The 71,895-nt window shown below is 46.0% G+C and overlaps 4 protein-coding genes across 4 annotated transcripts; 2 read left to right on the forward strand and 2 right to left on the reverse strand.

The window, feature by feature from the left end:
- The first annotated feature begins 29,004 nt into the window (after window positions 1-29,004).
- Window positions 29,005-31,005, forward strand: LOC101717413 (olfactory receptor 6Z7-like). The gene has a single exon (XM_087201085.1). The coding sequence runs from the start codon at window positions 29,005-29,007 to the stop codon at window positions 29,941-29,943; it is 939 nt and encodes a 312-aa protein (XP_087057211.1). The 3' UTR covers window positions 29,944-31,005.
- An 8,663-nt stretch (window positions 31,006-39,668) lies between these two features.
- On the forward strand, window positions 39,669-41,397 carry LOC101717067 (olfactory receptor 6Z7-like). Its single transcript, XM_004867160.4, has one exon. The coding sequence runs from the start codon at window positions 39,718-39,720 to the stop codon at window positions 40,672-40,674; it is 957 nt and encodes a 318-aa protein (XP_004867217.2). The 5' UTR covers window positions 39,669-39,717; the 3' UTR covers window positions 40,675-41,397.
- A 4,112-nt stretch (window positions 41,398-45,509) lies between these two features.
- Window positions 45,510-46,447, reverse strand: LOC101714149 (olfactory receptor 6Z7). Its single transcript, XM_004866583.2, is given in 2 exon segments — window positions 45,510-45,757; window positions 45,760-46,447. Coding segments are annotated over 2 exon segments (936 nt in total).
- Window positions 46,448-53,884: 7,437 nt separating this feature from the next.
- LOC101716717 (olfactory receptor 6Z7-like) lies at window positions 53,885-54,838 on the reverse strand. The gene has a single exon (XM_004867159.3). It carries the CDS (start codon window positions 54,821-54,823, stop codon window positions 53,885-53,887), a length of 939 nt encoding a protein of 312 aa, XP_004867216.2. The 5' UTR covers window positions 54,824-54,838.
- Between the last annotated feature and the right edge of the window lie 17,057 nt (window positions 54,839-71,895).

A 71,895-nucleotide genomic window follows, 5' to 3' on the forward strand; every position in this document is an offset into this window, starting at 1 on the left:
ATGGAAACAGCCTGAGCTCTATTTAACTGGTGAATAGATAAAGAAAATGTGATACATATGTATAATAGGGTGTTTTTCAAGTTCAGAGAAGTACAAGAATATGTAACTTGTGGGAAAATGGATGGAATTGGAGACCTTTCTGTTAGGTGAAATAAGCCAGACTCCAAAAGACAAATAATAAATGTATTTCTTACTATGTGAAATTTAGATAAAAAGGGAGACAACATGGATTTTTTTTTTTGGTACTGGGGATCGAACTCGGGACCCTGCGTTTGTGAGCCAGGCAGCAGAAGACAACATGAATTTTAAATGGAAACTATTAGAGAAGAGAGAAAGGGAGTCATGGGAGAGAAGGACAAGGGAGTGGAAATTATCACAGTATGTCATATGCATGTTTGAAAATGTCAAACAAAACCCACAGTTCCCCACCTAATATGCACCAATAAAAATAAGAGACTAAAGCATTACATAAATATATTACTATTCTATTAACCTTCTGAAAAATATTTAAACTTTCCTAAATACAAAAGTATTTAAAAATATATTGAAAGATAGTACAAAGTAAAATATTTTATGCAACTTATAGGTGAGAAAACAAATGTATACATATGGATATATTCTTGGTTATATTTTTAAAAAATTCAATGTAAGGAAGAAACAAGGAGGTTGTTTGCTGATTGGCCAAGAGAACAGGCCTGAAAGTGAGACTTCAGAAAATATATCTTATTTCTTAGTTTTGACTTTGGAAATATATAATTTTACATATATATACTTAAGCAAAAATGAGTAATGGATGTAACTCTATATATCAGTTCAGGGAGAAACCACACAGACAAATGAACTATGTCAAGTAACTTTAAAAGACAGTATTTTATTTGTGGATTTCTACCAGTGTATATTCCAAGGGCAGAAAGAATCCTATCCCCCAGGGACATCTCCATGTCATAGGCCATTCTGCTGCATATATATGTGGTGTAATAAAGATTTATCAAGGGCTGGGGATTTAGCTCAGTGGTTCCATCACCTGCCTCGCAAGCACAAAGTCCCGAGTTCGATCTCCAGTACCAAAAAAAAAAAGATTTATTGAATAAACCTTTAATAAATCTGATCAACAAAGATTTATTGAAATAAAAAGGCAAATTTAGCAGATTGGCTTTTGACAAATTACAATTGTAAGTTGAGCATTTCCAGGAGGGAAGGTTGAATGTAGGCTCCTGAGGTGACAACACCCAGCCCGGGGTTCACCGCTGTGTGACCACAGGCAGCTGCACAAGCGTCCCTTCTGGGCCTCACTTCCTTCATCTGGGCGTCAGGCTGGGACAGGTGAGAACTTGACGCGATGTCCAATACATTGTGAGTGCTCAGTTAATAATGGCTGGAACTCTGAATTTTTCTTTTCTTTTTTTTGGTACTGAGATTCAAACTCGGGACCTTGTGCTTGCATGAATTTTTAATGAATATGGTAATACAGTCATTTAATTTAGTGACCATGAACAAATGAAAGTGAGAACCAACAGAGAGTCACGTTCTTGTGAGAAACTCTCCCAGCCGCTGTACTTACAATTGAGGAAGCAATTCTTTCCTCAACGCGGGTGGACTAGGTGTGCAAATTTTCTTGCTGGGATGAGGGATTCTTCACTTGTTTCTCTGCCAGGCTATGAACTGATAGCCTTGGTTGCGAATCTCAATGCTGTATCAGTAGCACTGTGCATCCAAAAGCAGGGAAAGATTTCTCTGTTCCCTTTTTGATTGAAGAATCAGAACTTGCCAGAGACCCCCCCGGGTCGTGTGGATGCCCGCAGCCTGCACCCCGCCGGAGACCACCTGGTGTGTTGGCCGCAACATCAGAATCCGCACAGCAGAGGTGCCAGGGGGAAGATAAAGGCCATGGTTAGGAGCCCCAGAAGATAGAGAAGAAGTGAACAACACAGAGGGCCTCTCTGATGCTCCTCAGTGAAAGTTTAAGCCCACTCGGAAAGTGAAGAAAATCTCTTCAATAAAAGCACACTGGACCATCGTGGTTGGTAACTTGGTGGGATCAGCACCTCCCATAGAAACCCGGCTCACACCGCAGGGAGGACAGCTGGAACCTGCAGTAGAACCTTGCACAGTTTAATCCTGCAGGAGGTCAGGGACCGCAACTTGGACCTTGCAGCCCGAAATCAGCCTGAATCTCAGTAGACCACAGCTGGGTTGCTGAGAGTAATCGACTTAGGCCTGCACACTGCTGCCCACATTATCTACCAGGACAGCAGAGACATATCCTGAGGGAGACCTTTTTTGTTTATTTGTTTTGTTTTATATATATATATATATATATATATATATATATATATATCTTTTCTTTTTCTCTCTCTCTATCTCTACCTTCTGGCTCTATATTTCTCTCCCTCTTTGTTTCTGTTCCTGTCCCATTCTGAATTTTTTTCTCTCTCTGTCCTCTCGATTGTCACTTTTATAGGAAGGTGAATACAATTTCTAGCTTCCCTAATGTTGTCAGTTTGTTCTGTACTTGTCTCTGTTCTTTCGCTCTGTCTTTTCCTCCTCTCTTCAACAGATCCCCACGATTTGAGTGATCTTCCCATGTCCTCTATGCTCACCTCTAACCTTTCCCTCTCCCTCTATCTCTCTACCTGCCCCCCCACAACCCCTGCTAAATCCTTATCCCGAAGGGTAAATTTGCCATATTGAAGGGTTTACTTACTACAAACATGTTTTGGGCTGCCTCTAGATTTTGATCTAGCTTGCTCAGTTAAAGGTGACAGATTAACTGCTACCACAAATTTTCATTTTCTAAGCTGTGTTTGATGCTGATTGTGTCAATTGGGCTAAGGTGTTGTGATTGATCTAATCAGTTGTCCTCCCTGGTATACTAAAAACGAGATGGCCTAAGTGTCATTAGAGACTCAAAGCCTAAAAAGTCCAGCTATACCTGGAAGATATCTCTGAGATATCCATAGGGGCTCTAAACACAAGTAATAAAGGTACTCACAATAAGAAATATTGGAGTATCAGCCCAGGAATTAAAGCAAAGAACAGCTCCAAGAACAGAATTAAAAATGAGACGACACCTTGGCAGGACACAAACTCACACTTCCAGCTCACCAAAGGCAAATTCTGGGGAAATGAGGTGGACCAATATGATAATCAACCACCTGGACACCCTGAAGTGATAGCACAGGAAGTAACAAAACAGATGAATGAGGCTCTAGAAAAATTGAAAACAAATAATTTCTCAGATAACTACAGAGATGGTGAGCAGAGTGAAAGACATGGTTAGAGGCTCTAGAACAGAAAGAGATAAAAAAATAGATAAGCTCAGAACCATGCTGGAAGCCGTGAACGCCCAGCATAAGAAAGAAATAGAAACCATGAAACAGATTCAAACAGATATCCAGGAGATTAAAAACTCCATTGAAAGTATTCACAGCAGACTGAGTGAATCTGAAGATAGAATATCAGATAGAGAAGACAGGATTGCGGTTAGTGACCATGAAAACAGAGAATTCTTCAAAATAGTAAGGGACCATGAGAAGTCAATCCAGCATCTGCTAGATGATGCAAAGAAGAATAACACAAGACTGATAGGAGTCCACAAAAAAGCAGGAGAAAGTACAAATGACAAAAAAAAATGTTCACAGAAATAACAGTAGAAAACTTCCCAGTCAGAGATAGAGAATTTGACATACAGATAAGTGAGGCATATAGAACTCCAACTAGACAGGATTAAAAAAAATCTACACCTAGACATATAATAGTCAAGATCCCAGAAACCCAACAGAAGAACAAAATCCTACAAGCAGTTAGAGAAAAGAAACAAATCACATACTAAGGCAAGCTCATCAGAACCACAGCAGACTTCTCAACACAAACCCTCAAGTCAAGGAGAGCCTGGAGTGAAGTATTTCAAGCTCTAAAAGAAAATAACTTCCAACCTAGACTGTTGTATCCGGCAAAATTATCTTTCAAAATCGATGGGGGAATTAGATACCATGACAAAGCACACCTGAGAAATTTCATGAACACCAAACCAGCACTCCAAACAATTCTCAACAATATCCTAGAAAAAGACAATGAAGGTCACAACTCCATGAGGCCCAACAGAGACAAGGCACCATGCAAGGTAAGACACTAAACTGAAAGGGGGGAAAATAAGAAAAGAGCCAACAATAGTAAAACATCATGACAAGGATGAGCCAATATCTGTCAATTATAACTATCAATGTTAATGGCCTCAGTTCACCAATCAAAAGAAATAGACTGGCAGAATGGATTAAGAAGCAAAACCCAGAAATACGCTGTATACAAGAAACACACCTAACTCAAAAGGAAATCCATAGACTGAAAGTAAAAGGATGGAAAACAGTTCTCCACATGACAGGAACCCAGAAAAAAGCAGGCATAGCAATCTTATTTGCACACAAAATAGATTTCAAACTAAAACTAATTAAGAGAGACAAAGATGGTCACTACATCCTTGTGAAAGGAACAATCCAAGAGGAAGAGATAACAATCCTAAATATATATGCACCAAATACAAATGCCCCCAACTATACAAAACAAATATTAATGAGCAAGAAAAACCAAATAAGCACTAATACAATTGTACTGGGGGACCTCAATACCCCACTATCACAAAGAGACAGATCATGTAGACAAAAAATCAACAACAAAATTCTAGAACTGAACCAAGCTTTTGAGCAAATGGACTTAATAGATGTCTACAGAGTGTTCCATCCCAACAAAATCAGAATATACATTCTTTTCAGCTACACACAGGTCATTCTCCAAAATAGGCCACATGCTAGCTCATAGGGCATGTCTAAGTAAATGCAAAAGAATTGAAGTTACCCCTTTATATTATCAGACCATAGTGCAATAAAACTGGAGATTAATAGCATAAGAAACCGCAAAACTCCCACAAACACATGGAAATTGAACAACACCCTCCTGAACAACCAATGGGTCACAGAGGAAATTAAAGAAGAAATTAGACAGTTTCTACAAGTAAATGCTAATGCCAGTACAACAGACAGGAATCTATGGAACACAATGAAAGCAGTTCTATGAGGCAGATTCATAGCAGTGAATGCCCATATTAGAAAAACAGAGAGGGCTCAAATAAACAACCTAATGCAGAACCTCAAGCTCCTAGAAAAAGAAGAGCATGACAAACCCAAACTCGTACAAGAGAGGAAATTGTAAAGATCAGAGCAGAAATCAAGGCAATGGAGACTAAGAGAATGATACAAATAAATCAATGAATTGAAGAGTTGGTTTTTGAAAGAATAAATAAAATCGATAAACCTTTAGCTAACCTTATCAGAAAAAGGAAAGAAAAGACTCAAATCCATGCAATTAAGAATGAAAAAGATGAAGTCGCAACAGACCCAGCAGAAATCCAGAGGATCTTCAATACCTACTTTGAGAACCTGTACTCTAATAAAATGGAAAACACAGAAGAAATGGACAGATTCCTAGATACATACAAATTGCCAAAGTTAAATGAAGAAGATATAAAAATTCTAAACACTCCAATTACAATCAGTGAAATTGAAAACATAATTAAAAATTTGCCAACAAAGAAAAGCCCAGGTCCTGATGGCTTCACTGCTGAATTGTATAAGACATTTAGAGAACTATTCCCATTAATCTTTAAACTCTTCAGTGAAAATGAAAGAAAAGCAATACTTCCAAATTCATTACTGGAAGCAAGTGTTACTTTGATTCCAAAACCAGGAAAAGACCCAACCAAAAAAGAGAACTACAGGCCAATCCCCATAATGAACATAGATGCAAATATCCTCAACAAGATACTGGCAGACAGAATACAGAGAGTCATCAAGAAGATCATACACTCTCACCAAGTTGGATTTATGCCAGGTATGCAAGGATGGTTCAGCATTCATAAATCAATAAGTGTAATACACTATATTAACAGAGCCAAGGACAAAACCATGTGATCATCTCAATAGATGCAGAAAAGGCATTTGACAAAATCCAACACCCATTCACGATAAAAACCCTACAGAAAATTGGAATAGAAGGTGTGGGGGGCCTTGCCCCCCGCTGCTAGAACTCTTGAGTGCCTTTTACAGGCATGTCTGGGCCTGCTGCAAGTCTACCTGGCAACAAGGAAAAAGCCCCAGTACCCTCCCCTTGCTCCTCCCCTCTAGCCCTACGGTATATATGCTGTAGCAGCTTCCGCAATAAACGAGACTTGATCAGAAACCTGTCTTGTCTCCATCTCTCGTGTCTCTTGTCCCTTGTCATTCTCACTCCCCCTCTAGGGTCTCCGTTGACTTACCCGCAGGCCGGGACAAGAAGGTCTTTATCTCAACCTGATTAAGGTTATCTATGAAAAACCAATAGCCAACATCATATTAAATGGTCAAAACCTGAAAATCTTCATGCTAAAATCAGGAACAAAAAAAGAATGTCCACTATCACCACTCCTGGTAAATACAGTTCTGGAAACATTAGCAATTAGACAAGAGAAAGAAATAAAAGGAGTAAAGATAGGAAAAGAAGAAGTTAAAATGTCATTATTTGCTGACAATATGATACTCTACATAGAAGACCCAAAAAACCCTTCCAAAAGACTTCTAGACTTAATTGACAGATTCAGTAGAGTAGCTGGATACAAGGTCAACACTCAGAAAACAATAGCCTTCTTGTACACAAATAACAGATTCACTTAGAGATAAATTGGGGAAACAATTCCTTTCACAATAGCATCCAAAAAAAAGAAATATCTAGGAATCAATCTAACAAGGGAGCGAAAGATCTCTACACTGAAAACTGTAGCACTCTGAAAAAAGAGATCAAAGAGGATATAAGAAAATGGAAAGACATCCCTTGTTCCTGGGTAGGAAGAACAAATGTAGTGAAAATGGCCATACTTCCAAAACTCCTATATAGATTTAATCCAATGCCAATTGAAATTCCAACAATATATTTCACAGAACTAGAGAAAACAACCCAAACATTCATTTGGAACCAGAAGACACCTAGAAGAGCAAAAGCAATTCTAACCAACAGAGACATGGCAGGGGGTATCACAATGTGGCGAAGCCCACCCGACCTCCAATGCTGCTTGACAAAGTTCCAGCTGGGGAAGGAAAGGGTGGAACACATCGCACCCTCATGTTTTATTTTTTCTTGCCATAATGTTTATAATTGTTACTCTGGTCACAGGAGTCATTGTGTTTGTGACTAACAACAAACTCTCCATGAGGCAAATTGGCAATGATATATTGAAATCTGATCTGGCTCACAAGTCCCAAATTCCAGTTTCTCTTAGTTCTATTGCCACATCCACTTCTAAAGAAACCTCTCCTGAAACCCCCTCTGTTTTCCCACTACTATGACTCCCCCTCTCATTGCTGACCTTCTTATTACTAAAGGGGTCTTATGAAGAGGTTGAAAGGACAGACTTTAGATGTAAGAAATAGTGGAAAATGGGAAAAAGAAGGAAAGTTAAGACAGGTAAATGCATTAAGGAGGCAAATTACTCAATATTTCTCAAAGTGCTGTAAATATCTCCTGCTCATGGACTATGAACCCAAATGACATTTAGTTAAGATGAATAGAGGTATAGAAAAATAGAGAGCTAATAGCAAACTATATTAACCATTGTGCAGTTTCTCAAGGGCCAGCTGGTGACCACAAGTTTGACACTTAGTTGATTAAATCTTGCTTATACCCCCGCTGATATAAAGATTTTGATTAAGTTACTTTCTGTTCTGTTTAGGTGTGGGTAAATAAGGGGACAATTGTAATTTTTAAATATGTATTCATGATGAAACAGCTTAGAGGAATTGTACTTTGTTTAGCAAAAAATAACCTTTACTTCAATAGAAAATTGCTAAGGGAACTTAAAATGTAAACATGTTCCACCCAATGCCTCCCAGCTATTGCTTAAAGATATAAAAATAAATCAGACCCTGAGATTTCTCAGAGGGAACTTGAACATTGATTGTGAAGGTTCTTTTCTCATCGCCAGCCCAGGACATCTCCCCTTCCTACCCTACATCGACTACAGCTGATCTGTGGCAACAATGCCCAACTTGAAACTATACTACAAAGCTACTGCGACAAAAACAGCATGGTACTGGCAAAGAAACAGACCTGAGAACCAGTGGAATAGATTAGAAGATGCAGAAACAACTCCAGACATTCTCAGCCACCTCATCTTTGACAAAGGAGCCAACCATCCTCACTGGAGGAAAGATAGCCTCTTTAACAAATGGTGTTGGAAAAACTGAATTTCAACCTGCCAAAGATTAAAACTAGACTCATATCTATTACCATGCCCTAAACTAAGATCGAAGTGGATTAAAGATCTAAATATTAAAACAGAAGCACTAAACTTGCTGGAAGATAAGTTAGGTAGCAGTCTTGAAGACATTGGCATAGGAAAAGACTTTATGAACAAAACCTCAGTAGCATGGGAACTAGCACAAAGAATCAACAACTGGGATCTCATCTTATTACAAAGCTTTTGCACTGCAAGAGAAACCACCAACAGAGCTAAGAGACAACCTACAGTGTCGGAAAAAATTTTAGCATCTGTACCTCAGACAAAGGACTACTATCTGGAATATACAAAGAACTTTAAAAAATCAGACCAAATCAGACCCAAGTTTAAAGACCCAATTCAAAAATTGGCATCTGAAATGAACAGACATGTCTCAGATAAAGAAGTAAAAGCAGCAAATAGATATATGAAAAAAATGTTCAACATCACTGGTCATTCGAGAGATGCAGATGAAAACTGTTAGAACCAGTGAGAGAGAACCAGAGACCGATATTAAATCCACACAGGAGTTGAACTTGAGCCCAGACTGGGGGGAGACAAACATGTTTTATGCACCTTTGAGGCCAACAGTTTCTAGGCCCCTCTATGGGATAGAACTAGCAAAGCAAGCAAAAGGTACAGAAGTGGAACGTCCTGCTGTTAGAACATTTGTAAAACAATAGTTGATTAATTGTTCTTTCTTTCTTTCTTTTTTTTTTTTTTTGTACTTGTGAGGCAGGCACTAGAACCACTGAGCTAAATCCCTGGCCCAATTAATTGTTATTTCTAAAGGGACCTTTCTAAGGGGAGGAGGTTTTTAAGCTTCCTCCTTCTGAGTTCATGTAAAGGGCAGGCAGGTGGGTCAAGCAGCAATATGGAGTCTGTTTTGCTAACTAGGGTCCTTCAAAAACAACACTGAGATTCCACCTCACCCCAGAAAAAATGGCTGCTATCAAGAAATCAACCAATAACAAATGTTGGTGGGGTTGTGGGGAGAAAGGAACCCTTCTCCATTGTTGGTGGGAGTGTAGACGGGTGCAACCACTGTGGAAATCAGTATGGAGATACCTCAAAGAACTAGGGCTAGAGGTCCCATTTGACCCAGCTATTCCCCTGCTGGGGATCTTCCCCAAAGAATTAAAAGAATCATACCACAGTGATATATGTGTCCCCATGTTTATAGTTTGTAATAGTGAAAGCTTGGAAACAGTCCAAGTGCCCATCAACTGGAAACTGGATAAAGATGTGTTTTTTAATAAAATGGAGTACTATTTACCCATAAAGAATGAGAAACTAAAGTCATTTATAGCTAAATGGATGCATATTGAGGCCATACTTTTAAGTGAAATAAATAGGACGCACATGTGTAAATACCGAATAGTTTCTCTACTGTGAGAAACTGAGAGTGTAAATAAGGATTAAAATGAATAATTGGGCCAGGGACTTACCTCAGTGGCTCCAGCACCTGCCTCGCAAGCGGAAGGACCTAAGTTCGATCCCTGGTACAAAAAAAAAGAAGAATTGTAATGGGAAATAGGAAGAAAAAGTCCAAAGGGGTAGGGGAAGTGAGAGGAGCAGGGGAAAGAAAAGAAGGGAAAGGGACAATCATGAGAAAAGGAAAAAATGGAAACAAAGTCTTTGTAAAATGGGGAAGGGTGGAGGGGGTGAATGGGAGACAGGAAATGGGGAAAAAATAAGAGCCAAGATGCATCATGTACAGGTACAAGCACCCAGTGATAAATGTAAATGAATTGTATACCTAGAATGTACCAATAAAAGAATCTGGGGCGGGGGGAGAATCAAAACCATCACGCTGCCAACGAGTGCTGTCCCTGGTGCTGAAAGACGTGTTGAGACCAGGGACTTCTCGACAGTGGACGGGCAGGTGCTGGCCGCTGATGTGTCCAAGGTGACCTTGCAGCATATTTACAGAACAAAGCAGGCCAAGCTTCAGGGCTGGATAAACAAGAATCCCCCCTACAGGCTGCTTATGTATTTACTTCATCCCTCCACAGTCACGCAGCCGAGGCCACGTCAGGTGCTCTGCCGGGGGCAGAGGAAACCAAGCAGTAGTAATGCAGATCCCTGTCCAGAAGCATGGTATGGCCTATGGGTTTTCTGAAGGGACTTAGGCAAATATGCCAAGGCTTATGTTTTTATTTCTCCAGGTGTCTAGAGCAAGGCTTGCACATAAAACACGTTGATTGTTAAGTATGGGATTTCTGGAGATCCTGGAATCATATTCTGTTGAAGGAAGGGTAGAAGAAATGAAGAAAAATGAAACTATGAGAGGAGAGAGAGAGGAGGAGGAGGAAGAGACCATCAGAGAGGGCGGAGAGAATATCCAGAGACAGGGGAGTCTAGAGGAGAGACAGGCAAACAGAGAAAGTCAGACAGGGAAAGGAGCAAGAGAAGCCTGCAGAGGTGCAGGCTGATCAAGTGACCCGGGGTGGAGAGGGAGGAAGCTGACAGAGGGAGGACGGAATATGGTGGCAGGGAGATGAGCAGGGATGCCCACAAAGGCTACAGCAGGGAAAGACTAGGTAAGAAGGGCAGAGACCCAAAGGGAAGAGAATAAATGGACAGGAAGAGAGGGGAGAGCTCCTGAGAGATGGATGATGGGTGTTTAGAAAGAGCCAAGAAAAAAAGGGGAAGGAAGGAAAGGAGAGGGTGGTAAAGACAGACATTCCCATGCTTTCCTCCCACTCTGGCTTTGCTCTTCACACCTAGAGAGGGACGGCTGGGACCAAGGGGGCACAGACAGCCAAGGCCACATTAGCCGGGGCGAACTATGGTTCCTTGTGGGAGCCAACGTGGCACCAAGCCCGGTCCTGGGTGTGGCCAGAGCACTGTAGCTGGGCCACTGCTCTCCCAGGCCTGCTGGGATGGGGCCTCCAGGGGCCAGCGAAGGCTGCAGCCCATCCCGTGTCAAGGCTGGTTGGGGTCTTGCTGTCCCCTTAGCTCCTGAGCCCAGGCAGGAGGCGTCTGCCCACCATGACGGGGAGGTGAAGCTCAGTTTTGCCGCACTGCAAAGGACAGGAGGTGAGGCCTTTCTGTGGAGAGGAAGCCTGTGGCGGTCGCAGGTTCTCGGGACCCGCAGCAGGGAACAAGATGTTCTGGGCCTCAGAGGTCCCACTGCAGCGGTCTGAGTGTGTGCAGGGGGCAATTTCTGGGGGTTGCGTTCATTTTCTCAAACACTTCTGACCCAATAAGCCTCCCACCAGCACCTCCTGCTCAGCGCCCACACCCGGGGTTCGTGGCCGTGGAGAGCGTTGCTCCTCTCACAGCTCAGGTCGTCATGGTCCCTCTTCTGAGCCCGACCCGTGTATCCCGCTGCCGGATAGCTACTCTGTGGAGTCCACAAGATCTTGAATAGCAGAAGAACTCCAAGAAACTACGTTCCCTTCCAAAAAGTGAGTGTGTTTGTGGACAAGTGGTCTCAGCTTCAGGCTCATGAGATTGCATGAACGGTTCTCACAGCTGCTTGGACAGCGTGTGCCCAGGTCCGGAATCCACCGCTTTCTCCAGAGTGCGGAAAGGTCTGTGAACCAGAACACATTGCTGCAACTGCCGCCTCCTGTGGCCTCAAGTGGCCCGTGGCCTGGCCCTTGCTCGCTCTCTCCTCATCCCCATCTTCCTCCCCCCAGCTCCAGCCGCTGCCCATGCCTCGGAGTCACGCAGTCCGTGCACACAGCATGGTGGACGGCTCCGTGGAAGCCCAAGTGTGAGCGGGGGCCTGGGATGGCAGCAGGACGCCTGGGAGGGAACACCGTGCACTGCTGAGGGATTTCCATGGGATTGGAGTTCGTGGGGACCCGTGGAGGACCCAGCAGAGGGTGGCGTGTCTCTTGTGAGAGCCACTGGGGTTGTGGCAGGAGCTGGGCTCCACAGGTAGCCACTCCTGCAGGACAGTGCAGAGGTGACAGCCCAGGGTGGAGGTGCACAGGGGACAGGAGAGGGCCAGGACCCACAGGCTTCTGACCGAGCCTCAGCTATGCTGTTCTTAATCGAATTCTGCCCAGTGACTGAGTCACATTCCTGGGATCTCAGGAAGACCCTCTGCCACTCTGGTAAGAAATCCTGCTGATTTAGCATCTTGCATACCCGTGTAAACACATTCAGTCCTCTCAGCTCCTGTCCTGTATGGTGGGTTCAAAACCAAACTGAACATTGTTTCCCCCTGAGGCCCCTGGGACGGGTCTGAGGATCAACGCCCCCGAGTCTGTACCCTCAGCTGAATGTGCGGGACATTTGCTGGCTACAGTTTTGCTGTTGGCAGACTCTAAAGATGGAGCCCCTACGTCCTAGCAATGAGAATGAGCGGCCTGGGGCGGCTGCTCGGTGTGCAGGGCCGCAGGACGGCGTGGACCAGGCCTCAGGGACCCCGTCAGTCAGTCGTGGTAGCTCCAAGCAGCGCGCTGTCCGGGACAGGCATGCTCCCGGGTCCCAGGTGTGAGCCGCGGCCTGCGAATTAGCCTGCAAGTTCGGCACAGGGCCAGGCTCTTCCCGCTGAGCCGCAGCCGCTGGGCTCTGCTCTTGACAAACGTCCCCTGGGCGCCTCCTCAAGGCCAGGCTCTGGGTCGGCCGGCCCTGGTCGCAGCCGTGAAGGGGCTGCAGGGCGGGCCTCTGCCCCCCGCCCCCCGCAGGTGCAGGTGCGTCTGTCCCTGGCAGACCCGTCGGTCGCCCAGGCCGGGGAGCTGGCCCAGGTCGGAGCCCAGCTGGCGCCCAAGGTGGCCTGAGCCCAGCCGCTGGCACTGAGGACGGACGGAGAGGAGGGAAGCGGGCGGGCGGGCGAGGAGGGAGGGAGGGAGGGGTGGGAGGAATGGCGGGACCGGAAAGGGGGTCCAGGGGACGGACGGGAGGGAGGGCAGAAACGGCGGGGAGGGGAAAGGGAGGCCCGGAAAGCGACGCGGGGAGGAAGCGGAAAAGGAGAGGACTGTGAGGCGGGCGGCGGGCGGAGCAAGCGTGGCCCGCGCTGAGGGGTGAAACGCGGGACGGAAGCAGGGGCGGGCAGAGGAGGCGGGGCCCGGGCCAGAGGAGGCCGGGCCCGGGCCTTCCGCGTCTGCTCCGCGGCTCTGCAGGGCTCCTCCTCCCGCGCACGGACGGACGGGCCAGGGCGCCGAAGAAGTCTCCACGCACAGCCTCGCGTCCGGGGTGGGGATGCTCAGCCCAGCGTGGGCCAGGAGAGGCCCAGGGACCGCAGGGAGAAGGGCGCGGCCACACCCGGGCCCGTGGCTCCTCCCGGGCCTCGGAGGACTTAGGCCAGGCGGAGTCCACGGGAGCGGGAGCGGGACGGTGCGAGGCAGGCGCGAGGGAGCCAGGGACCCGGGGCGGCGGGATATCGAGGGAGGGGCGCGGGGAAATGCCGGGGAGAGGAAGGGAAATAAAGTGGGAGAGAGCGCGGGAGATCGGCCGAGGAGGAGGCGGGGAAGACGGGAAAGAACAGGGCGCGGAGAACCTGACCCAGGTTGCGAAGCCAGACGGAAAGAGAGGGCAGGGAGCGCTGGGCGGCTCTGACACGAAGTGATACAGAAAGCGTTGGGAGTGAAGGAAATTCAGGCTGCAGGGCTGGGGCTCAGAGCCGGGCGGGGTGAGGGTGGGAGCGGGGAGCGGAGAGGGAGGGAGCGGGCCGAGGACGCGGCTCCGTGCGCTCACCCTGGCCGTCGTGCGCTCCTCAGGGCAGGCGAGCGCCACGCACCGCGCCCGTCCTGGACCCGCTCACGCACAGCCTGCAAACCGCGGGGTCCACGCCGCAGTCCGGCTCGCGCGACTCGAACTGACCCTGAGGGACCCCAACACAAGACCCAGCGCCAAGCCCAAGCCTCACCTTAGCGCTAACCCCAAGTCCCTCCTTGAGCCACCCGAGCCTCCCGGGACCCTCTGCGTTCCCCAGGTCAGGCTCCGCCCGCCTTTCCTAAAGGACCAGGCCCTGCACCAAAGCTGCCCGGCTCCCCACTCCCCAGGGCGACACGGAAGGCAGCCCGCGCCGGGCTCCAGGAAACCCTTCACTTGTGGGCACCGACATTCGAGTTTTATGTAATGGTTGTGTGTGACAAAGATTCATTCTGCTTTTGATCTTTTTCAACCACTTGAAACTGTAAAAGTCATTTGCAGATAGCAGGCCCTGCTTTGCCAGCCACCATCTCGGGCAAAGGCTGAGCCACGCAGACGTGTGCTTCGGTGAAGTAAGTAAGGTGTGTCTGTCTGCCTGGAACACGCAGATGAGGTGCGCCTGCCTGGGCAAGGGTGGCTCGTAGACCCTGTCACCCGGTCGTCACAGGTAACACACGGTTGGCTGTGTATCTTCAGAGGTGGATATTGCTGCAGTAGGTGTTTTACCCACAGCAAAAGTAAGCAACAGATACGGCTGCTAGGTGAGGAGTGATGGTCGCATTCAGGCGGCTGCCTTCCAGAGCGTGTTATTAAACACTGCTATCTCCCCTCTCGTTTAATCTCTCCCCTTCCTCCTCCTCCTCTCTAGGCCCTCCACCTTCCTCCTGCACCCCCTCCTCCCACGCATCTCTCTCTCCCTTTCTATACATCCTGAATGTGAGATGTAGATGTTAATGTGGACGCGGACATTGGTTTTGCGTGGCCATGGACACAGTGGTACGTGAAGGGGTCATGCGTGGACACGTCTGAAGCCCCCTCCCTCCCTCGTACCCCCAGCAGGGGTGTTCTCTTCGTAGCCCACTTTGGCACAAACCGTGACCCACTGAAGCGACCCACAGGTGGCAAACTCTGAAAGAGCTTTTCGGTATACAGCAGGCATTCAGAAAACGGCACGAGAAGCCTCCCCACTCAGCTACCGTCCTGCAGATACACACTGACCGCTCACACCGGGGTGTGCGTGACCACAGCCCAGGTTCCGCTCTGCGGGGCAGTGGTGATGGGCAGCGTGGAGCAGGCCTGGCTCCCCACTCCTCAGCGGGCTTGACCGATCATCACACACACAAGACCCTGAGGTAGGGAATATTTTTAAGCCCAGTTTACAGAAGACAAATCTGTGACGAGCAGTGGGGAAGCCCTGCTGCAGAAGCCACTCGCCTTCCTGCTGTGGCGATGGCCAGTGTCTCCATAGCTACGACAAGGCCTGTTCAGTGGTTTTTCTCGCCATTAGAAACACAGGAAAGACTGTAGACCACAGGCCCAGAACTCAGCCAGTTGGCACAGAGTGAATACAGGCACCAGACGGCAGCTCCCACCACCGCCCTCCCACGCTGGCACTGCCCTTACCAGCCCCAGGGCCAGTGCTGAGCATTGTGAGCAAAGGAGCCACGTTAAAATGAATAACTGCTCTTCGTCAAACGACACTGTCAGGAACAGAGAGCAAGCTAAAGGGTGCGAGAGGGCACTAGCAAAACAGAGAGCAAGAGATTATCCTCAGGATGTGAAAAATCATACCATGAAATAAATATACAGAAAATGAGGAGCAGGAGGCTCAGGGAGTTTCCAGGAGCTGGGGTGGGGCAGCAAACAAGTCCTACTCAGAGTCACTCCATCAGAAGTTAAGGGCTAGGACAGGGAGCTCTGATCATGGACGAGGGCTTTGAGAATGAGAGAATCCGCTGAGGGAAGAAGGGTGGATTGTTCTAGAGGATCACACAGGGCCTAGCTTGAAGTTAATTTTTAGAGTTAATAAATACTAAAAATAAGTTTAATTTTCCACTCTGCATGTTAGTCATAGAGGTACCATGTGACCCATAAATTTCACTCCCTGTTAAACACTCAAGAAAAATGGAAACATATACCTGTAAAATACCTTAACAGCCACAAAGAGGGATAAGTGATAAATAGATAAACAAAGTGTGACATATTTGACCAGTGGAATGCTGGACTCAATGTTGGAATAAAAAAGGAATGAAGCAGCCATGGATTTAGCTCAGTGGTTCCACCACCTGCCTCATAAGTGCAAAGTCCCGAGTTCAATCCCTGGTACCAAGAAAAAAAAAAGAAAGAAAGAAAGAAAGGAATGAAGCACTGGTGTATGCTACAACACAGATGAACCTTGAAGATATTATTTTCCTGTGGGGCTCGGGATAAGCCCAGGGCCTTTGCACTAAGCTATAGACTCTAGTGGCTATTTTTTTATTTTGCATTTTAAGACCTGATCTTGCTTAATTGCCCAATCTGGGCTCAAAAACTTGAGATCCTCTTGCCTTAGCCTCCTAGAGTGCTGGGTGTACAGGAATGTGTAATCATGTCTGGCTGAAAATATTATTTTAAAGGAAAGAAGCCAGGCACAGAAAGACATGTGATATATGATTTGACATGTATAAAATATCTAGGATAGTCAAATCCATAGAGGCAAAGGCAGAGTGATTGCCAGAGGATTTCCTATATGGGGACAGGGCAGATGCAGTCAGCGCTGGGTCCAGCAGGACCTGGGTGGGGCCTGGCAGAGGGAAGTCTGTTGAGAGCCGCAGTCTTCAGGGATGTGCAGCCTCTGAAGCCCTTGCCTCCCTCCACCTTCACCCGGGGCATGGAGTTGGTAACGCACAAAATCCCTTGAGGGGGAGTCTTCAGGGCTCTTGTCCTGTGTCCAGAGGCAAAGATTAAACTCTCTGGCTCCTGGGAGGCTAGACAGCCCCAAGATCTCCTGGATCAAGGTGGTGGGGGTGCTGGAGCTTTGTCTTCAGCTCCGGACAGACCAAGAAGCAGAAGGAAGGGGGTTCTCTCCATGAAAGAAGGGATCCAGGCTTCAAAGGGGAGAAGCAGCCTGGGGCTCCCTCTGACCGGGTGATGCTGGGAAAGCCACAGCCCCTCTCCGGGCATCCGTGATAATTTACAGCAGTGCAGCATGCTGCCACCATTCTTGGTGGTGTGTGTGGTGGTGATGGTGAGAGTGATGGTAGTGAGGGTGAGGACAATGATGATGATGATGTGGTGATGATGGTGGCAGTGGGATGGTGGGGATAATCATGTTTGTAACAATGACAGTGGTAGTGATGAAGATGATACTGGTAATGCTGCTGCTGCTGCTGAATTTGACAGTAATTGCTAACAGCTATTGGAGCTTGCTCTATTCCAAGGCTTGTGCATGATCTCAGTGAATTTTCCCAGGCATCTCAGTTCTATTGCTCTCATCAGTCTGCAGGTGAGGAAACATAAGTCCAGAGAAGTTAAGTGACTCTCACATCTGGTAAATGACAGAGCTTGGATTCAAGCTTCTTTGTGACTCCCTGAAACACTGGGGCTCCTACTTTGTACCAGGCTTTGCCCCTCCCACTGGACCTGAGCCACAGATCCTCCATGACCCCCCTTTTGCAGAAGGGGAGGAGGCCCCAAGAGTACAACCCCTTCTCGCTCACTCTGAGTTGTGCACATCCGGGTAATGGGCTGTGTGGCCTGGCTCTAACCCATCCTCCACAGCTAGCGTCTCACCAGGAAGGCTGTTTGCATCAAACCTCTGCTTAGGAGAAGAGTGTCCGGGCACGGAGCTCCTCCCCTGTGCAGTGATGGGAGCCCAGGAGCATCCAAGCTGCGTGGCAGGATGTGCTGGGTCATTAGCAGAGGAAGTTGCATGCCTGCTCAGCCCTGACATGGGTGAGACTTCTGAGGGGCATTAACGTTTCATGAAACAATTCTCACCCTTCACCTGTCGTGATCCTATTTTAAAAACCACTTCATTGAAAGATGCTGCTCAGTCCTGCTATTCTAATCTCCTGGCCCACTGGTGGACCACAGCCCTTGTCTTGGAAAATGCTACTTTGGGGTGCGGGAAGGACCACGGCTCCTCCTTGGGACATCATAGCTCTGGTGTGGACCTGTGCCTAGTTCGGGACTCCAGCTGGCAAAGAAAATTATTTTTGCAATGCTCTCAACACAGGACCAGCAAAAGCAGTGAGAGGGATGGGTGTAGCGACCGTGGTGCCTGGTTGCCCTTGGGACTCCTACTCAGTCCTGCAGGCCGACTCCATAAAGAGTGGATGGAATCAGCCTTGGTAGTTTTAATTTTGCAGTAACTGACAAGTGTATTCTCTTAGTACAACTTACATGGCATAAATGTTAATTCCCCTCCCTCCAATTATTATCCTCACCATGAGGGAGCTTACATCCTGCTTGAAGGAGCATCCTTCCCTGCATTTTCTCACACATCTACATTTATATTAGGGCCTGAAGAAAGCAGTATAATTCTGGGTGCTGTTTTGTGTAAGTTACGTCATGTTATCCTTCTTATTCCACAACTTGTTTCCTGAATATCTATTTCAATGCATCTAGACTGCATTCCTTTGAAGCTGCTGTACAGTATTTTTTTCAGCCCAAATTGCTTCCACTCTCAAACAACTTCTCCCTGCACTGAGCATAAAGAAAACACAAATCACCCACTGTGGCTGCCATTCCTGAGAGCAGCACAGTCATCTCTGGAAGACCGTGCAGGGTCTCTTCAGCTGTGAGACACCCTGCTGGGTGCGATGCTATAATTATTCCATGAAGTCCTTGTGGGGAGAGGAACTCGGGGTCACCTCTTTATGGGGAAGGGAGCAGGCTTCGAGGGGTGGAGCTTCCCTGCGTCAGACCTTGCAGGGCTGGGTCCACTCGTGTCCGACCTTTCAGGCTCTGACTCCCTGTCACCGTGTCACACCTCCCCACTTACAGGCCTCATCCCTCCCTCTACCTGGTGTTCGGCTTTCCAAACTGTAGGTCATGGCTCACGAGTGGATTCTAAATCACTAGCGGATCCTAAAACCAGCTTAGATCAAGGCTTCTCCACCTCGGTTCTGCCGACCCTGGGGTGGGGCTGCTGATGTGGGCATTCTGTGTTACGGGTTTCCAACAGCAGTCCATTCTTCATTCCCTGGGTGCCAGTGACTTCCCAGTTGTAGCAAACACAAAGGTCACCACATACTCCAAAGTATCTCATGGGGCTAAAATCATCTCTCGTTGAGAACCACTGATTTAGAGTTTCAACCCAACTTTAAAAAATGAAATAGAGAGGAGTAGAACTAAAACTAATAGAAAATGTCCAGATGTGTGTTATGGCCGTCTAGCTGTCCTTCCACAGCCTCACGTGGTCATAGGGCTTTTTCAGAGGTGGCTGGATCTAGAGTTTGTCATGCTGGGGTTAAGGGTGAGGGATGGCTAAATCAGTCCATTGACTGGCTTGGCACTGCCCTAATCCCAGTGGTATAGATAAGACAAAAGGGGCAGAAAGACACTGCTAAGGTCCCTTGTTGCTTTGGTACCTTCTGTCCTCCATGAACTGTTTCTCCTCTGCCAGGCCACCCTGCCTTTGAGCCAGCCAGTTATGGACTGAAACCTCTACAAACTGTGAGCTAGGAGGATTGCAAGTTTGAGCCCAACCTGGGCAATGCAGCTACACCACGTATAACATTTAGAAAAAGGGCTGGGGGTGTAGCTCAGTGGTAAGGCCCTAGGTTCAATCCCCAGTACTGAAAAAACAAACAGACAAACAAAACTCACACAAAGGCCTGGCTAGTGATAAAGGCAGAAACCATCACAACAGGGAAAGGAGACTCTGGTACAGAACCAGGGTCAGTTCCAAAGGCCATGTGGGCAGCTGGGGGCTTAGAGGTGAGGAGAGGGTGGGGCACTGGGTGGAAATCACGGGGTCCCCGAGGTAAGGGGTCCTGGCTGGCATGACTTGGGAGTCTTGCCCAGGGCCTCAGAGCCAGAGCCAAAGAGGTGCAAGTTGTTCAGATAATGGGGCAGCTCAAGTAGCAGCATTTACCTCCCATGGTCATTTGGACTTTGGGGAAGAGCAGAGCCATGCTGTGCCAGATCTGGTGAGTAAGGTGGGTGAGGACGCATCATGACATTCTGGGGAGCTGCCTTTCCATTGGAGGGCTCTCTGCAGCAGCATTCATCATAGCTGTGGTGACTCCTTGTAAAGGGAAGGGGCATGTTTTGGAGGGGATTAATAGCAATATGTCTTTTACTGTAGTTTAAAAAAATTTCAACTTTCTTCATACCTCCTAAGTAGCAGTCACTCAATAAATGTTTGCTGAAAGAATGAATGACAAGTGAGTGGGTACTCACCTATGCTTGCCTGGGCTTTGTCCCATTGGGAGGCCTGAGGGTTCCTTCCAGTGCACCAAGCATTGTACAGTGGCCCCCACAGGTGGGTGGAGACACTGGGGGTGATGGAATCCCACTGCCCAGGTCCCTTTCTTGCCCAACAACTCCGCAAGGGTTTTCTGCAGGGGACATTGCTCACATGGCAACCAGTGCGGTTGGAAGTTGAGACTGTCCTGGAGTCACTTATTGTATTTATCTTCAGAGTGATTTTTTTTTCTTTTCTTGGCACAGTATTCAAGCTTGTCCAAGTCAACCCCAAGATTCGTGCTGGTCCTACTGGGACTAGATGGGCCCAATAGCTGTGTTTGACCTTGGTGTGACACAAGTCCACATCTCCTGAGAGCCTCCTGGAAGGACAACATCTGGACTAAAACCCATGGAGAGGCACAAAGATTCACGACATGGAGACGCCGGGTCCCAGCACCGTCACTGGGATGTCCAAGTTTATCTGTGTTGTGTTACCCTAAATGTTCAGTTAATCATCAATAAACCCACACCCTTCATTTTTAGATGATCAGAAAACATGTCAAGTGCTCAAGTACTAAAGCATGAACATTGCAGCTAAATTTAGCACAAAAGACAGAGTTGTAGGAGAAAGATTTTCACACAAACGTATTGCCATAGCCAGTGTTCAGAAGGCCCCTTCCTGTCATGGTTAGTTGACTCACTTGTGTGACCCCATTTCCTTGGGCAAATTGCTGAGCTGAGCCTCCATGGACAGACACAGCCATCGCAGATCCCATCATCGGGCTCCACCAGGTACTGGAAGATATTCTCTTGTCCATGGGCCCAACTGGGTCTGGTTCAACCCTAATGACTTCTAATCCAAAATGCCCAACTGGCCTCAGGCAGCACTGAACAAAAGGGGATTGGAGTCATACAAGAACTGGAAACAAAGTCTCAGTAAGACATTTGTAAACCCCATGTCATAGCAGCATTATTCAAAGTGTCCAGAAGGTAGAAGAAGCTCAAGTGTTCATAGACAATTGAATGGATAAAGAGAATGTAATAGACACAGAATAGAATAAGCAATAGTGATAGAATGCTATTTCTCCATAGAAAGGAAGAAAATCCCTACACATCCTATACATGGGTAAACCTTAGATATTAATCTGAGTGAAAGAAAGTCACAAAAGAAAAATACATGAATGACCTAGAGGAGTCATAGTCATAGATTCATAAAGCAGAACGGTGGTCGCCAGGAACCGAGGGGTGGGGAAATGGGCACCCTGTGTATAGATCTTCCAGTTTGCATGAGGAAAAGGATTCTAGAGATGAATAGTGTTGTTGCAGAATGGTATGAGTGTATTTCATGTCACTGAACTGTACGTTTAAAATGACAAGGATTATACATTTCATATTATGTGTATTTTACCACATTTTTTTTTAAATCCAGAAAGAAAAGGAGGGAGGTCAGCACCAGTAGTAATGGTGATAACAACAGTGTTTTTGGATAACTCAGCCTCCAGGGTAAGTCTGACTCCTCAGGAGATGGGCAGGGGTGGATGGTCCCAGCAGAGATCCGAACGAGCCAAGGTGGAGGCACGTGAGAGGGGATGTGCGGGCTCCTGATGTGGCAGACGTCTGGAGCAGGGCCAGGGGAGAGTACGGCAAGAGAGGCAGCAGTCACGTCTCGGGTGCCACGGTGAGGGGCCTGTAATGCCACACAAAGAACTCTTGGATTCCCAAGAAGCCCGGGAGGACAGTGTTTATTGTGAAATCTTACATGTGACTTAGTCGGTGTCTATACATAGGGAATGTTTACTGAACTGTTGTAGGTGAAGGACTCTCAGACATTCGGCTTGGTTACCACGTCCTCCAGAAAGTCTCAGATAAACCCCCAACTGGTCCAGCCTGTCAGTGTCCTCCATCTCTAACCTTGTTCTACTTCCTTATCTGCCTTTACTGCAGTCCTTGGAAGCAGCGGCAATGTCTGTATTATTTTTATGTTCCCAGCACATGTAACACCTTCTACCATGCAGTGGGGCATCAGCACATGCTTCTCAATGACTTGAAGGTGGACTCCAAATATGAGTGCCTTCCACTCCTCCCTCAAGCTCAGTAAGATTCAGAAGTCTTCCCCTATTTGTTCTTTAATTCCACAGAGATTAGAGGCAGCCTCAGAGATCCTTGGCTTTGGTGTAAACTGGCCTCACTGCTGCCTACTAGCTGAGGGTGGAGCCACCTGGCAGTGCCCAGGAGACACCTAGTTCAGAGTAGGTGGAGGTGGAGGAGTGAGAAAGGCCAGGGAAGACCCACGGTCTGCACAGATGACACTCTGTGAGGCTGCCATGAAATGAAGGTGATCCCTGGTTTTCTGACTGCTGGACTCTGGCTCCATTCCTGAAAATCCTGTCCTGGATTGGTCAGGGAGGCCACCGAGTTGCTAGCGAGAGACCCCAAGGAAGAAAGAAGACCAGCGTCCATTCATAGCTTGCTTGAGCTATCCAGGTAAGAAGACTGGAGGGGTCATGGTTGATGGGCCAAGGTGAGGAGTAAGGAGAGTACCGACAGCAACGGGCTCTGCCAGGCCCTTGCTGAGTGCTTTCCCTGCATTATGCCCATCAGCTCTTCCCATGATCCTGCGGTACAGCTAGACACCCTTCTTATTTAGAAGATGGAGAAACTGTTAAGGAAGACTTGTTTTCATACAATTAAGCATTGGATCATCTGGAACTCGAGTCCAGGTCCATGTGATTATAAAGTCTGAATTTCTCTACAATACCAAGCTTTCTTGCAGGGATGATTGAAAGGAAAACCTGGATGGGGGACTAAAAATCTGGCTCTACATTTCCAAGTAGCTGAGTGACTCTGGCTGAGCGGTGAGCACATCTTGATGTCTTTGGTGTGCCCATGACTCTGTGCACATTTTAACGTTCAGAACCCTGCTACTTCCTCAAGGCCCAATTTGAATATCTGGTCCTACTGAGGTTTTCCAGTCCTTTCTTCTGAAAGTGACTGCTCTTTCCTCTGACCTCTACCCTGCTGTGTTGTTTGTTGTTTACATGACTACCTCTTAAACTGACATGCAGAATTGAAATCTAGTTTAGAGGTTAGGCAAAAAGGAGCTTCATGAAGTGGATTCAAATACATGCAACTTTTTTCACAGGCATCAAATTCCAGAGGAATGATCATTAGCCTCAGAATCAATAGACTCAGATCTGATTATTGGATTACTTGCCAGCTATATGAACTTTGTCAAGCTTCCTCACCTCCCTGAACTTTATTGTCTCGCCTGCAAAATGCAGCCAGCAATGCTTAATTCACTGGATTAATTAAAATGTGCATATCATAATGATAATATCTATGCTCAGTGGCACATTATTTAATAACAATTATATTTATTGTTTGCCATGTGATTTAAATTGGGTACATGGCAACCATATGAAATAAATACTAAATAACCCCCAGTTTGGATATAAGGAAACACAGGATCTATGAGGACATGTAAGTTGCTCAAAATTTCACAGCTATGAAGAATGTTCTAATATTCAGAGTCAACTCTATGTGTGCTTATTTAATGGTGCAGGCATCATTTAATTTGTAATGAAGATGATTACATCCATTCTTCCCCTGAAGAGGCTCCTGGCAGTCAGACAGGTTCAGCATTTAGCTGATAAGGAAGCTTCAGGTCGGAAGCCCCTGTGGTAGACCAAGGCTACATCCCCACAGTCCTGCTTTGCATTCATAGTGCATGGGGCACTGAGGATGCCAGGGGAAGTTTACAGGGGGAAACCACAATACCAAACTGACCTTGGGTATTGATTCTGGTTAGAAGAGTTACAAGAGTGACTTTTGAAATTGACTTTATTTGTTCTTACATCACAGAGCATAAAAGTTCCCTCTTGGTGTGCAACATGGCAAGCTGAGCAGTCTGAGCCATGAGAGTCCTCGTTAACAAAGGAGACGGAGCAGAGTCGAAGAGAAGCTTTGAAAACAGAAGGAGAAATGGGGAGTAAGCAGAGCATGGAAGAGCCCTGGTAGGGGAGAGGAAGTCTCAGGACACTGAGGGGTTCCTTAGAATCAAGGAGAGTCTAGCCAGCCAAGGCTAAAGCTGCTTGGCCGAGGTCATATTCAGGACCAAGGACAGGCCCAGGGAGCCTGCCGGGTGCGGCTGCTGGGTGGTTTGGGGACCAAGACTCACGAACAAGCTCGAGATGGAGCTTCAGAACCAGGCCAGCTCTCTCCTAAGCCAGGGCGCCTGGGGTGATTTCAGGACCAAGGACAGCGACACGAAGCGAGGGTCTCCTGGAAGCCGTTTTAGCAACAAGGACAGCTCAGGGTAGGAGGCTCTACCGCAGATGAGAATCAGGACGTGGGACAGCTCCATTCTTTATCAGATCAAAGGAAACAGACTTATTTGAGCATTAAGCATTTTCTGTGAAGTTAGATCCATAATCATGCGCGTTGAGATCCAGAGAAATAAAGTAGGAGATGAATATGACTCCATGATGTAAATCTTCATCTGTAACCAAACTGGAGTCCCAGCTCCATAATTTGTGGAGGGACCTTGAACAAATTAATACTTTCTATTTTCTGAGTCTCTCATTCTGCATTGGGAAAATGGGGCTAAGGAAGCTAACCGTTCAAGTTCACCGGGACAATGAGATAGGACCCTACCTATAGCATCTTAGCTGCGGACAGTGCTGCAGCTGCTTCACATCTGCATCTGGGGCAGCTCACTGTCGTAGCAGCAGCAATGCTGCCTTCCATGTAGATAATTTGCTTCCACCTTCACAAAGTGAGGACGTCAAGCTTAGTGCTTTCCAATAGCTTTCTGGCCCTATAATTTCATTCCTAAAGTGGGAGAAGAGTTTTCTTTTCCTCTTTGGCCAACATGTTTTCCTAAAATAATTAATTTTCATTAAAATGTTCCAAGACAGAAGGAAGAAAATTAGGGATTAGGAACCCAACCAGACCCAGGGAGCTGAATCTGTGTTTTACTATTTATTGATGAGGGATTGGGGGGAAAACTCAACTCTTTAGTCCTTCATTTCTACGTCTTTAAAATGGGGGCACTGATACTTATCTGTCAGTGCTGTGGTGGGTATAAATCACACAATAATTGGCATTTACTAAATTCCAAAAATGAAAATTATTTTGGGTCCAATGTTTATTTCAGCACCCAGAATCTGCAGTTATTTTTGAACCAACTAGGGCTCAGAGAAGTGAAGAGATCTGCTCCAATGACTCTCAGGTAGAACTGGTAAGTCCAGGTTTCAGTGATGTGTCTGTTTCACTTTTTAAAAAACACCCATTGAAGGCAGAAGACAGGCGAGGACAGAACAAACATCAACATGGTCTTTATTTGGGACCAGTACAGCTGCTGGGCATAGAGGAGACTGCAGAAGAGAAGTTCAAGGGTGACTCTCTGGGTGTGAACCACCTTAGAGCCAAAGCAGGTTGCTCGTTTCAGGGCTTGGGAAAGCTGCACCCTGCTGCACATGCATCTGTGGTTGAGCCTGGGCTCAATACAGAGCTCTCTGCAGCTCTGTCAGCAACTAAAGGCATTGATTTATCATTCATTTTATCTGCAATATTAAGGAGCACCGGCCCAGAATTTCCTAAGCTCCAAACACTCAATGGTCATTTTCCAAATTCCTGCTATACCTCTAGGCAATGTGGGCTGTTGTTTACTTAACATTTTTCTTTAAACAATTTATTTTCCTTACACAAATTATATTAAGGGGAAATTATATTCCTTTCTAGAGAGGAAAAAAGTCAGTACCACTTCCCACAAATGCAAGGTGACCATAGAAGCAAAATCTGACAGAATAAAACAATGGCAAAGTGTCCTAGTTCTAGCTCTACAACTCAAACTGCTAAAAAGAGTAGAGGTGCCTCCCTATTTCTTAAGAGGAAAGTTTAGAAAGTGTCAGTGTGAAACTAAAGCACATTAGTACCAATATGAGATTTTTTTCTTGATATAATAACTATGATCAGAAAAGAATTTGCAAAAGATAGCAATCACATTTGGTGAATCAATATCATGTCTACCTGCCACCTAAAGTCATCCTACATTAGTAGTACATATCCTACTTTTTGATAATATGATGAGTCCTTTAATAATTTCAAAACCAACAGCTCCAATGTTAACAAATACAAGTTGATGCTAACAGTACCGACAATCACTTTGTGGCTTGAATAAGGAACTTCCTTCCTAGAATCTCTAGTTTTGTGAAGGACTCTCAAAAGGCTCCATCAGATAAATTGTGGTCATCCTCATGGTGTATATGAAGAAATAGTGAATCAGAAATGTTGAATGAACTGGCTTGTTAGTGTTGCACATAGGATATCTGCACAGAGAAATTCCATGGGGGTCAGAACCAAGAGATAATTTTAAAGATAGAGGAGACAGAAACTCACAAAGCAATGGAGGATAAAGGCTGGGGAGGATCTTGATGGGAAAAGATTTTGTCTTGTTCCTCATTTTCTTCACTTATGTTCTCAGTGAATTAGAATAGATAGTTACCAAGACACTTCCAACGTCAACAATGTAGGTCTGGGGATGTAGCTCAGTGGCACAGTGCCTGCCTGGTAAGTTGGAGGCCCTGAGTTCAATTCCCAGTACCAAAAAAAGAGAAAGAAAGAAAGAAAGAAAGAAAGAAAGAGTCATCAACAATCTAATAGCCCATGAATAAAATTTGAGATTTCCCCAATTAATTATTAGTCCCATACCTTCTTTCCTCCAGGGTGAGACATCTCAGTGAGTCTGGTAATGTTGGTGGACCCCAACGCATTCTCTGGAACCATATGCCTCTGTCATTGTTCCCAGGCAGCCTCTGGGTGCAGTACCGCTTCAGCACTTCCACACTGCATGGTCTTCAGCAAAAGCTTAGCCTTTTGGATCCCAGTTCTTCATATTAAAATATTTACAGTAAAAAATTAATAAAAAGATTCAATCCAGGAAATGAAATGGACAAGGCACAGGAGCAAACAGTTTGGGTAAAAGGAAATGCAAATTAATTTTAAACATATGAGGACATTGTTTATATCATAGTAAAACAAGTACACATTGAAAACCACCAATGTATATCTTTATTGCTTATCAAGGTTGCAAAGATCAGAAAGTAATGATGCACATGATGGGTATAGGGAAATATAGAGATATAGGGAAACTGGCATTGCCGTACATTTCTAATAGTTGACAGACAACTTCTGGGAGTGTAAATCTCACTCTTTCAGAAGTTCAAACGAGCATACACATGGGTGGGATCACAGTGCTTCTAGAATGGGCTCTTGTGGGTGTGATCTCAAGAGCGCATGGAAACGTGCAAAGATGAGATACATGGCATTGTGGATAGGATCAGGTGATGGGAAAAATCCAATATCCATCAAGATGAGCCTGGCAAATAAAACGTGATACAGTCACTCAATAAAGCTACTAAAAAGAACAATTTTCTAGCAAATCACCATAGCTAATTCTCTTCTCTAATGGTAGTAAAATTCACATTAAACATAAAAAAATCAGTAAGTGAATCAAACTTAAATAAGAGAGATAAAAAGGCTTTTCTACTCCAAGGTGTGCAGAACTACTAAAGTTCCCTGTAGCTTTTTTTCCGGGTAGTTTTTTGAGGGCCACCTAGAAAAGAACTGATCCAAGTATATAAAAAGTAATAGCCGTTGTATAGAACTTTCTCTTTCATTTCCTTATGCAATCTTCACAGCATCTTATGGAACCAATATCATCCTTCCCATTTTATGGAGGAGAAAATCGAGGCTTGCCCAATCCAACTACATGCTAGAGATTTTAATAGGCAGACAAGGCAGAATGTTTTAAGCCAAATCCAGTATTGTTTTCACATTGTGTCCCTTACATTCAACAACCATGAGTTGAAGTTCAAGGTCACCTTGGAGGAGTCCCAGTGCTTCAAGCCAATGCCCTATAATTTTTTTTGGTGCCTCCTCAGAGGAGCAAAGTCTGCAAATTCCACTTTGATCGGCCATGCAGTACACACTTCTGCTGAACACATTTAATGTACCAGGACCAATGCTCCTTTGTGAAATGTGGGGCATAGAATCCTGAATGATTCAGACTTTCCACCCTCAGGGGACTTACAACCCAGCTGCAGAGACAATGAACAACTGGACCGGGATGCAAGTAATTTCAAGTAAAGAGAATCCCTTTGGCAGGAAGTAGTGGGGTACAGAAATAGAGAATAAGACAGGCACATCTGAGGACAAGACCTTGAAATTGCTGACAAGGATCCCAAGAATTTCTAGAAATGGCAGAAACAGGAATGGGAAGACAGTGTTTCAGAGAGAAGAGAACTCACATGGGGATTCTCTGGTGCTGGAAGGACCTTGGGATATTTGGGGGGGCGGTGAAAGAGTCCATGGGGCTGCAGAAGGTGGGGAAGAGGAAGCATGGGGAGTGAACCAGGAGGGACCAGGTCACTGGCTGGAAGGGCCACATGGGGCACTTGCTATCTGTTCTAGGAGCAAGGGGGATTTGAAGCATTTTAAGCAGAGGCATGAACCTGTATGATCTCATGAACTTAAAGTTCCCACTAACTGCTACCTGGAGGATTATATAGGGGAGGTCCAGAGCAGATAGACTCTATGTAAAGTTATTCATTGATCCAAGTGAGAAATGCTTTGGATTTATATGGGAAAAGATGCATAGAGAGATTCAAAATTATTTTGTAGGTATCTTTGGTTCTTAGATGGAGACGTCCCCGGCGCCAGCCAACATGACCAGGGTGCAGCAGTTCGTCCTCCTGGGCCTGTCCACCAGCCTGAGTGGCAGGGAAGCCCTCTTCGCCTTCTTCCTGGCCCTCTACCTGCTCACCCTCCTGGAGAACACGCTCATCATCTACCTCATCTGCAGTCACAGTGAGCTCCGCAAGCCCATGTACTTCTTCCTGGGCAACCTCAGCAGCCTGGAGATGTGCTACGTGTCGGTGACCATGCCCACGCTGCTTGCAGGGCTGTGGACGGGGCCCTTCTATGTCCCTTTCACAGCCTGCATGACCCAGCTCTCCATCTTCATCTCCCTGATCTGCACAGAGTGCACCCTCCTGGCCTCCATGGCTTATGACCGCTACGTGGCCATCTGCCGCCCACTGCACTACCCGCTGCTCATGCGGCCCCAGGTCTGCCTGGGCCTGGCCCTGTCCTCCTGGCTGGGTGGGCTGGTGGTCTCTGTGGCCAAGACCACATGCATCGCCAGCCTGTCCTACTGTGGCCCCAATGTCCTCAATCAGTTCTTCTGTGATGTCTCCCCTCTGCTCAACCTGTCCTGCACCCACGTGGCCCTCACGGAGCTGGTGGACTTCATCTCAGCCATTGTCATCCTCTGGGGCTCTCTTCTTGTGGCCATGGCCTCCTATGTGGCCATTGGTAGAGCAGTGCTCTGCATGCCCTCAGCTGCTGCCCGCCACAAAGCCTTCTCCACCTGTGCCTCCCACCTGGTGGTGGTGGGCATCTTCTACTCAGTCACTATCTTCATCTATGCCCGCCCCAGCCGCATAGAAGCCATGGACCTCAACAAGGTGCTGTCGGTCATCTACACGGTGGTCACACCCATGTGCAACCCGTTCATCTACTGCCTGCGGAACAGGGAGGTCCAGGCAGCTTTCAGGAGAACCCTGCAGTGGTCCTGAGCTTGACCAGCTTAGCTGACTGAGGCTCAGTGGTTTTTAGTATGTGCACAAAGTGGCACAGTCATCATCTTTATCCACTTCCAGAGCAATTTCATTATTCCCAAGAGAGATCTGTACAAAATAGAAGTCACTTTCAATGTCACCCATATCTCAAGCCCTAAGACACTACTAATCTATTTCCTATCTCTATAGATTTGCCTGTTCTGGAGATTGTATAGAAATAGAATCAGACATACAGTGTGCAGCTTCTTAGGACTTTCTCCTTTTACCTAGCATAATAGTTTGAGGTTCATACATATTGTGGCACTATCATTTCTTCTAATGACCAAATAATGTTCCATTGTATGGATATAGTACATCTTATTTACTCACTCAGGAACTGATAGTTTCCACTTTGGGCTGTTATGAATTAATGTTGCTGTGAACACTCATTTATAATTTTAATGCATATACATTTCTAGTTCTCTTGTGTTTAAGTCCAGGTGTAGAATTAAGTCCAGGTGAAGAATATATGCTAGGTTATATGTTAACTCTATGATTACATTTTTAAGGAACTGCCGAACTATTTTCTAAAGCAGTCAATACCACCCTTTTAAGATGTGCTTTCAAGTCATATATGATGTGTATTTTAGGACAGATGGGAGGAGTTGTAAGTGAACAAATTATAGATAAAACAATGCAGATGACCAGTGACCCTAAAATCTTCACTAGTACTAGCAGAAATTTCTAACTACAATGAGTCACACCACAACTATACCACACTGGGGAAAATCGAAATGATTGTTACCACCTAGAGAGAGCTAAGGAGAGAGGGTCCTCTCATGTATTGCTGGTGGTAACATAAACTGTTAGAAACTTCTTGGACACCAAAGTCAGAGCAAATATTAAAAATTTTAAATTGTACTTGCACTTTGACCCAGCATCTCCACTTTTGCTGAAATCTCATAAGGAAATTAAACTATGAGTGTATAAAACATATATATAAGAATGTTTACTGCAGCATTGCTTTAAGTGAAAACCCGAAAGAATGTGAATATTCCTCAATGATAGGGATTGAATAAATTCTTGTACCTCCGAACTGTGAAATATGAAGTGATTTAAAAAAGAAGTAATAGCATCTCCATATATTGGTATAAGAACATAATACATTCATAAATTAAATGTAAGTTTACAGTAAAATTTGAATAATTTTTGAGTGAGAAACATTTAAACAAAAATTGTAAATATCTACATATTTTTCCATAAAAGTTTTCTAAAGAACAAAAACAATCCAAAGAGAATGAGTTTTTTGGTAAATTTCAGTAATAATAAAAGTTATTAACCAGAGCCGGGGATTTAGCTCAGTGGTTCTGCTGCCTGCCTCGAAAGTGCAAGGTCCTGAGTTCAATTCCTGGTACCAAAAAAAAAAGTTATTAACCAAAATTAGTTCAGTGTTTCTGTAGGGTAATTTAGGGAAGTGCACCTCATATGTGAGTGTGCATGAACTCTGACTCAGAATATAATTGTAAGAATTTTTGCACAGCAAACAATTTAAGATTAACTGAAAAAGATTTTATGTTCTTTTATTGAAAACCCTTTGGAAGAAACCTTTGCTTGACACTGCAGGGCCAATTACAGCTGACCCCAGCACACACGCAGCAGTGTCATGACTGCTTCCCGCCAGGGAAGAGGTCAGTTGTGCACTGTGATATGAAAAAGTCAAGTTAAAAAAGAGCCACACATATGGTAGCATAATGGTGTGTTAATTTTTACATGCAATGTGTGTCTGTACATAGGAAAGGATTGGGAAATCAATGACATAAAATGGTAATGAAGGTTGTCATGATATGGAAGATCTTGGGAGGCGTGGCTTTGCTTTTCATTCTGTTGTCTGTGTCAACAACCTGTGTTAAGCGTATAATGCTTTGTAATAAAATTATTTTGTAATAAGAAAAATGATCTAATGTCTTTTGTCATAAGATTGAGCTAAATCTCCTTAACTAGGAACCGAACATCCCAGCTTCTGTCTCGGTTTCCGGCACCCTGGATCCACTGGACCCAGATGTGTCCTGCTCCCCATTCCGGGGTCACCTCCCACGTGCGGCCCCATCTGTGGGAACCGTGCCCGCCCTTGTCCTGCCCTTCAGCTCAGCTGCCTTCAAACCCAAACCTGGTTCACACTGTCTCCTTTACAGCGCTTCCCCTGGTCACCCGCACAGGAGGCAGACAGCTCCTGCATCCAGTCCTCTGCAGCCTCAGCGCACACAGGGGAAACCAAGACCAGGAAGTGAGTCCTGCAGAAGCCAGGGCCTCACGGCTCCCACTCAGAGCCACTGTTTGCAGCAGTGCCTGGCACACTTGAGGCACTCAGTGAAGTTGCTTCCAGAAATAGGTGGATAATTCACTGAAGGAAGGTAGAGCTCTATTGGCCTTCATCTTTCCAATGACTTGTGGTGTAGCAACACCTACTGCTCCTCTGCAACTTTGTACATTGCAGAACATATGCAAAGCCCTCTGCATGAGTCATCAGATTTTACATCTCACTACAGGAGGAACTGAGGCTGAGACATCTTAATGTCTACTCCTCCTCGTAGTTAAGACTCACAGCCCCATCAAATCTCAGGCAGGAATGGAGATGCTCAGAATGGTTCCTAGGTGCATGGGTAGGAATGTGACAGGAGGATGAGAGGAGAGCATCGCCCTTCACACACACACACACACACACACACACACACACACACACACGTCACCACCACCACCTCCAACCCTGGCCCAGGATTGGGAAGGAGGGTATGCTGGGCAATAAGAAGACCCATGGGTGGTAAGCACTGACCTGAAGCCACCCATGTCCACCTGGGACTGTCCCGCTGGGACTCTGAGAGGAGCTGAGTGTCATGCTAAAGGGGACACCAGCATTTAGAGCATAATGCCAGGCTGGGTCGGGGCTCCTCACCACCCTGGAGGCCTGGTGCCCGGGAGGAGGAAAGATACCCAGAGATTGCTGAGTCCTGCTCTTGCCACCCTGGGACCCAACCTCCTGTCGCCTCTCTGCCACGTCTTTTAAATGCACCGTGGATGAGAAACAGAAAGGAAGCTTCAGTGTACCGAGTATTTTGATGACAGACATGGGGAGCAGAGCCCTGTTCCTACTCCTAGCTAAGGAGTCCAGGGCCACAAGGAGCATGAGGTCAGGTGGGCAGTGAGGAAGCAGCAGCTGGGAGCTGCCACCTGTGTGACTTTGAGCCACCTAATGCACCTCTCTGAACTTCTGCTTCTTTGTCCTCAGCGGGGAGGGTGGCAGTGCTGATTGATGAGTATGTGAGACAAAATTTACGGGGCCCTCTGAACACAGCTCAGGGGAGCCAGGGAATTGCACCAGCTAACTCCATCTTCTTCCCACACAACTGGCACCGCACACTGGCATGGCTCACTTCCAGGCCACATGGTGCCACGAAGCACCGTCTCTTAGCGATGTGTCCACAGCCAAGCAGATGGCGGATCCCATGACATGGAGCCCACAGCGCATTCATCCTCTTCTCTTTGTGTTCATATCAATTACTTGCAGTTTATTTGTATTTCAAATGATGCCACAGCAAACATGTGGTACAGCTGTCTTTGTCCACACATCTGAATGTTTTGTGTTGTGCTGGAAACCTGGCTGATGCTATGAGAACAATGGTGCTGAAATTGTAGTGGCCTTGTTTAGCAGAAGTTTATCAGTCCATCCTGCTCTGTGTCCACTGCAAGTCTGTCAGTCTACCACCTCCCATTATGTACCACTTTACATTCCCTGGAAATAGTGGCCACACATTTCCCTGGAGACACTGTCTAAATGATTTACAGTGGTTACTCACTTCACCAACACTTCTTTTCGTGAACAATTCAGTATATCAACCCATTCTACTTTCCTCAATATGTTTTATAGATATATCACTATAAGTGACCAAGGTAGTTGTGCCAGGATATCTGCATCGGTGTTTGAAACAAAAAAAATTAGTAATAGCATTAGTAAGGGACTTGGTAAATACAAGGGGACCCGACTTCAGGACATCCCCATTCTGGATTCTTCCTGCATCCTCCACAACCATTGGAAGATCACAAGCTCAAGCCAGCCTGGGCAGCTAGTGACTTAGCAAGAAGACCCTGTCTCAAAGTTTTAAAAATTAGAAAAGGATTGGTCGTGTACCTCAGTGTGAAGGCCCTGGGTTCAACCCCCCAGAACACATAAGCGAATAAATAAATAAATATGACACAGGTCTGCTCTGAGTAAATTCATCATCCAGTGATGAGAGAGAAAAGTAAACATTTATAATACAAAGTAATAAAAGCTGGATCTCTATCAGGAGCTAAGCATTTTTAGATTTAAAGGGGAAAGAGTGAATATTCATTGACTGCCTGGCCTGCATCCTTACTATGCTAGACCTGGACATATTTCGAGTTACTTTTCATACCATCTTTGGAAAGTCTGTGGGCCTCCACTTCCCGGCTGTTAATAGTAGCCATAGCTACCACTTACTGGGCACATAATAGGTACTAGAATCACAACAGGTGTCTCTGTACATGAACAGGATAAGACTTGCAGATACACATCACCGTCATTTTACAGATGGCAGCCAAGGTCATACAACTCTTGAAGGGCAGATCAGGAAATCAAATTCCTCCAAATCACCAGGCCACTTATGCAACTTGGCGCAGAATCCAGAAGTTCAATCTCCTTACTGGGTACCCGCTGAGCCCCAGGCCCCTTCCCTGCCAACAGATTGCTCTCAGAGTGGGGAAGGGTCACGTGGGTGTCTGGAAAGGGAAAGGGTGAATGAGTGCTTCATGAGGAGGTGGGATTGACCTTGAAGGGTGAGTTAGATTTCATGGGGGGCGGAGGGGAGAACGCTCTTGGCAGACAGATCACCGTGGACATTGTTGTGACGAGGGCAAAGCACAGCGTGCGCGCACGTGTGGTGTGTGTGTGTGTCTGTGTGTGTGTGTGTCTGTGTGAAGGGGGGGTACTGGGCACTGGGGATTGAGCCTAGGGCCTTTGCAGTAAGCTACATTCCTAGCCCTTATCTTTTTAAGACAGCGTCTCCCCAGTCATTAAGTTGTCCAGGCTGGGCTCCAACTTTCAGTCCGGCCTCAGCCTCCCAGTGCTGGGACCACAGATGTGCACCACCATGCCCGCTGCTTTAATTTCTTTGAGCTGGTAAAATTCTGACCTGTTATTTTTTTTATACTTACATTAAACAGAGATGACTTTGGAACACTTCAAAAAGGCTGAACTCATAATCCCTCCCACAAGTGTTTCCAAATTCAGGTCCTCCATCCCTCCGACACTAACATGTTACTTATAAGATGCCATAAGATGTTAGAGATGTCTGCTTCATGCTCAGTATCCCTCATTACTCTGGGAGTAAGAATGGCAGGAATTAAGTCTCATGCAGCTTTCTGATGTCGCTATCCAACAAAAGTTGTAGCACCTATTTAGGAATTTCAAAGTGCATTACAGTTGATTTGGAACCAATATTACCTTTGGGCCACCTTCCAAGCCTCATTACACTTTCATGATGTTTGCACTTGAATCTTTTCTCTAAATCCACAGAGATTAGTACAGCTCTCTGAGGTCAAGCTCTTGGATTTAAGCTGCCCTTCCACTTGCAACTGGGTGGAAGAACAGAACTATCTTGGCCACACAGAGAACACAGGGAGGAATGAGGAGAGGCTGCAGAGAACTGGTTGTGGAGGGCGTATGGCAACTGCTTTCAGCATGTCTGCATGGAGAGAAGTCTGTTAATTAGTCAAGTCATTGGACTTTTCACCTAAGTCCAGGGGCAGAAGCTGAATCTTTCTGGTCCCCAGAATCTTCACAAAGGAAAAGCAAGAACTGTCTCACCTGAGAGGTAAGAAAATAAGATCACTTAATTTGGGGGAAGAAAAAGAATACAAAAATGTTCTTTCCCCTATAAGATGTCTGTGGATGCTGGACAGGGCTTGGGGGCCAGACCTCACTGAAATCGATTGCGTGACAGCTGTAAGATGTCAGGGTCATCTCCAAACTGGAGGTGAAGATGTGGTGCTTACAAGATCACACCCCTGGTCTCGGGTCACAAATCAGTTGTAGACAAAGCTGGGCTAGAAGCAATTACATCAGATGTAATAGTTCTGTTCTCAATCTGATGACAGTACATTTCAAACTGAGATTCACGAAACCAACTGGTCAACACTAGCTCTAAAAATGACAGATCAAAATTTGAAAGGAGATATCAGAATGACTTAGATAAAGTAAGGGAAGTATTATGTTAGACCTATTTCATTATATAATTGGTGTGTGTTTGTGATAGTGATGCATTCACAGTGGAAAATATATTTATCTTGAGCCGTGGTAAAAAAATGTTTGAGCACCACTCTGCAATAATACGCCACATCTACACCAGCCAGTAATAGTACACAAGCAATAAATGAAAATTATGATTACATCCTGCCTTTACTCCCGAAACAGATGCTTTCTTCTTAAGTAACAAATAATTCAGGATTAGAGCGGTTAAGAATTTTACAGCCACACAGTCAGCAAGTTGCTGTCACGAACTCCTGGGGGAGGGATTCATGTCCATCACAAACATCTGTTGGAATCTAGACACAACTCAGGTGTAACAAGTGTTTGTACAATTGGCTTAAACATCTTTGAATTATTCCCAAATAGATCAGTGAATTTTAAAGCACACACCATTCATCAGTGGATTAATCAGGGGCATTCTAGGGCATCTGATATTATGAGAGAGGCAAAATAGCACAGAAAAGCTATGACGGAAAAGGAAAGTCGGTCACAGGGTTAGATATGAGGGAAATAGGGGCAGAGAAAGGGCCAAGGACAAACCAGGTCAGCGGAGGGAAGGAGTCTAGCTGTGCAGGGAGTCCACAGAAGGGAACTGTCAGGAAATTGTTCCAGTACAGAACAGTGCCGCCTTTGTACAGACCCGGTCGGTGGCCGGTCAGCATGGCCAGCCAGGAGACTGATCAGAGCCAAGCACATGCACCCAACCAGTGCAGAAGCTGGCCTGAAAAGGACGCACGCACAAACTGTGACCTTCACTGTGCCCTTCTGAAAATGAAGCATTGTGCTCCATATTTCTAAAAACTTTTGGAGAAATTTTTGCAGTTTTACATAAATGAAACCATACTATTTGCATAAACTTTCTCTTTTGTTACTCTTTAGTTCTTTGTTTCTGAGGTTGATCACTGATGTTAGATATGATTCATTCATCTACAAAATATTATCTATTATATGAATGGATCAAAATTTACTTAATTGTACTACCAGACACTTGCAATGTTCACAGGTTTTTTTTGTTTTTTCTTTTCTTTTTTTTTTGGGTACCGGAGATCGAACTTGGGACCTTGCGCTTGCGAGGCAGGCGGCGGCACCACTGAGCTAAATACCTGGCCCTTTTTTTTTCTTTCTTCTTGATAGTAAAATAGTGCTGCCATTAACATTACTCTGAACATAGGCTTGAAGGTAGAATTTCTGCTAGTCGTATGTTAAAATTTACTGGATAATGCCTTATTTCTTAAGAGACCATTCAATTTAGACTCCCAGAAACACTGTAGGAAATTCTTAATATATTCTGATGTTTACAGAATATATATATATAGTGACAACTGTATAGGTGTGAAATAGTATCTCACTTGGTTTTAATTTCTATTTTCTTGGTTCCTATTTACATGCTTTATTATTCTTTGGCAAAGCACACATTTATGCCTTCCTCCATTTTTTTACTGAAAAAATCATTTTCCATATCAATTAATCAAATTCTTTGTATAATTCTACATAGAGACCCATTGCCACTTACATGCTTTTCAAATATTTTCTAGGCTTGTGACTCTGAATGATTACAATTTTTAAACATTAAAATGGTTAAGGTTCAACTTATATGTTCCTTTATCATTATTGTTTTCTATGTGCCCAAGGTCATAAAGATATACTTTGTATAATTTCTTTATTTTAGAAATATTTCATTTCCTACTTACATTTTTAGTTCATTGGAAAATGCCTTTTTTGTTATGTAGTGAGATACAGGTTCTCAATTTCTTTTTATTTTCCAACGTGGCCAGTTATCCATGAACAATTTACCAAAAACTCCATTGTCTTTCCCACTGATCTGCAATGCATGTTACGTCGTAAGTCTGAAAGCACGTGTTAGTGCGTTTCTGGACTTTATTCCATTCCTTTGCTTTTATTGTTTACATGTGGAAGTTAATTTTCATGGAAGATGTTTAACTGTCTCAAACACCTTAGTAACATAGAATGCACCGGTGTGGGGGTGTGGTTCCAGGGCAGCAGATTTTGCTCAATACATGGATGAGAAGAAACCTGATATCCTCTCCTTCCTCCTACTGCTGTATCCTTGATCCACTTGCTTTATTTTCCTCAGAGGCTAGGTTCCTTCCTGACTCTGGTTGTCTTTTATTGTTGTTTTGCCTCTTTCCTGACCCAGCTGCAATACTCTTCCTCCAGCTGAGTTCAGCTATTCTTTACCAAGAATGAGCTGCAACAAGCACTCTCTGACTTTCTATCCTAAAATAGCCTTCTTCAGAACTGGCCAACCACACTCCTATTTTGCTTTCTTTAGCATTCATCCTCCAAAATGTTCTCATGCTTATATTTGTCCTTTTATTTTCCTCCTCTATCCCTACATGGAATATAAATTTCAAAATGTCTGTGCTTGCTTCAGCGGCACATATACTAAATTTCAAAATGTCACTGTTCTTTTCTGACACATGGTTCCTAGTGTTTATCAACAAAATATTTGCCACTGAATGCAACTGGTAAGCCAGAGGAAAGCCCAAACACTCTACTCTCCGTGTTTCAAGTTGTATCCCGTGTTAATGGCAAAGGATCCTATTTCTACAGCTCCATCTATCTGAAGAATTTACTGCCTGTCAGCTCCATTACAGTCATGTATGCATAGTGCTAATTTGTGTAGGGTAGTGAAAATAAACTGATTTCTATGTGCTTTGAAAACCCAGCACGTAAATGTTCACTGTATGTATTCATAGTTTCTTTCCTTTAATAAGAGCTGTATTATCTTTCTGGAATGAATTGCCTTTACAAATAATCAGAGAGAAAAATCTCTGGGCCAGTGATTTAGCTCAGTGGTTCCACCGCCTGCCTTGCAAGCACAAGGTCCCGAGTTCAATCCCTTGTACCAAAAAAAGAGAAAATCTCTTACTGGTTGTTTTAGAAAAACTCACTGCTGATACATTTTTTTAATAATCACTGGCAAATTTCCTTCAGTATCTAACCCAATTAAGAGAGGTACACCGAGACCAAGAGAATTGCTGAGTCTTCTTTTATTTAAAATAGTGCACATGACCTCCAGGATATTGGGAAATTTTTGAAAAATAAAGAAATCCAACCTAGAAAAAAACACTTAAAGTAAAAGTAAGATAGTAACCATTACCCCTTGCTTTATAAGGCACCTTCTCATCTACTGTCGTGTTTAATATTCGTAAAAACTAAGGATTTCATGAGGATAGATTCACCTCCATTTTACATAGTAACTGAGACTCATAAAGCCTGAATGTCTTGCATAAAATGCAGCTGTGGTAAGCAGAGGTCAAAGTTTTCCATAATTGGTTTTACAATTTCCTCTCTGCACGTTGCTGTCCTTGCTGACAGTAGTGGCGTAGTGGCCCAGAGCAAACTTATCCAGGCCCCATAGGTATCCAACCATACATGCTCTTCCTTTTCAACCCTTAGATGTCCATATGGATGACGTTCTCTACAAAACAACTTCTTCCTTCGCTTAGATGGAGTGGTCTCTGGAATTCACTAACAGATCTGGCAACCAGGACTTTATCCTCCTGGGTCTGTCCGCCAGGCCACGCACCAGAGACGTCCTCTTCGCTGCATTCCTGGCCCTCTACCTGCTGATCCTCCTGGAGAACACGCTCATCATCTACCTCACCTGCAGCCGTTGCGAGCTCCGCAAGCCCATGTACTTCTTCCTGGGCAACCTCAGCGGTCTGGAGCTGTGCTACGTGTCGGTGACCATGCCCACGCTGCTCGCGGGGCTGAGGGCGGGTGTTTGCCGCGTGTCCTTTCCTGCCTGCATGGCGCAGCTCTTTCTTTTCCTGGCCCTCATCGGTACCAAGTGCACGCTGCTGGCCTCCATGGCCTACGACCGCTACGTGGCCGTCTGCCTCCCGCTGCACTATCCACTGCGCATGCGGCCCCCGGTCTGCCGGGGCCTGGCCGCGGGCTCGTGGCTGGGGGGGCTGGGGGTGTCGGCGGCCCGGACCGCGTGCGTCGCCCGCCTCACCCGCTGCGGGCCGGGCGTCCTCAACCACTTCTTCTGCGACGCCGGGGTCCTGCGCGGCGGGGCCTGCGGGCCTGCGGCTGGGGCGAAGCTGGCCGACGCCCTGGCGGCCGGGGCCGTGGTGGGCGGGTCGCTGCTGGCCGCCCTGGCCGCCTACGCAGCCATCGCGGTCGCCGTGCTGCGCCTGCCCTCGGCCGCCGCGGCGCGCAGGGCCCTGGCCGCCTGCGCCTCGCACCTGGCCGTCATGGGCGTCTTCTACTCCGCGGTGCTCTTCGTGGACTCCCGGCCGGGCCGAGGCCACCCCGCTGACCTCAACAAGGTGCTGTCGCTTCTCTACACGGCGGTCACGCCCGCGTGCAGCCCGGTCGTCTACTGCCTGCGCAACCGCCAGGTGCAGGCCACCCTGCAGAGGGTACTTTGCCGCCGCGTAGGCTCTCGCGAGAACTGACAAGATCGCGGGAAATTACCGGCTCTGGAGAGTGGACGAGCCCGCCGGAACACGTGGCCCCGCAGAAGCTCTCCCTGGAAGCAATGGCCGTGCACGGATCATTGCCTTGCAAAGAATCCTAATATGCAGATATTCCTGATGTAAAACACGTGTGTGACTTTCAGTATCCAGTAGGAGCCTCCAGAATGTATTTGCAACATTATGAACAGCCTCTTTAAAAATCAGCATGAATTGAGGCCATACTCTTAAGTGAAATATACAGGACACACGTGTGAATACCGAATAGTTTCTGTGTTGTGAAAAACTAAAAACGGAAATAAGGATCAAAATGTATAATTGATATTGCGAAATAGGAAGAAAAGATCTAAAGGAGTAGGGGTCGTGGAAGGGGTAGGGGAAAGGAAAGAAGGGAAAAGAAAAAACATGAGAAAAGGAAAAAATGGAAACAAAGTCTTTTTAAATAGGGAAGGGTGGAGGAGGTGAAGGGCGGGCAGGGGAATGGGGAAAAAATAAGAACCAAGATACATCATGTAAAGGTACAAGTACCCAATGATGAATGTAACTGTATTGTATATCTAAAATGTACCACACCACTTAATGAAAAATAAATAAATAAATCATTATGAAAATATAACTATTCCAAACCAAAAAAACACAGGAAAATAGACATGAATAAGAATATTACTCATGAAGAAACATAACCAGCTGATAGCCCATAGAAAGATGGAAAACGAAATCTCTGAATATGAGAAGTGCAAATGGGAACAGAAGACTGCATTTTCCCCTCTGCATACAGATGTATAGATGCATAGATGGCTATGTGCTATACACATATATTACATGTTTTGTGTACACATATGTGTGTCTGTATATATCAGGTGTGTAGGAGAATGTCAGGGCAAAACTGTGACATTTGGAATAAACATTTTTCAAATGATTGGAAAAAAATGTCCAACAGATTATTTAAATATATCCGTATTGTGAAAATTTTACATTCATTAAAGAAATGAGACCTCCGGTTGTTGACATGGAGTGACTGCCCAGGTGAGTTGTTGAGTTGAAAATAAGAGAAGCAGAGCTGGAGAATCTGATGAGGGTGAAGTAGGGAGGGAGAAGGAAAGGGAAAGAGGACAGGGGAGAGGGGAGATAGCCCTCACCTGCCCCTCCTGAGAAATGATGTCACTTTCAGGCCAAGCATCAGGCCTGGGGCCTTCCATACCTCTCTCTTGAGGGTGGCTAAACAAGCAAAACATTGCACCTTTTCCAAGGGAGCTCCTGAGCACCTACGCTTGCTTAGCAGAACCGTTCCCACTGCAGGGGACATGCAGCAGAGTTATTAATGTGTGATCTGGGGAATGGGATATGTTGCTGCCAGTTGTTTTGGAAAGAGTTTGTAGAATCTGTGGATGCAGCTCCTTAGCTGTCCTGAGCTGTGTGCAGAGAACCTTTACCTGCCCTGAACTTGAACATGGACATGGGTGGCTTCAGGTCAGGGCTCACCACCCATGGGTCTTCTTATTGCTCAGCATACCCTCCTTCCCAAGCCTGGCCCAGTGTCACATTCCTACCCATGCACCTAGGAACCATTCTGAGCATCTCCATTCCTGCCTGAGATTTGATGGGGCTGTGAGTCTTAACTACGAGGAGGAGTAGACATTAAGATGTCTCAGCCTCAGTTCCTCCTGTAGTGAGATGTAAAATCTGATGACTCATGCAGAGGGCTTTGCATATGTTCTGCAATGTACAAAGTTGCAGAGGAGCAGTAGGTGTTGCTACACCACAAGTCATTGGAAAGATGAAGGCCAATAGAGCTCTACCTTCCTTCAGTGAATTATCCACCTATTTCTGGAAGCAACTTCACTGAGCGCCTCAAGTGTGCCAGGCACTGCTGCAAACAGTGGCTCTGAGTGGGAGCCGTGAGGCCCTGGCTTCTGCAGGACTCACTTCCTGGTCTTGGTTTCCCCTGTGTGCGCTGAGGCTGCAGAGGACTGGATGCAGGAGCTGTCTGCCTCCTGTGCGGGCGACCAGGGGAAGCGCTGTAAAGGAGGCAGTGTGAACCGGGTTTGGGTTTGAAGGCAGCTGAGCTGAAGGGCAGGACAAGGGCGGGCACGGTTCCCACAGATGGGGCCGCACGTGGGAGGTGACCCCGGAATGGGGAGCAGGACACATCTGGGTCCAGTGGATCCAGGGTGCCGGAAACCGAGACAGAAGCTGGGATGTTCGGTTCCTAGTAACGAGGTTCAACTCTGTCTTATGGACAAAAGAGAGACAGGAGGTATGATTAGAATGTTTAAATTTTTAAAAAATTATTCCAATAAAAGGAGGAATTGCCATGAATCCTCCTCAAAATTCTCCTCTCTTTGAACATACCTATTGCATCACTCTTGTTAATTTCTGAAGCAGTTCTGGAAGTCCTCTTTTAGAAGAATCTTTAGTAACATGGTCATGGCTTCCTTGGTTCCCTGAATTGATTCAAAATGTTTTCCTTTCATGGTCATTTCCACTTTGGGAAAGGGCCGGCAGTTTCACGGTACCAGATTCAGTGACTACGGTGGATGAGCATACAGCATCATGTTTTTATGAGCTGCCTTTCCTTTGGACGGTGCTCAGCAGAAGCATTCACCGTAGTTTGGATCACACCTCCTAAAGGCACTCATGAGAGGGCTCCAGGAGTGCTTCAGAAAGTGACAAGAAGGGTGGGATAAGTGTATTCAAGTGACGGGGAATATTTTGAGAGGGATTATGGCAATGTGACTTTTACTGGAGTACATTTTTAAAAATTTAAATATTCACCTTGTATAATAATCACCCCTTGTGTAAGGTATTTTTAATGTTAAAAAATAAATTTTACTAAAAAGCAATTATGTGCCCACAGAAACTGACAGTAGGAAACAAATTGTATTTTTTTTTTTTTTTTTTGGTACCGGGGATCAAACTTGGGACCTTGCACTTTAGAGGCAGGCGTGGAACCACCAAGCTAAATCCCCAGGCCGGGAAACAAATTGTAAAACAAAGCCTCCCGTGGTTCTCTGCATCATGATGACCAGCATTAAAATCTTGTTAATATAAAAATCTTATTAATAGCAAAATCTTACAGATTTCAAACCCTTTCCTACAAACACATATACACATTCCACTAGAAAAGTAAAATACAACTACAGTGCAATACTGGTTTTAGCCAATGTTTCCTTTCACAATATAAAAACTCATTTCACAGGACATCATTGGATTTCATTGTGTGTTTGTGTGTGGTTCGGCTCTCTATGTTAAATTAGAGATTTATTCCAATAGTTTTTCATTAAAGCATAAAATATCCTGAATATTTTCACACCCAAATAGTTTCAAGCATCTTAAATCTTTTTCTTTGCAAAAATCGCTAATTGCGGTATTCTCACAAGGTCCGTGCACATTCTGGTTTTCTGTGGGTAGTGGCAAATGGCCCTTCAAAAACAGTTTTCCAGTTTGAGTTAATACCTTTTGTAACTACTGACATTTACAAAAAGTGTTCTCTCTTTAGTTTTGAGTATGTATTCTGAAGTCTTTGCCAACATTTCTAGACATATAGAAAGTTTTTCTTTCCAAAAATATTTTAATAGTAACCACAAAGGCTTTATTTCCTCTTTGTAAAAGCAAGTGTCATTTCTTCCTGAATTATTTCAAATGAAAATTTATTTTAAAATTTGCTCTGGAATTTACAAGTATATCATGCCCCCATGGCAAAACAGAGATATAAGTAAATCTTTAAAAAATAACTTAAATATTTCACAATACATAGATACTATAATTTATTAAATCATTATATTATTAAATGTAAAATGTTTACATTTTTTCCAGTTTGGGCCACTGAACACATTTCTAGAACAAGTATTCTTTTTTGGGGGGGGGGTACCAGGGATCGAACTCAGGACCTTGTGCTTGTGAGGCAGGCGGTGGCACCGCTGAACTAAATCCCCAGTCCTAGAACAAATAAGCTTATTTGACTATTTTTACAAGCTTTCATTTTCCTCAGAGATGTTCGCAGGATTGGAAGTTCTGGGTTGCGTGCAAACACATTATCATTTAGCAGATACTAAGAAGCTGCTCTCCAAGACAAGTCTAACAGTTTATGCCTCCTCCAGCAATATATGAGAGCAATACCCACTTTTCAATGCCTCCTTGGTTTTAGTGTAAAAGTCATTTACATTTTCCCAATGATATTGTGACAACATAATGCTATGGTATTGACTACTTTGGAAAGGTATAACATAAACCCTTGGGCATAAAATCAAGAAAAGTAGAAACATCCATTCAAAAGCTGAACACTACTGTTCCCAATAGGATTAATCCATAGTATCTCAAAGTGGAAACAATTCATATGTCCATCAACTGGTGAATGAACAAATAAAATATCATATAGCCATATAATGGACTGTTACTTGGTCAGAAAAAGGAATGCATTAATGATGCATGTTAAAATATACTGAACCTCAAAACATGCCACATGAAAGAAGCAACTCACATTAGACCACATATTACATTATTCCATTTCCAAGAAATGTCCAGAACAGAAAAATCTATAGAGATGGAAAATACACTGTTGGTTTCCTACGTCTGGGTGTGGTAGGTGTATTGAGAAAGACTGCTAATTGTATGTATTTTACTTTGGGAGAAATGACAGCTTTCAGGAATTAAGTAGTGGTGATGGTGCATGCTTTGTAAGTATAATGAAAAAAATCACTGAATTGTGCATGTTTAAAAGATGAAGTTTATAGTATGTGGATTTTTATCTCAATAATGAGTAGGCTGTTGCTAACTTTAGGTCACCCCAAACACACAGGTTGGTCAGCTGGTCAAGCTCAGGACCACTGCAGGGTTCTTCTGAAAGCCGCCTGGACCTCCCTGTTCCTCAGGCAGTAGATGACCGGGTTGCACATGGGTGTGACCACCGTGTAGATGACCGACAGCACCTTGTTGAGGTCCATGGCTTCTATGCGGCTGGGGCGGGCATAGATGAAGATAGTGACTGAGTAGAAGATGCCCACCACCACCAGGTGGGAGGCACAGGTGGAGAAGGCTTTGTGGCGGGCAGCAGCTGAGGGCATGGGAGCACAGCCATGGCGATGGCCATGTAGGAGGCCATGGTCATGAGGAAGCAACCCCAGAGAATGATGATGGCTGAGATGAAGTCCACCAGCTCTGTGAGGGCGACATGGGTGCAGGACAGGTTGAGCAGAGGGGAGACGTCACAGAAGAACTGATTGAGGACGTTGGGACCACAGTAGGACAGGGTGGCGATGCACGTGGTCTTGGCCACAGAGACCACCAGCCCACCCAGCCAGGAGGACAGGGCCAGGCCCAGGCAGACCTGGGGACGCATGAGCAGTGGGTAGTGCAGTGGGCGGCAGATGGCCACGTAGCGGTCATAGGCCATGGAGGCCAGGAGGATGCATTCTGTCCCAACAAGGTTTATGAAAAAGAAGAGCTGGGTCATGCAGCCCATGAAGGAAATATGGTAGGGCCCAGTCCACAGCCCCGCAAGCAGCGTGGGCATGGTCACTGACACGTAGCACATCTCCAGGCCGCTGAGGTTGCCCAGGAAGAAGTACATGGGCTTGCGGAGCTCACTGTGACTGCAGATGAGGTAGATGATGAGCGTGTTCTCCAGGAGGGTGAGCAGGTAGAGGGCCAGGAAAAAGGCAAAGAGGGCTTCCCTGCTGCGCAGCCTGGTGGACAGGCCCAGGAGGACGAACTGCTGCACCCTGGTCATGTTGGCCGGCGCCAGGGGCCTCTCCATCTGTGGACAGATGGAGAAAATCTGTAGATATTCTGCTTCCTGGGCATGCAGAGCAATTTAGTAAATTGAGAGGATGTTCAAAGTGATTGGAGACCTCGGTCTCTTTAGCAGGCTGATATCTGTTTGTTGGCATTTTTATTTTTGGTTACAGAGAAAGATATTGTAGATTCATAGGACAAACTCTGAACATGAGATCTTGATGCTCATCTTACTAAATCTGTGATCTTACCAAATTTGTGACTGCAAATATTTGTCCACCTGAGAGCTGGGAATTAACACTTGCTTTCCTTGATTTTTCTACAATTGATTAAGTGAAGCAATGATATTCTAAACAAGAAATAAGAATTATATTTGTCAGTTTTTTAAAAATGCATTTTAGATTAGTTTTTCCTTTTCATGAAGACCATTAAGTTATGAATATTCTATAAAACCTAGAGTAATATTATCAACTCCGCTGTTGTGAAGATGTTTTACTTTTTTGGGGGGGTACCAGGGATCAAACTCGGGTCCTTGCACTTGTGCAGCAGGCAGTGAAACCACTGAGCTAAATCTCCAGCCCCGAAATGTTTTACTTTTTGATGCACCCTTATTTTCTAGAATTCTGTTGCACTGTGTCTCCCCAAGGTAATGATCAGGAAGGACAAAGGCAAAAGGGCCCACCCCAGTCACAGGGGCACTCACACAAACATCGGTATGCCCATCCTTCTGTGGACCCGATCTATGTCACTCTATGCACTTTTCTAATATTTGTCCTTGTCACACTGAGGGAGCAGAGGCTTGAAGAAGAAACTGGTGGTGTGAAATGGAGCACATCATCTAAAAATGAAAAGTTCAACTGAAAACTGGATAAAGAAGATGTGGGTTTTTATAAAATGGAGTACTACTCAGCCAGAAAGAATGAGAAACTAGAGACATTTATAGCTAAATGGATGTACATTGAGGCCATACTCTTGAGTGAAATAAATAGGACACACATGTGTAAATACCAAATAGTTTTTCTGGTGTGAGAAACTGAAAGTGTAAATAAGGACTAAAATGATTAAAACTAATGATTGACAATTTGAAATAGGAAGAAAAGTTCCAAAAGGGTAGGGGAAGTGGGAGGGGAAGGGAAAAGGAAAGAAGGGAAAGGAAAAATTATGAGAAAAGAAAAAAATGGAAACAAAGTCTATGTAAATAGGGAAGGGTGGAGGGGGTGAAGGGTGCACAGGGAATGGGGAAAAAATAAGAACCAAGATGCGTCATGGACAGGAACAAGCACCCAATGGTAAATGGAAACGTATTGTGTACCTAAAATGTGACAATAAAAGAATTTATGCAAAAAAAAAAAGAGAAAAGTTCTATAGTTTGCTGAGCCTGGTCTATTTGTCAGGAGCCTGTATACACCCTGGTTGGTTTCTTCGTTGGATTCCATTTGCCCAGTGTGGGCCAGGTGAACATGTAAACCCATGTACCCAAAACTGCACGGGAAAAAGCAGAAAGAATGAGGGACCCCGGTGTGTCTGGCATCGGTGCTGGGATAATTCTGTTGCTCATCATCACTTCAAACCTGAGGAACCAGAAACTCTTCCAGGCCCCAAATGTGGAAAGTGGAGAGAGAACCCCTAGCCCAGCTCGAGTGCTCCTGGCATGGAGCGTTGACTCAGTAACTTATGAGCCCCTCCGTGTGAGGCACCGAGAACACAGGAGTGAATGTCACAGGTACAGCTGCTGACTTGGAGACCTGACTCCTGGTGACAAAGAGAGACAATGATGAAGGGGCCCAACTTTGCAAGACAAGGCAATTGCAGAAGTGGCCAGAGCCATGGTGGAATCTATTAAGGGCCCCAAGATAGAGTTGAAGACTACACATGCCAAAATAGCACCCTGCGGGACCTTCACCCCCCCCAGAGCAGATAGGGAGGGTGTTCCCTGAAAGAGAACAGCAGCTGGAATCTTCCGTCTTCTAGGAGCTGTCCTCCAATGCCTCATAGAAAGCCTGCTTAGCCTTCTTCAGATACCCATGTATCTGTGCCATTGGTTCACAGCAGGACCTCTTCTCCAGGAGAAACACTATTAATGACGTGAATCACTGACGATGACTTGAATCACTTCTCCTGGTCTAAGTTTCCCAGGTTCTTCCAGATGACCACTGTTCTGCACATCACAAGGTGTCTCCCCAAAAGAAAGCACCATGCATGGCTTCACCAGGACATTGTCATCTGAACCAGCTCCAGGCTGATGAGGTAAAAATTCAGCCACCTGATAGGGTCAAGACCTAGGTGGTCAAGCAGATCTCATTTCAATTTTCCTGTCTGTGAAAAGATGATCTCTCTCTCTCTCTCTCTCTCTCTCTCTCTCTCTGTGTGTGTGTGTGTGTGTGTGTGTGTGTGTGTGTGTGTGTCTCCCTCTCTGTCTTTCTCTCTCTCTAGGACACTGAAATGCTATCCTTTTCTATTTTACAAAGAAGACAACTGTAGGTCATAACATAAAAGTGACTTCCCCCAAAGCATACAGTTAAGAAAGGAAATGAGCAGGAACCCTAGACTAGTCCTCATCCCTGTGTCCAGCAGTCTCCTAATCAGCCTCATAGATGGTAGAGTGTAAGTGCCGAATGATAATTACCATGGAAGTAATAATAACTACCATGCATTAATCTATTTCTTGGTGCCAAACATTTTGCTACTCTTTTCAAATTTTAATTCTTCAAAGCTTCACAACACCCCTGTGAAGGAGGTGAGGAGGCGAGGATGATTTTACCTTCCCAATAGCACAGGTAATTTCTCAAGTTTGAGAAGTAAGAAATTGGCCTCAGACACGGGGCAGTAATCACGAGAACTTGGGTAACATTGGGGTCTTGTGGAGTGAAAATTCCAGATCCTCCTCCCAGGAGTTAAACCTTTATTTATTTATTTATTTATTTATTTATTTTGGTACTGGGATTAAACTCAGGACCTTGCACTTGCAAGGCAGGCGCCAAAACCACTGAGCTAAATCCCCTGCCCAAATCTTTTTATTTTTAATAGGGTTTCTACTTGATGCATTTAAATGTTGACTTAGACAAACTAGTGAGAACACAAATTTTTTGTTAAATTTTTTTTTGGTAGCGGGGATCGAACTCGGGTCCTTGCGCTTGCAAGGCGGTATTTTGCTAAATTTTTATAAGAACAACGCTGTATTGTACAAGAATGTGTGTGATGCAAGAGGTTTTGAGATGGATTCTCTCGTGGTAAATACGAGAAGCATCAAGCGTGAAATATTGGTTTCTGTCACTTTTTTTCTAATTACAGAGAATCAGCGTTTCTAGAGAAGCCAGATCAGGAGGCGTTGGAGACTTGATCTTAGCAGGAAAGACCATGGAGCGACCGAGTCGTTGGGACAAAAGGTGCTGTGTGAACAGCGCACCGAGCACAGCTCCTTGGATCCGCGGCCCGTTTTCACAGCCGCTAAGCAGAAGTCGCGTTGCAGTAAGCATCGCCTGGCTACGGGTCCGATCCCTGCCCTTGCCTGGCTCTAGCGCCAGACACTGCCCAGACCCTGCTTCGCCCCAGCGTGCAAGTGTGGGCTGCTCCCTGCCTCTCGACTTGCCTGTTTCCAGTCAGTACCCGAGGAGCCCCACCCCGCCTCCTGGATCACTGGTAAATTCTGGACTCTCGGAGGACCTTCCTCAGAGCTCGCACCGCCAGTCAGTCCGGCGCGATCTGTCTTTCGCCCTCACTCTCCGAGCACCTGGCCAGACTCCGGCGCTGTCCGCGGTGCTGAACGCCAGCTGCCCCCGGCCTGGGCTCCGCCCTCACGGTGATTCTTTCCGCGGTCAAGAGCTCTCACTGATCGGTTTCGGAACTCTGCAGGCGGAGCTGTCCTCCCGGAAAGGCCACCAGCCAGGCTCAGGGGAGGGCGCTGAGCTGTCAGCTGTGGAGAGCAAGGGCTTCCTCCTGCAGAGCCCCCTCCCTGGATCTGGCTCTAATTCCCTCTCCGCCCTCGCGCCCCGCCGATACTCAGCTCCTCCATGGGTCTTCTGGGTCACCCTTCCTGACCAATGCCTCAGAAGTTGCAACCAGGTGCTCCTGGGAATCCATGAGTGCCCATAAGTGCACCCCAGGGACCACGCCCGAGCCCGAGGCCAGCGCCAGAGAGCTCAGGGGCAACGCTGTCGCAGCTGTTTTGTTGTCCATGAAACATTTGTCAACAGCTGCCCTCGGTTCACAGTGACCTGATAAATAAGACCTGGGTGTAGTCTGGGGCCATGAATCTTTCCAGCTTTGTGTCTTGAGAGGACTTGGAACCTCTCCGAGATTCAGTCACATGTTTTCCAAAACCAGAGAAGACCATATTCCACCTTGGATTATAGATAAAGTCTCTGTGGTGGGACCAGGGGGACTGAAGTGTGGTAAAAAGCTCGAACCCAGAAGTGATACAGGACTGGGTTTGAGATGGCTTTTCTTAAATGAAACACAGAATTTTCCTGAGGAGAAAACAGACTCTTTGCTAGAAGTCTTCATGGTCTAAGTTTACTCCATTCCACCAACACTGTCCTAGTGAGGCTTGGTGCAGAGAAAACAGGGTTTCAGGACCTGTGCCCAAGAGGGTGGGAGAGAACCGGGGCTGCATCTCAGGTGCTGAGGAATTCTTGGGTCTCCAAGAAAGTCACTCAGTCCACAGCCAGCCTGTGTGGCCTCTTAAGTACGTGAGAGAATTATTTTTCACTTAGAATAAATTTCATAATAGTTGCTATCACCTGTGAGACCATTTAGGGATGGTAGAGAATTGTGCTTGAAAGCAAGACAGAAATTTCTAGAACACGGCCAATTGTTTTAACCCTCAAAAGAAAGGAGCTGGGTGTGGTGGCACACTCCTGTAATCCCAGCATTGTGGGAGGCAGAGGCAGGAGAGTCACAAGTTTCAGCGCAGTGTGGGCAACTAGCAACTTAGTGAGACCCTGTCGGGAAGTCCCTTGAACACTACTTCACCAATATCTGTATCACCTCTGTCTCTGTCTCTGTCTCTGTCTCTGTCTCTGTCTCTGTCTCTGTCTCTATCTGTGCAGTGGTAACTCAGTTCGAAAGTGCATTTGTTTGCAAATGATTTAGCAAAGTTTTGGGTTTTTTGCAAATTCTGCATCAGGCGATAAACACCACTGCAGCCATCTTTCCTACACAAACACAAACGTGGCCATCTTTTCAAAATTGTGGCACAAGTAGCACTGTATCTATATCCCTGTAGCTTTAGCTATATCTACATCCTTTATAGCCATGCCTATAGCTCTCTACTACTCCTAGGCACTGAATCACCTAATATCTCTAAAGCGTTTAGAGGTAGTGCCTAATAAGCGTTGTATGTCCCAGAAAACATTTTCCCTTTTGGCTGTTCCTTGTCTTTACCCCCAGACAGTGGCACTTGACCTACCCTCTGAAGGAGGGAGGCTGGTGGGCACTTCCCTCCTTGCTGACTCTCACCTGGGTGGTTCAGCTTCTTCCCAGAGGGGGACATCCAGGAACGAATGGCCTTCAGTCCACTCTGGCAGGAGCTGCTCTTGGCCCTGGACCAAGCACACACGCACTGCAAGCTGGCATCGCATCCCTTCCTGGAACGTCTGGGATGCTGAGCTGCGTGCCTTTGAGGAGAGAAGCCAGCATGGGTGTAAGCTTAAGTGGGAGCCCTGGACCTGGGAGATGTGCTCTGGTCTCTGTGGACTTGGGGAAAGCTGGAGAGGGTGCTTTTTACTGCTGCTCTGCAGAGGCAGAGGCAAGTCTGCCACCAGGCCATATCAGTTCAGGCCACCATGCATTCTCAGTGTCTTCACAGGTAGCCTGAGCAGCCTGGAGCCTGCAGGGGAGATGAGTGAGGGGCGGATCCTGCCCTCAGAGTGCCCACACTGGGCACCATGGCACATCAGCCCAGAGCACAGGGAGACACACGCTTACCCACGTCCTTTCTTTCCAGGGTTAAAGTAAGTGGCGGTGTTCTAGAAATACCACAAAACCCTGGGCAAGCTATCAGCTTTTCCTCGAGTGAACTCAGAAACAAGTTTGCTAAGTTTAGCACTTCCCATATTTGAACATTTTATTAAGTGAAAGGAAATAATGGTCCAGAAACATCACAAAAGACTAAGTTAAATGTCAACTTTCCCACACAGAACTCAGAATCAAAATAACTACACTTCCACATTTAAATACTTTAAATGAATTTTTTTTTGAGATAGGGTTTCTCTATGTACAGGCTGGCCTCGAACTCACTGTGCTCCCCAGGCTGGCCTCGAACTTGTGGCCATCTTCCTGCCTCAGCCTCCTGGGGCTGGAATTACAGGTGTGCGCCACCACACCCAGCTACTTTAAGTTATTTTTAAGAGATGTTATTCAGAAAGGAGACTCTATCCCTTGGGCCAGTGTGTATGGGGGAGTGGATGGGCCTGTGGGCGTTGGCTGAGCAACACACTTCAGCTGGAGAGAGATGGGTGCTGAGCAGTCTCATCTGTGTGCAGAGCCTGAATGGGAGCAGATGAAGCCAAGAGCGCAGGCTGCATCCCCCGGGGCAGAGGGGGCCAAGCAGGGATGGATGGGCCAGAGCATCCACGTGTTCAGTGAGGAGATGAGCAGTTCTGAAGACCAAATGTTCAGAGCGATGCGTACACATCACAGTGTTCTGCACATGCACCAGCTCCCCATGGAGAGTCAGCATTGGGCCCTCTGATATGGATGAAGAACTGAAAAAATCTTAAAGGAGAAATAGTCTAATCCCCCGAATAATACACTGTATACTTGAAATTTCTCAGGAGAGTGCATCTTAGGTGTTCTCACCACACACAGAGTCACCTCCTCGAGGCCTTGGCCATGTGCAGTAGCATGAAGGTCATCGGTTCACAGATCACGTGCCTATCAAATCATCCTGTACACAGAGCGAACACACATGGCTGTTGTTTCTTGATTATGAATAAAAACTAACAAAACAATGAAGAATTTCATACTCCATTTTACTGAATTCTAAAATTTAACAAATAGATATTTAACTCAATCAAAAATCCATGTTAAGACATGCAATATTTTCAAGTAGTCTTTGTTTATCTTATAATAAATGTAATGTATTTAAATCCAACCTTTATTGATGGACATTTAGATTGCCCTTCCTTTTTATTCCAAACATCTGATTTTGTGGGAACATACAGATTCACTTGGTAAATAAGTACCCACCATTTAGGAATTTGAAGTGCTAGGATGTTGGATATACATTTATTGCTTTGTACATAAAATTAAACATATGTTCACATAGGTTACCAGGAATTTTCTCATGGGCTTTGCTCATCTTTCTCTTTGGTAGAGTAGATTTAATTATTGATTAGTATGATCCCAGCAGCTGCAAAATACTTTCCCCTAGGTTTTACTTTTCTGTTCCAGGTTCCTTTCGGCGCTTGTGGCCCTGTAAGGCTGGAGTCAGGCAGGGCAAGGTCCAGTGGGGCCAGGCTCAGGGCCAGCGCAGTGCCTTCCGCAGGGCCGTGTGGACCTCCCTGTTCCGCAGGCAGTAGATGACCGGGTTGCACAGGGGCGTGGCCACCGTGTAGATGACCGACAGCACCTTGTTGAGGTCCATGGACTTGATGCGGCTGGGCCGGCAGTAGATGAAGAGAGCTGCTGAGTAGAAGATGCCCACCACCACCAGGTGGGAGGTACAGGTGGAGAAGGCCTTGCGCCGGGCAGCAGCTGAGGGCATGCGGAGCACAGCCATGGCAATGGCCGAGTAGGAGGCCAAGGCCACCAGGAGTGTCCCACAGAAGATGACGATGGCGGAGATGAAGTCCACCAGCTCCGTGAGGGCCACGTGGGTGCAGGACAGGTTGAGCAGAGGGGAGACATCACAGAAGAACTGATTGAGGACATTGGGGCCACAGTAGGACAGGCTGGCAATGCACGTGGTCTTGGCCACAGAGACCACCAGTCCACCCAGCCAGGAGGACAGGGCCAGGCCCAGGCAGACCTGGGGCCGCATGATCAGTGAGTAGTGCAGTGGGTGGCAGATGGCCACGTAGCGGTCATAGGCCATGGAGGCCAGGAGGGTGCACTCCGTGCAGATGAGGACTATGAAGAAGAAGAGCTGGGTCATGCAGGCTGTGAAAGGGACATAGAAGGGCCCCGTCCACAGCCCCGCGAGCAGCGTGGGCATGGTCACCGACACGTAGCACATCTCCAGGCCGCTGAGGTTGCCCAGGAAGAAGTACATGGGCTTGCGGAGCTCACTGTGACTGCAGATGAGGTAGATGATGAGCGTGTTCTCCAGGAGGGTGAGCAGGTAGAGGGCCAGGAAGAAGGCGAAGAGGGTGTTCCTGCTGCTCAGCCTGGTGGACAGGCCCAGGAGGACAAACTGCTGCACCCTGGTCATGTTGGTCGGCTCCAGGGGCCTCTCCATCTGTGGACAGACGCAGAACACTGGTGACATGTGTCCTGAAGAGGTACAGTATTAATGAATAGGCTGGTAATGAAAAGGCTGTTTATTGCTTGGAGACTGGTGATTTTACCTTCTTACCTTCTCCTGGAAATGGGCTGTTGAGAGAGAGATGGGGGACTTCAAGTTCACGAGACACATGGAACTCAGTTGTGACCTGGCTGCTCTAGTCACTGTTCTTGCTAGAGTTGTGACCTGTAGGCAGAATCTGGCTATCTGAGAATTGAGGGAATGATATTTGCTTTTCATGAAACTAAATGAAGAAATGAGTGGACATTTTCCATGCTAAATAAGAAATTAGGCCCATTTTATTTCAGTTTTTTGGATAAGCTTTCATTCTAGATTGTTTTCCTTTCTTTTTATACTTCCCCCACTGAATTAGGAGTATTAGCCTACTAATACCCCTATTGTAAAGCAGATCTTCAACTTGGAAACAGTCTGCTTTTCTTGATGTAATTCTGTTTTCTAGATGTGTATTATGATGCCCTGGGTCATGAATATTCTGTTCAAGAAAGACAAAGTGTCATTTTTGCCTGTGAATAACCCTGATATTCCTACCAAAGCGACCCCTACCCCTTCGGAAGCTTGGCAATTCCGTCTCTGAGCCCAGTCTGCGTGGTCCTGCGCTCACAGCTCTGTCCCTTACACACTGCTCCGTTTGGGGAAGCTGGGGCCCCCGGAGGGAACCGCTGGTGTCAGCTGGGGCACATGCTCTGGTCACGAGAGCCCCTGCCCTGTGCCAGGGTCCTTCTTGCAAGTCAGTTAAGTTCTCGGTTCTGCTCCACAGGGAGGCCTGGGGCTCCGAGAGGACCTCCCCACCCAAGACCCGCAGCTGACGCCGCCTGGTTTACACCGACTTCAGAGCTGGCTCAGTCCACACAGCCCACAGTCACCGTCCAGGCAGGAACCAGGCATCTCCCACACTCCACGCTCACAGTGGAGGCCGGCGAATGATCGGATGAGAGTCCTGGAGACCTGCAGTGTCACCTCGGGCCTTACTCCGCAACACGTGTTGGGCTCCCGTGCCATGCAAGGTGCTGGGACGATGAGCCAGACAGCAGCCCAGTGGGGAGCAGACTCCTTAGGGAACACAGGGACCCCGGGTGCAGGGAAGGTGCACACAGGTCGCTGCTGGAGGGGTCAGGGCCATGGCGGGGCCTCCGCGTGGTCCTGGAGCATGGAGGAAGCAGCCTGCGCCCAGCGCCCCAGCCTGACTGCAACATCTGCTGGGAGAAGCTGTCCTCAATGTCTCAGGAACCCGCTCCACCTTCTCCTGGTCCCTGCGTGTTTGGGTTTTGGGGTCGGACCCGCTCCCTTGCCCGGCTGCAGCTCTCCTGACTGCTGCAGGACTTTCTGGCAGACAAAGCCTTCCACACCCTCCTCCCACAGGGGTCGCTGCTTTGCACAACAAAGGGAAAGCAGAGTCCAAAGCGCCTCCTGGCCTCTCTCTCCTAAACCACTTCCAGGCTGATGATGTAAAATCTCAGCCCCTTTCCAGCCCCAGATGCCTGGACATGTGGACCCTCTGCCAGCCCCGAGTGAAGCTTCACACAGGTGTGAAGGGGTCAGGCTGACCTCTGTCTGTCTTTTTGTCCCAGCCTCTGTCTTTCCCGCTCTTTCTCCATCCCCCTTTCCCCTGCCCCCTCCTGTCTCTCAATGGGCATCTTACCTAGGTCTTGTTGTTATAAAGTGCTTTATTTACACTGTAGCAGTTTCTGGTAAATCTCTCTCATCCTTGCAATGTGGGTGAACCCCTAGGGTGCACCCCAAGGACTTCCTCACATGCAGGTTCGGGGTCCTGGCGCCCTCTAGACAGGCTTCCCACACCTCACCGCTCTCACTGATAATTCACCTCGCACCAAATCCCACCCATCCCAGAGCCGGCCTGGCCTCCGTCTTTAGCAGAAGCAGGGAACAGGGTAGTTCCCAGCAAGGAGCTGCAGTGGCCCAGGTCCTCACCTCGGACCCTCTGCGCTCGCCAGTGTGCCACTCCAGCCAGGGGCCAGGTCCGGCTTGCCTTCTGACCCTGAGTCCTGCACAGCCCCATGCCATAGCCACACTCTGAGAAAAGAAACGAATCAGTGTGAGGATTGTGCCAGGGCAGATGCTTGAGGCTAAGGGTGTCCACAGACGACCTCACTAATTCTCCCAGGCGCCCTCGGAGGAAGCACACACAGAGCCATGTGGCCATGGGAATGTGTCTGCCCAGTGAGTCTCAGGTCGGCCGTTGCAAGAGTTTGTTAAACCAAAGTCAAAGTCTGCACAGTTCCAGAAGATCAGGTGGTGGAGGGGTGGCTGGTTCCTTGGGTTCCACCCAAGAAGGAACGTGGCTCTCGAACGTGACTTGTGATGGGAACAGGGGACCAAGAGGAGTGGAACTTCGAGGCCCTGGGGAAGTGGCATTGTGGGGGGAGTGGAGGGGCAGAGCCTGGGATGAAGAGGAAAGGGCAGGTGCCTTGGATCCTGAGGTCTGCACCATGGGCTTCTAGAACAGGAGCAGAAACGGGTAAGGATGGAAGTGATTTCCAGGGCCAGCTCCGCAGAGCCAGGGGATGTTAAGATCTTTGCAGACCTTGCTGCAAAGTGCCACCCTGGGAGCCGCAGGGCCTCCTGCATCCCTCCGTGGGTTTACTGGCACCACACCAGAGTTTCTACACGATTCAGCCTAGCTCTTGTAGGGTCTGTGTCAGAATCCTCTAATCTCCCCACTCCACTGGGAAGGCGGCTGCAGGTCAGAGTAGAGGCGACTATCCAAGATGAGGGCCCATCTGGGAAGTGGGGCCCACAGACAGTCTTACTGCGGCAGGCAGACCCTCCCTCAGAACCTCAAGGCACAGCCTCATAGCTGGTGGCCCTGGCGGAGTGGGGGGCCGTCTCCCACCCCTTGTGGGTGAGCAGCATCCCGGCCCAGCACTGTCCTCGTGCTGCAGCCTTAGAAATGGAGCTGATGTGGCCCCTGGCTGCAGGTGGAGAAATGCCCGTCTTCCTGGGAGGATTCTGCTCTCCTGCAGCTGTTCCTCCCTCACTGGGCGCCCATGGCCTCTACTCCCCTCCTTCCCAGTTGTCCCTCTGGTCCCCTTTCCCCCCATCCATGTCACCTCCTCCGTGCGCTCTCTGCTGTCTCCCCGCCTGGCACTGTGCTCAGACACAGTGTGATACTCCCAGGAAATCCTTCTTCAACAGCAGCCTCCTGGGTCCACACAGAGGGCACATCAGCGTTCTGGCGTCCAGAACTAGAGCATCCCAACACCTCCTTCCGAAGATCTGTCACCCGGCACCGTCTGTAGCACCGTGCCTGACCAGTCACAGTGTAACAGGAGCAGCCACAGCTCCCCACAGGCCGAGGGCCACAGTACTCCCTCACCCTGTGCCCTGAGCAGGCTCTGGCCTCTTCCAGCTCCAGCCTCACGTGTTCAATGATGGGGACAGTCACGTGCACCCAGAGCAGGAAGCCCCGCAGTACGAGATGGGGCAACACAGGGCAGTCACTAGGGCTGGGTCCACGTGTTCACAGAACTGAGTCCGAATCCTCTCACCCTATGCAAGGCCCAGCTGAGCGCCTGGAGCAGCAGGTGTGCAGGGGGAGCGGTCTGCAGCCTTGGGCAGGCGGAAGCCGCGAAGCTGTTGCCTAATTCCCCGAAAGCCTATTCGGCCAGGTAGCCATAGCTTTTGCTTACGCCATCCTATACAATAGTAAATACCAGGTGACCACACTCTCCACAGTGCTAGGAAATAGAATCAAAAGCAAAGGTTTTGAGGTCAGACACCAGCAAGGTGATATTTCCCCACTACTAATTACGTGATATCCGGGAAGCCAGGCAGGAGCCCAGGAGAGATGGAGAGAGAAGATTACTACTCCTGCAGGTTAACCCAGCACTCGGTACCTGGTTGGCCTTGGGTGTTCTCTGAGTGAGCTTCTTTCTGATGCTCCCTGTCCTCACCCCATCCGCTGTGACCTTCTCAGCTGGTGGTGGAAACCCAAGGACTGTAGATCCTTCCTTGTCACCTCCTCACCTGGAGGGGACTCTGATGCCCAGGTGGATTCAACACCTGCCCAGGGCAAGACACCCGGAGGAAGGGAAGAGCAGCCTCAGGCCACTTGGCGGGGGCTGTTCGTGGTCCTGAAGCAGGCCCAACCCACCCACCCCGTGTCTCCTTTGTTCTGGATCCTCAGAGCCTCGGTGGATGCTCTCACTGCTGAGAGAGGCAGGGACTCAAGCTTAAGCCGGAGCTCTGGACCACAGGGACTCCTCAGCCTCTGTGGACTGGAGAAGGTGGAGAGGACAGCTCTCCACGGATGCTGTGTGGCAGCTAAGGGAGGACGGGGAGAGAAGCTCCCACCCCCCTCAACCTTGGTTCAGGTAAATGCACATTGACTGATATCTTCCTGAATTCCTGGTGCTCTGCTTGGAGCCTGGGGTGTAAAAATGACTAAGCAATGGTTCCAGCCTAGTTTGGTTGATCTGGGTGTGACAGAACACACTAACATGAAACATATGCTCTCAAGTTGTTGGGAGAAGCACTAATGGCTCGGAGGACCAAAGAGAGGACTAGAGCACTCCTGAGCGGACACTGTACACCTGTATTCATAGTCACACTCTTCCCACCATCCAAAATATGGAAGCAACCAAGTGTCCATCGAGTGATATGCATTGGAACACTATTCAGCTTCGGAAAGTGAGGGAATTCTGAAATATGCTACAATGTGGATGAACTTTGAAGGCCTTATTACCAAGTAAAGTAGCCAGCCACAAAAAGACATACTGACTCTGCTTACAGGAGGTACCTAGAGGGATCAGATACCCAGAGAGCAAAAGATTGGTCCAGGGCTGGGAGCAGGGAAGAGGAGAGTTAGCACACAACGGGGCAGAGTTCCAGTTTGGCTAGCTGAGTTCTGGAGGAGATGGAGGCGATGCAGTCAGTGCCATGGAACTGTTCACTGAGAAGTGGTTACCATGGCAAGTTGCATGATGTATATATTTACTGCAACCAAATTTACTAATTAATTAAATGAAAATGCTGCCCAGTGGAAAGAGCATTTAGTCTGAGTTTCCAGAAAAACCACACAAGTGTATTTACATAAGAAACCAGTTGGGCCAGGTATTTATCTCAGTGGTTCTGCCACCTGCCTTGGAAACGCAAGGTCCTGAGTTCAATCCCAGTACAGAAAGAAAGAAAGAAAGAAAGAAAGAAAGAAAGAAAGAAAGAAAGAAAGAAAGGGAGAGAAGCCATATAGAAATGTTTCAGTGGGGCACTCCACAGGAAACATTTTTAACATCTCCCTACCACCTCAGATGTAAAATAAAACTGTGGTGTGACATTCAAGCCCTGTCTTCCTGGCACCGTGATTCCCTCCCTACTCCTCATTCACTGTGTAGGGAAACATCATTAAATCACAGTTTTCCCCCTCTTTTGGGGGGAGTGGTGGTTTAACAGACAAGAATTAGCAATGCTCTACAAATACCATGAGACACCATGTGATAGACCAACTTTTATGGGAAGAACTCACAAACCTAATGATATTTCACATTTTAAACCTTTAATTAAGGAAAGAAAAAAAAGTAATGCTTCCTAAACATAAAACACCGAGCAACAGGCTAACTTTCCTAAGTCAGAGGGAAAGTCACCTTTCACAGTGTGATACTGTAAAATTATTTTTATTTAATTCCTCTCCAAAAATGACAAAATCAGGTTAGAGCAAGCAGTGGAGAGCCCAAAAGCATATCACTAGAAATCAATAGATTTCTCCACCATAGTCTTTAGAACACTGCTCACTCACGTCCTTTTACCCTCCTGGTCTTCATATCCCACCTCAGGTTAGCTAAGGTGTGGAATTAATTGATCTACGTGTGCATCGATGGATTGATGAAGACAATACTGTAAGCATAAACATGGGGTATTGCTCCTGCTTTAAGAAGGAGATTCTGTCATTTGTGACAACGTGGATGAAGGGCTCTGTGTTCAGCGACGTAGACCAGGGACACAAAGACAAATGCTGCAATACGTTGTTTGTACATGGAATCTAAAAAAAGTTGAACCTTTAGAAGCAGAGTAAAATGGTAGCCCAGAGGCTGGGACTGGGATTGGGGGGGATTTGGGTCAAAGGGCACAGTATTTCAGGCACATAGGAAAAATACACTCAAGGGGTCTATTGCACAGCATGGTGACCGTGGGTAATAGCAATGCACCGCGCACTTGAAAATCACTAAGAGGGTCTTCAAGGCAAGCACTGCAGTAAAGCAAATGAGGTGATGCTTGTGTTAAACAGCTTCATTTAACCGTTCCACGATATATACAAATATCAAAATAGCATGTTCTACACCATCAATATATAAATTTCTGTCAACTTAAAAATATTTTTAAAGAACCAAAAATGACTAATGAAAGCAGAACAATTTGCTTAGGATCATGAAGGTGTAGCATGCTCCACCCCTGGACCAACCTTTCGGATTCTCATTGGCTGAGGTCACATGCTCCACCCTGGACCAACCTCACTGATCCTGATTGGCTGAGGTCACATGCTCCACCCCTGGACCAACCTCACTGATCCTGATTGGCTGAGGTCATATGCTCCACCCCTGGACCACCCTCACTGATCCTGATTGGCTGAGGCTGATGTCACGCGCTCCAGCTGCGCTTGGGATCAGAGCAGGGAGGAATGTGGAGGGAGAGATTATTCCCTGCGCTGTGGAGAATAGATTCCCTTGATGCCACCCATAATATTCACTACAGAAAATCTGCATGTTGAGAAAAGAAGAGTAAATCATGCCCCTTGGAAAAGAATCTGTGAGCGGCAGAAGGGAACAGAGCGTCCTCGTTGGAATGTCCAGGCCAGGCCGGGGGAGGAGAGGTCTTCCGCTGAGTGGAGCTGCGGGTGGCTCTGCAGAGGGCGCGGCCGGGCCGGGGGAAGGACGGGGAGTTCCTCCCACGCTCGGCGGGTGGTGGGGCTCCTGGGCGGGAAGCACAGCTGGGCACAGGAAAAGGAACGGACTAGGAAGAGCTGCAGGGAGGCAGGGAGGTGGGCGTCGGTGGCAGCGCTCGGAGCCCTGACCTGGCGGGCGGGAGGAAAGGGAGGCGGACACCCTGGGTCTGGGACACCCTGGCTAAGGGTTTAACTGCACCCTGCCCGCTGGGCGGTGGGCAGCAGGCGCCCTGAGGATCCGTCCCGAGGGCAGACGCACACTGCACGGAGGACGTGAAGGTCAGGGCTGTGGCAGCCGCCTGTGCCCGCGGTACCCGGCCTGCAGTTTTATGACTTGCCCGGATCTAGTGAGACCCGAGAGCTCCATGGAGTGGACGTATGACTCACAGACAGGAGTCGAAAGACAGCAGGAGCCTGGGAGCCGTCACGAGTTGGTCCTCCAAGGCCAGGAAAGCTGCCCTGCCGTGGGCGGAGTCCACGTGTGTGTGTGTGGGGGGGGCAGACCTCAAAAGCTCCATCCTTGCCCCCCAACACTTCTCCGGGGCTGAAGTGGGAGAGAGTGTCTTGCTGTTGCTATAGCGACAGAACATGGAGGGTTCTTGGGCTGGTCTTCCTTGTCTCGGGCTGTCAAAGAGGGGCAGGAACCAAGACCAGCCATTTGGAGCCCTTCCTGCCCATTTCAGAACACTGAACTCCCCGGACTCTGCAGCTGGCAAGAAGTAAGAAGGAGGAGAGGTGGCAGGCCAAAGCCACTGGGCCCATCCAGCACAGGGGTGCAGAGCGGGTGGCACAGCATGGAAGATGATGATGGAGAAAGGGTTACAGACCGCTGCACCAAGGGCCTGAGATTTTGTCTCTAACACACGCAGACTTTGAGGATCCACTTCTCTGCTCTGCGTCCCTCAACGTGAAGCCCAAAGGATGAACTGAAAGTGCAGTTGCTGCCTGGACCAGGGCAGGGCTGTGACTCCCCACACTGCTCCCTCTCCAAGGCCTGTCTGGAACCCACTCCACCCGCAGGAGGCAGCCACTCCAGGAGAGGCTCCTTGCCAGCCTGCTGTGCGGGGCGGCTGCATGGGCCGAGTGTGCGGGTAAGTGAGGAGCTGATCTCACGAGTCCAGCAAGAGAAGGATCCAAGGACATTGCCAGGTGGAAAGGAGAGTTGTGTGCCGTGTTTGGGTGGCAGAGCTGGCAGATTTCTTTTAGAAGCAAGTGCGTCCAAAGCTAACTCAGGAGCTTCCACACGAGAGAATTTGCTAGGCTGTGTAGCTGGAAAAAGCAGGGGAGGTCACAGAAGCAAAGAAAGATGGAAAACTGTGTGACCAGCAAAATTAGGAGCCCACACATCTGTGTGCCGCCTCTCGTCTCTGGGCCTTCCCCGTGTCTGTCTGCATGTCTCCATCTCCCTGGGCTTTAACTTCCCCTGCCTCGGGCCCCTGTTGCAGCCTGCACCTCTGCCTCGGGCCCCTCTCACCAACACATTTCCACATTTGCTCGTAGGATCCCTTACTTCTCTGCTTCACCGCCTGTGTATTTTCCATTACTACCTTCCAACACTTTGTCATAAAAAGTTGCAAACCTGTAGCGACCTTGACCGTGTCTCACGGTGAGCACGTCAGTGTACTCAGCACTGGGGTCTGACAAAGGGGTTCACCATGTTCACTCTTCCACGGGTCTTCCCATCGGGCCATCCCTCTACACCCACAGGCTGTCTTATTTTGGGGTGATGTCAAAGTCAGTGGAGCTCAGGTGTCTTCTCCCTCAGGACTTCAGCACACACCATCAGCTTCAGTTCAATATTTTACAAGGGATTTTTCTTTTGGAGGTAAAATGTGCTACAGTAGAACACACAGCTCTTCAAGGTAACTTCTGCTGAGACTGTACAAACGCATACACCTGGGAAACTCCAACCTCTCTAAAAAACTCCAAACAGGACCCAACGCTCTCAAAGCTGAGGCGACCAGCAACCAGCGACCGGCCCCGGTGAGACAAGGCAAGCAGCTTGGGATTCCTGTGGCCGTCCCGGGCCATGCCCATGGGACGGTGAGGTCCGCTTAGCCGCGCGGGTGCCTCCAACACTCAGGTCCCCCCACCCCCGCCCCGTGCACCGCCTACCTTCTGGCTTTTTTGCTACCTCGTCCCACACTACAGAGGCACAGAAGATTATAAAGACCCTTGTCCTGAGTGCCACAAGATAGAGCAGAAGTTAGTAACAGAAAGAGGGCTTCTCAGGCTTCTGGAAGAAAACTGAAGCTCAGCAGAAAAGTAAAGAGAACCTCTACAATAAAGGCACATCAGACCACTGTACTTGGTCTGCTGCTGGCTTGCTGAGACTCATTGACTTGTATATGCACAGGGATTCCTACATTGCCTACTGTGACAGCAGAGACATACCCTGAAGGAGGCCCATAATTTCTATTGCTATTTGCAAAAAAGAAAAAAAATTTTTTTCTTACTTTTAATTCTTAATTTTTACTTTTTTCTACTCTTCAAAGTTTTACTTTTCTTTCTTTTCTTTCTTTTATCTTTTATTTCTCTCTCTCTCTCACTCATTCTCTCGCTGTCCCACCTTGCCCCTCATCTCCCCATTTGTTCCTTTCTGCACTGAAGTCGGATTTCTCCCTTACTATTCTTTTCTTCTCTTTTTCCTTCTCTTGATTATCATTAGGTTTAAAGGAAAGTAAATTTGGTATCTAGCCTCCCTGTTGCTGTTAGGTGGTTCTATTCACATCTTTGTTCTTTCATTCTGCCATTTTCTCTTGCCTTTAACAACTTCTTAGAGTTTGTGTGATCTTTCTGTGTCTTCTGGCCTCACTGCTAATCTTACCTGTTCCTTCTACCTGTCCCTCCCTCCCCAACTCCATTTAGCTCCCCACCTCAAAGGGGAAAGATGGTATATTGAAGAGTTTATTCATTATAAACTTATGTTGGGTTGGTCCTTGGTTTTAATTTAACTCACATAGTTAAAAGTGATAGATTAATAACTACCACAAAGTGTCATTTTCTAAGCTGTGCTTGATGCTATGGTATTGCTGACTATATCATTTGGGCTAACATGTTGTGATTGAACTAATTAGTTTTCCTTCCTGGTATAAGAAAAATATAATAGCTTCAGAGTCATTAGAGTCTCAAAACCCAAACACAAGCTATATCTGGAAGACACCTCTGAAAAGCAATCATTCCACAAGGGGTTTTTAAACACAGCAACAAAGATACCTACTTTAAGCAATTTTGAAATATCAACCCAGGAATTAAACCAAGGACAGTACCAAAAACAAAAATGAGAAGACACTTAAGCAAGGTACAAACACAGGCTTCCACACCACATAAAGGAAATTCTGGGGGAAATGAGGTGGAAAACTCTGATAAGCAACTACTTGGACACCCTGAACTGATAGCACAGGAAGTAACAAAGCAGATGCATGAGGCTCTAGAAAATTTCAAAACAGAAATAATCTCCCAGATAAATACAGACATGGTGAGCAGAGTGAAAGACATGATTAGAAGCTCTAGAGGAGAAACAGATAAGAAAATAGATGAGATCAGAAACATGCTGGAAGCCATGAATGCCCAGCATAAGAAAGAAATGGAAAACATGATCGCCCAACATAAGAAGGAAATGGAATCCATGAAACAGATTCAAACAGATATTCAGGAGATTAAAAACTCCATTGAAAGCAGACAGAGCAGACTAAGAGAATCTGAAGACAGAATATCAGATATACAAGATAGGTTTGCAATTAAGGACCATGAAAACAGAGACTTCTTAAAGATAGTAAGGGACCATGAGAAATCAATCCAACAACTGCTAGATGATGCAAAGAAGAATAACATAAGACTCATAGGAGTCCATGAAAAAACAGGAGAAAGCACAACAGACATAAAAAAACTGTTCACAGAAATAATAGTAAATAACTTCCCAGACAGAGGTAGAGAGTCGGATGTACAGATAAGTGAGGCATACAGAACTCCATCCAGACATGACCAAAAAAAATCTACACCTAGACATATAATAGTCAAGATCCCAGAAACTCAACAGAAGAACAAAATTCTACAGGCAGTTAGAGAAAAGAAACAAATCACCTACAAAGGAAAGCCCATCAGAATCACGGCAGATTTCTCAACACAAACCCTCAAATCAAGGAGAGCCTGGAGTGAAGTATTTCAAGAGCTAAAAGAAAATAACTTGCAACCTAGACTGTTGTATCCGGCAAAATTATCTTTCAAAATCGATGGGGGAATTAGATACCATGACAAAGCACACCTGAGAAATTTCATGAACACCAAACCAGCACTCCAAACAATTTTAAGCAATATCCTAGAAAAAGACAATGAAGGTCACAACTCCACGAGGCCCAGCAGAGACAAGGCACCATGCAAGGTAAGACACTAAAGTGAAAGGGGGGAAAATAAGAAAAGAGCCAACAATAGTAAAACATCATGACAAGGATGAGCCAATATCTGTCAGTTATAACTATCAATGTTAATGGCCTCAGTTCACCAATCAAAAGAAATAGACTGGCAGAATAGATTAAGAAGCAAAACCCAGCAATACGCTGTATACAGGAAACACACCTAACTCAAAAGGAAATCCATAGACTGAAAGTAAAAGGATGGAAAACAGTTCTCCACATGACAGGAACCCAGAAAAAAGCAGGCATAGCAATCTTATTTGCAGACAAAGTAGATTTCAAACTAAAACTAATTAAGAGAGACAAAGATGGTCACTACATCCTTGTGAAAGGAACAATCCAAGAGGAAGAGATAACAATCCTAAATATATATGCACCAAATACAAATGCCTCCAACTATACAAAACAAATATTAATGGACAGGAAAAACCAAATAAGCACTAATACAATTGTAGTGGGGGACCTCAACACCCCTCTATCACAAATAGATCAACTAGGAAAAAAATTAACAATGAAGTTCTAGAACTAAATGAAGCTATTGAACAAATGGGCTTAATAGATGTTTATAGAGTGTTCCACCCCACAAAATCAGAATACACATTCTTTTCAGCTGCACATGGGTCATTCTCCAAAATAGATCACATACTAGCTCATAGGACGTATCTAAGTAAATGTAAAAGAATCAAAGTTATCCCCTGTATATTATCAGACCATAGTGCAATACAATTGGAGATCAATAACATAAGAAACCACAAAACACCCACAAACACATGGAAATTGAACAACACCCTCCTGAACAACCAATGGGTGACAGAGGAAATTAAAGAAGAAATTAGACAGTTTCTACAAGTAAATGAAAATGCCAGTACAACATACAGGAATCTGTGGGACACAATGAAAGCAGTTCTATGTGGGAAATTCATAGCAGTGAATGCCCATATAAGGACAACAGAGAGAACTCAGTTAAATAACTTAATGCAGAACCTCAAGCTCCTAGAAAAAGAAGAGCATAACAAACCCAAAGCTTGTACAAGAAAGGAAATGATAAAGATCCAAGCAGAAATCAATCCAATGGAGACTAAGACAACTATACAAAAAAATCAATGAATCAAAGAGTTGGTTTTTTGAAAGAATAAATAAAATTGATAACCCTTTAGCCAACCTTATCAAAAAAAGGAAAGAAAATGCTCAAATATATGCAATTAAGAATGAAAAAGGCGAAGCCATAACAAATCCAGCAGAAATCCAGAGAATCATCAATACCTACTTTGAGAACCTGTACTCTAGCAAAATGGAAAACACAGAAGAGATGGACAGATTCCTAGATACATATGAACTGCCAAAATTAAATGAAGAAGATATAGAAATTCTAAACACCCCAATTACAATGAGTGAAATTGAAAATGTAATAAAAAACTTATCAACAAAAATCCCCCCAGGTACAGATGGCTTCACTGCTGAATTCTACAAGACATTTAAAGAAGAACTACTGCCACTACTATTTAAACTCATCAAGGAAATTGAAAGGGAAGCAAGGCTTCCAAATTCATTTCTGGAAGCAAGTGTTACTTTGATTTCAAAACCAGGGAAAGACCCAACCCAAAAAGAGAACTACAGGCCAATCTCCCTAATGAACATAGATGCAAAAATCCTCAACAAGTTACTGACAAACAGAATACAGAGTGTCATCAAGAAGATCATACACCCTGACCAAGTGAGATTTATCCCAGGGATGCAAGGATGGTCCAACATCCATAAATCAATAAATGTAATACACTATATTAACAGAGTCAAGGACAAAAACCACATCATCCTCTCAATAGATGCAGAAAAAGCATTTGACAAAATCCAACACCCATTCATGATAAAAACGCTACAGAAAATTGGAATAGGAGGTCTTTATCTCAACCTTATTAAGGCCATCTATGAAAAACCAACAGCCAACATCATACTAAATGGTCAAAAACTTAAAACTTCCACACTAAAATCAGGAACAAGACAAGGATGCCCACTATCACCACTCCTGTTCAATATTGTTCTGGAAACATTAGCCATAGCAATTAGACAAGAGAAAGAAATAAAAGGAATAAAGATAGGAAATGAAGAAGTGAAACTGTCATTATTGGCTGATGATATGATACTTTACATAGAAGACCCAAAAAACTCAGCCAAAAGTCTTCTAGACCTAATTGACAGATTCAGTAGAGTAGCTGGATACAAGGTTAACACTCAAAAAACATAGCCTTTTTATATGCAAATAGCAGACCCATTGAGAGAGAAATTCAGGAAATAATTCCTTTTACGATAACATCTTAAAAAATGAAATGTCTAGGAATCAATCTAACAAAGGAAGTAAAAGACCTCTACACTGAAAACTACAGCACTCTGAAGAAGGAGATTGAAGAGGATATAAGAAAATGGAAAGATATCTCTTGTTCCTGGATAGGAAGAACCAATATAGTGAAAATGGCCATACTTCCAAAACTACTATATGGATTCAATGCAATGCCAATTGAAATTCCAACAATATACTTCTGAGAACTAGAGAAAACAACTCAAAAATTCATTTGGAAACAGAAGAAACCTAGAATAGCAAAAGCAATTCTAGGCAACAGAGACATGGCTGGGGGCATCACAATCCCCAACTTGAAACTATACTACAAAGCTACTGTGATAAAAACAGCATGATACTGGCAAAGAAACAGACATGAAGATCAGTGGAATAGATTAGAAGATGAAGAAACAACTCCAGACATACTCAGTCACCTCATCTTTGACAAAGGAGCCAACCACCCTCATTGGAGGAAAGATAGCCTATTTAATAAATGGTGTTGGAAAAACTGGATTTCAACCTGTCAGAAATTAAAACTAGACTCATACCTATCTCCGTTCACTAAACTAAGATCGAAGTGGATTAAAGATCTAAATATTAAGTCAGAAACACTAAACTTGCTGGAAAATAAGTTAGGTAGAACTCTTGATGACATTGGCATAGGAAAAGATTTTATGAACAAATCTTCAGTAGCACGGGAGCTAGCACAAAGAATCAACAACTGGGATCTCATCATATTAAAAATCTTCTGCATTGCAAGAGGAACTACCAACAGAGCTAAGAGACAGCCTACAATGTGGGAAGAAATATTTAGCAGCTGTAGCTCAGACAAAGGTCTACTATCAAGAATATATGAAGAACTGAAAAAAATTAGACCCCCCAAATTCAAAGACCCAATTCAAAAATGGGCAACTGAAATGAACAGACATTTCTCAGACAAAGAAGTAAAAACAGCAAGTAAATATATGAAAAAATGTTCAACATCACTCATCATTTGAGAGATGCAGATGAAAACAACAGTGAGATTCCACCTCACCCCACAAAGAACGGCTGCTATCAAGAAATCAACCAATAATAAATGCTGGCAGGGGTGAGGGGAGAAAGGAACTCTTCTCCATTGTTGGTGGGAGTGCAGACTGGTGCAAGCACTGTGGAAAGCAGTATGGAGATACCTCAAAGAACTAGGACTACAGGTCCCATTTGACCCAGCTATTCCCCTACTGGGAATCTTCCCCAAAGAATTAAAAGAATCATACCACAGTGATATATGTGCACCTATGTTTATAGTGGCACAATTTGTAATAGCTAAAGCTTGGAAACAGCCCAAATGCCCATCAACTGGAAACTGGATAAAGAAGATATGGGGTTTTTTAATAAAATGGAGTACTCAGCCATAAAGAATGAGAAACTAGAGACATTTATAGCTAAATGGATGCATATTGAGGCCATACTCTTAAGTGAAATAAATAGGACACACATGTGTAAATACCGAATAGTTTCTCTAGTGTGAGAAATTGAAAGTGTAAATAAGGATGAAAAAGATTAAAATGAATAATTGATAATTTGAAATAAGAAAAGGTCCAAGGGTTTGGGGATGGTGGAAGGGAAAGGGGAAAGGGAAGAAGGGAAAGGAAAAATTATGAGAAAAAAAATGGAATCAAACTCTGTGTAGATAGGGAAAGGTGGAGGGGGTGAAGGGCGCACAGGTAATGGGAGAAAAAATAAAAACTAAGATGCATCGTGTTCTGGTACAAACACCCAATGATAAACGTAAATGTATTTTATACCTAAAATGTACCAATAAATATATATATACTTTTTTTAAAAAACTCCCAGACATTTCCTTCATGGTTCTTCCCAGTAAATCCCTGTCCCCTCTCTGCAACAGTTCTCATTGCCAACATTTTCCCAACACAGATTTGTTTTGCCTCTGATAAAATGCCATATGAGTGGAAACATACGGTACATACTGATTTGTGTATGGTTTATTCTCAGATCTTGTTTTTGAAATTTATTTTTATTATTTATCAGCAATGTGCTCCTTCTTATTGCTGGAAGATACTCCGCTGTATGGATGTGCTACAGCATTTTTACACTTTTATTAGTCTGTGCAGTACACAATGCTTACATTCATTGTGGGGAGGTGGTTCTTGTGCATAACAGCTTGATTCCTTTTTTATTCCGTTCCTCCCTCTCTCCCTCCGTCTTCCCTCCATCTCTTAGTCACCTTGCAAAACATGCTATCTCCCTGTTTCCTATTATCTATCTTATTTTGCCTTTTAATTTATTTATACTTGGGTTTGAGTCATTTGTAGGAAAACAGATGAACCTTGACACCATAATGTTACATGAAATAAATCCGACACACAGGCTTAAATAGTAGATGGTTTCTCTTATATGTATCACTGATGGCCATCGGTTTCCAGTTTGTTCCTTGCTATGTGATTAAGCTTCAGGGAATATCTTTGAAGCATCTGCACTAGGGTGAAATTCACTGCCACGCAAACTCGACAGCTTTGAGATACACTTTATGTGCTTGTCGCCTCACTGCAGTTCAGAACCCTCCTGGCACCTCCAGTGCCCCATGACCCACCACGAGGTAAATGCCTCCCACACTATCCCAAGCAGCCCTGTCTGTTGCCCTGGACTCTCAGTATAAATGGGATTAAAGTGTGCAGCGTTCAGCATTTGGCTTCTTTGGTTCAGTGTAACGTCTCCGGGGTTCATCATAGAGCAGTGTGCATTGAGATTCGGTTCCTTTTTAATGCTAAATAAGATTTCATTGTAGGAATATTTTGTTCATTTGGCACCTGGTGAGCACTTGGATGCCTTACACTTTATCTAGCAGGCTTAATGCTGTAATGAGCATCTGTCTTCAAAGATTTATATGTGCATATGTTTTCATTTCTCTTGGATAGATTCCTTGAAGTGGGATTTCTGAATTACATAAGCTTACAAAGGGGGCTCTAAACATATAGTGAGTGTTTACATTTTACAAGTGGATTAAAGGGACGGGGATTTAGCTCAGTGGCACCACGCCTACCTCGCAAGTGCAAGGTCCTGAGTTCCATCCCCAGTACCAAAAAAAAGTGTATTAAAGTAAAAGACACATTGCCATGAATTCCACTCAAAATCTTCCCCCTTGCTTTGAATACACTTGTCTCATCATTCATGCCACTTCCTGGAGCAGTTCTGGAAGTCCTCTTTCCTGAGTGACTTTAATAAAAAACCCACTGAGTGCTGCTGCTGAGCGCCATCCAACAGAAAGGCAGCTTGTAGAAACAAGACACTGTGTCCTCATCCACATTGTTCATGGGATCTGGCAGTGCGTGACTTCTGAGTCCTCCCCAGAGTTGACTATGAAAGGTAA

The sequence above is a fragment of the Heterocephalus glaber genome, unplaced genomic scaffold, assembly GCF_053883595.1.
Source record: "Heterocephalus glaber isolate CG9 unplaced genomic scaffold, H.glaber_assembly_v1.0 deba00001745, whole genome shotgun sequence".
Lineage (NCBI taxonomy): Eukaryota > Metazoa > Chordata > Mammalia > Rodentia > Bathyergidae > Heterocephalus > Heterocephalus glaber.

What these genes read in the sequence shown, in the direction of transcription:
- LOC101717413 (XM_087201085.1), top strand. Translation starts at nt 29,005, where the DNA reads ATGGAGACGTCCCCGGCGCCAGCCAACATGACCAGGGTGCAGCAGTTC.
- LOC101717067 (XM_004867160.4), top strand. Translation starts at nt 39,718, where the DNA reads ATGGAGTGGTCTCTGGAATTCACTAACAGATCTGGCAACCAGGACTTT.
- LOC101716717 (XM_004867159.3), bottom strand. Translation starts at nt 54,823, where the DNA reads ATGGAGAGGCCCCTGGAGCCGACCAACATGACCAGGGTGCAGCAGTTT.